Genomic DNA, 72,089 nt, shown 5'->3' on the forward strand with positions numbered 1-72,089 from the left:
ATTGAAGATTCTGGAAAAGAAGATTCAAGATGCAGCGTATGAATCAGAACAAACAATAGAATTGTGCCTCAGAAAAATCCACATGGCTTATATTGAACGATGTCGGAACACTATTGATCTCCTGATGGGGTGGGGTTGGGGGAAAAAAAAAGAAAAAAGAAACGATATCTGAACAAGGCCCGTCGTCAGCTTTATGACGAGTTGCAGCAGATAATAGAAGTAATGGATTCCATACAAGAAGAGGTGATGAAATTGAAGAATGACCAGGAGAACTTCCAGAAAGATATCAAAGACCAGCCAGAAATTATAACTTCTTCATTTCTGCGGTCATCTGGGCGTGTTGTAAACGAGGAAATTAATACTGATGTTGGGATAGAGGAGGACTTCAACCTCGTAAGAGATCAACTCTTACTCTAGCAAACACGCGAGCTGAATGTTGTCTCAATTTTAGGTATGGGCGGCATTGGTAAGTCAACTCTTGCTAGAAGAAATGATCCTTCAATATCATGTCGCTTTAATGTTACTTCATGGGTTACTGTCTCTCAAGAATATGATGCAAAGGAAATGCTTTTAGATGTTTTAAGCTGCTTCTTTTCTCCAAATGAAATGAAAACGTACCACAAAATGAGTGAAGATGAATTATTAGAGAAAGTGCATAGAATATTGAAATGCAAGCGGTGTTTGATAGCCTTGGATTATATATGGAGTATAGAAGCGTGGGACCAAGTAAAAAGATCATTTCCTGATGATGGAAATGGAAGTCGCGTCGTGATAACTACTAGGCTCTTAGAAGTAGCTGATTGTGCTGATAATATTGGTTGTCGTCCTCATCACACGTCTTTCCTTAACCTTGAAGATAGTTGGAAATTACTATCTTTAAAGGTATTTGGATATGAAGACTCCTGCCCTCCCCAACTGGAGCAAGTAGGTTGGCTCATAGCGCAACAATGTCAAGGATTACCTCTCTCCATTGTGGTAATTGCTGGGCTTCTTTCCAATATCAATAGGACATATGATGACTGGATAAAGATTTCTGATAATGTGAATTCCCATATAGGTTCAACCTTTAAACAATGTTTATCAATATTGGCTCTGAGTTACAACTACTTGCCGTGTAGTTTGAGAGCTTGTTTTCTATATATGGGAGTTTACCGAGAAGATGCAGAAATTGATGTGGATGGGTTGATTAGAGTTTGGGTTGAAGAGGTGGCTGAAGAGTGTTTAGAGGATCTAGTTAGCAGATGTTTGGTTATGGTTACCAGTCGAGCATGGGTAACCGGCAAAATTACAGGTCGCAAAATTCATGACCTTGTTCGACTATTATGGTTGAGAGAAGGAAAAGCGGAGAAGTTTTTTCATGTCATAAATAAATGTTACTCAGAAGAAGAAGGCGTGGCTATTGAACGTCGACTAATTTTGCACGAAGAGGTAGGATTAACTTAATGTACACAGGATCTTGAATACAATAATCTTACATGGAGATAATACGGAAAACATACATGATGCGGAAGACATTATCATGAAAGCGGAAGCGTTGTTTCTAGAAATTGGTTTCTACCTCCTTGACCTAGCCTTAAGTTACCACAACCGTCAATGATGGAATAATATATAGAAGAAGTGGTAACCCTAATGGGTGGAGGGAGGACCAATTTATAAGGGTTGGAACTTAATCCGGTACGTCCATTGATATTTGACACAAATATCATGTTTTGTGTCGTATTACAACTTCTTCTTATGAATGTTATCGCTTAATTCATGACGTAACCGTCGTATTTGAACTTATGTCGTTATATTTTATGTGTATAGGTACGATGACGACAAATGATGGGAAATGTGCTTGAAGTGATTGGAATTCGTAGCATATGTCGATTGGCTGAGGTGAAGAGTCGACGAACGAAAACGACGAACTGAAAAGGAGAGTTAATCGACTGCAGATCCTCGCTTTCCTTCCGCATCGCGGAAGGATCGCGAGAAGCTCCAGAAATTCAGGCCATCGACCCGCATCGCGTAAAGAAAGCGGAACAACCAAACTCAGTCATCAGGGTGCGCGATCGACCCGCATCGCGTGAAGAAGGCGAGAAGCTGCAGATCATTGCGCGATCCTTCCGCATGGACTCTGCGGATGTTTTCCCGATTAGACTAGGATTTGGATTCCTTATTTATTATTTTTACCCTAGCCTATATATACACGTTTTTATAGCTGAGAACGGTATTCTGGGATTATTCAAGGATTTGTAAGCCACCGTTCTCCTTTTTATCTCTCTAGGTTATTTTATTTTTCATCTTTTTTAACCCTAGTTTATTCATGACTTCTTTTGTCTATGATCGAATCATGAGTAGCTAAATCTCCTAGTTCTAGGGTTGTGGCGAAAGACTTGAAAGTTGATTTGACGACAATTATTATCTATTGATTTTCCATATTGTGGGTTGCTTATTTATTCTTGGTTTTAATTGTTTGATTATCTGGCCAATAGTTAGACACTATCTGTGGTGCGTGGGTTGAACTTGAGAAAGGGAATTCACGTACGTAATAAGAATAAATAGAGTTTGTTCGATTTAATCGTTTAGCTAATGAGGATAGAGATATACCCTTTAGCCCTACTTAGTTGAATACGGAGAAATAAACGCGTTCTTGTTACCTCTGATGACCATAGAGATATAGGCATTACAGTAACATCTACAAGCTTGTGAGTAGTTCGAGAGAATATCATAAAACATAATTAACCCGTTAACTAGTAACCCAGGAAATAAAATAGGTGGAATTGTCTGAAGATCAACTGGATTGTCGAAAGCCATAACCCTAGATCTTTCTCTCATCTGAAATTTCTTACAATCTTTGTCGACGTAGTCCCAGTCATAAAAACACCCATCACAAATTGTTTACTTTTCTGTTTTAGTTTAGTACCTCAAACAATCTTGATTTTCACTCTCTTGAATAGTTTCATTCGAATTTGAATTAGTTTAACAGTAGAATCTAAGTCTCTGTGGGATCGATATCTGGACTAAACGGTCTATATTACTTGTACGACCACGTATACTTGCGTGTGCGTTTGGGAGAAACATCCATCAAGTAACCGATCTAATGGACGAGATTTATTCTTCATTAAATATTAGTTATGGACTTTACATTAATTGGGCCACATATCAGAATTAATAAAATTCTAACATTCTCCCACTTGGCCCAATGACCACATAACACTAATACTAAATGACATAAAACATTAGTAGCGCATAAAATAAATCTCTTCTATAATGTCCATCATACATAACTTAATATGACAAACCACTAATGCGAGTTATGGCGGTTATACATAATTTTGTGCTACATACTCCCTTCCATATACTACAACATTAGCAACTTATCATACTAGGTTCATAAGTTATAAAACATTTAACATTATGGTTCACAATAATGTCTCATGGAGACTTATCCTGTAATATCTCAAAACAATAATGTGTACACCATTATGAGAAACAGGAAATTAATTAAAGTATATCAGAAACACATAATTGAGCTCAGAGTGTCAAACATCATAAAGAAAAACATTAATCATAATTACAACCAAGACCCATTCTATGTACACGTTCTTTAAATATCTTTAGTTGTAAACCTTTCGTTAACGGATCTGCAATCATGAGATCAGTTCTAATATGCTCAAGTGACACCTTTTGTTTCTAATCTTCATCCTTGACGGTAAAGTACTTTAATTCCATATGTTTGTCACCTTTGGAGTACTTATCGTTCTTGGAGAAGAATATTGCTGCAGTATTATCACAATAAATTTTCAGCGGCTTGGTAATGGTGTCGACAACCCTAAGTCCTGAAATAAAGTTCTGCAGCCATAATGCATGAATGTGGCTTCAAAACATGCCACAAATTCTGCTTCCATTGTGGATGTAGCAATGACGGATTGCTTAGCACTCTTCCGCGATTTTGCTCCTTCAGCTAATAGGAACAAGTAACCAAAAGTGGACTTTCGAGTGTCAACACATCCACCATGATCTGAATCCGAGTATCCAATAACTTCCGAACTGTTGGATCTCCTATACGTGAGCATGTAATCCTTCGTTCCTTTCAAGTACCTCAAAAATTTCTTTGCAGCTTTCCAGTGATCAATTCCCGGGTTACTCTGATAGCTTCCTAGCATTCCGACCGCAAAACTAATATCCGGTCTTGTGCAAGTTTGAGCATACATCAAACTTCCAACAATAGAAGAGTAAGGAATTGACTCAATTTCTTTTCGTTCTACATCATTCTTTGGACACTGTATGAGACTAAATTTGTCCCCCTTTTGAATTGGAACAACTCATGCTGAACAATTGTTCATGTTAAATCTCTCAAGAATTTTTCGATATAGCCTTTCTGAGACAGTCCCAATAGTCCTTGTGATCTATCACGGAATATTTCTATCCCTATCACATAGGATGCCTCACCCATATCTTTCATTTCAAAATTCTTAGAGAGAAAATCTTTCGTCTCACGTAATATGCCCAAATCATTAGCAGCAAGCAAAATATCGTCAACATATAGAACTAAGAATATGAACTTGCTCCCACTGATCTTTCGGTATATACACCGATCAACGGTGTTTTCCTTTAATCCAAAAGATGTTATGGTATCATTAAAATTTATATACCATTGTCGCGAGGCTTGTTTGAGTCCATATATTGACTTCTTTAATTTACACACCATTTGACCTTTTCCTTTAATTTCGAAACCCTCTGGTTGGTCCATATAAACTTCCTCCTCGAGGTCTCCATTAAGAAAGACAGTTTTCACATCCATTTGGTGTAACTCTAAATCATAAAGAGCCACCAAAGCCATAATAATTCTTAACGAGTCTTTGTTTGAGACCGGTGAAAAGGTCTCTTTATAATCAATGCCTCCTTTCTGAGTATAACCCTTGGCAACAAGTCTGGCTTTATATCGTTCAATATTTCCATTTGAATTGCGCTTGGTCTTGAAGACCCATCGACACCCGATTCTTTTAGAATTTTCTGGCAATTCAACGAGATCCCGGACTTTGTTGTATTCCATTGATTTTAACTCTTCTTTCATGGAATCAATCCATTTGTCAGAATCAGTACTTTCTATGGCTTGTGAAAATGAAACCGGATCTTTATTAAGTCCAATGTCAAAATCTGATTCTTGTAAATAAACCACATAATCGTCTGGAATAGTCGATTTTCTTTCTCTTTGAGATTTTCTCAACGGTACTGTTTATGGTTCATTTGCGTCAGATATTTGTGAGTTAGTTCTTTCCTGGAGTGTTTCATTCAAATGTTGTTCAGTATTCTCAAAGTGTTCTTCGACAACAGGAACAATATTTGATATTGGTGTGGAAGTAGGCACATTCATGGGAAATGGAACATTAACCCTTACCTCATTTATTTCCACATTTTGATGTTCGACACTTCCACTAACTTCACCATTTTCAATGAATCTTGCATTACCGGTTTCAACAATTCTTGAGCTATGGTTTGGACAGTAAAACCTATACCCCTTAGATTTCTCTAGGTAACCAATAAAGTAACCACTTACTCTTCGAGAATCTAATTTATTTTCATGTGGATTATAAATTCTAGCCTCCGTTGGGTAGCCCCAAACATGCAGGTGTCTTAAACTAGGTTTCCTTCCAGTCTACAGTTCAAAAGGAGTCTTTGAAACTGTCTTACTAGGAATCCCGTTTAATAAATACACAACGGTACTAAGAGCATACATCCATAAAGTTTTGGGTAATGAGGAATTACTTATCATACTCCTAACCATATCCATAAGTGTCCGATTACGCCTTTCTGCAACCCCATTTTGTTGAGGTGTTCCTGGCATAGTATACTGTGCACATATGCCATGTTCCTCGAGGAACTTTGCAAATGGACCTAGACATTGTCCCGATTCGCTGTATTTTCCATAAAATTCACCACCTCTATTTGACCTAATGATTTTCACTTTCCTATCTAATTGCCTTTCAACCTCATTGACGTACACTGTGAGGGCGTCCGTTTCTTGAGATTTTTCTTTCAGCAAGTAGATATATCCATAACGTGAAAAATCATCGATAAAAGTGATAAAATACTTTTCTTGAGCAAAAGATGGAACATCAAAGGGTCCGCAAATATCAGTGTGTATAATTTCAAGAAGCTGGGTGCTTCTTGTGGCACCTTTCTTACTATGCTTGGTTTGCTTTCCCTTAATGCAATCCAAACATATATCAAGATCAGTAAATCTAGATTCGGGAGAATCTCATTCTTTACTAATCTTTCTAACCTTTCTTTGGATATATGACCCAAACTCCTGTGCCACAAGTAAGCAGAACTTTCATTCAGTGAACTACGTTTAATTCCAACATTTTGATGTATAGCAAGAAGGGATTCAGAAAAAACATTATCGAGTTTAAATTTATATAAACCATCAATAAGAACACCAGAACCATAAAAAATAGCATTCTTATATAAATTGAAACATCTGTGTCCAAACTTAAAATCAAATCCAGAAACATCAAGTCTTGAAAGAGAAATCAAATTCCTAGAAACTGAAGGAACATAAAGAGTCTGTAATTGATCAAGGTGATGTCCAGTCTCCAAGATCAAACGATAAGTCCCTATGCCTTCAATTGGAGCTTTCATATGATTTCCCATGAACAAGAAATCCTTATTTAGATTTGTAGTTTGGATCGTAAGAAATCCTTGCAACATAGTGGAAACATGAGTAGTTGCACCAGAATCAAGCCATCAAGTATTATTAGGAACTTCTACTAAATTTGATTCAAAACATACAAAAGCACTAAAAGTGTTATACCCCGTGTTTTCAGAGCATGAGTATGACAATTACCTCACCGTAGTAATGGAGTGTCGGAGACGTCCCATGATGTTTTGAAAAGCACAAGCCATGGGGAGTACGTAAAAACGAAGAAAAAAGGGCGAATTACGATCTCGTAAGTCGTAATCGGGAAAAAGTATTTTGAAACACTAGAACATGACCATTATTAGTATAATAAGTGATAAATATCATGTATGGATAGTTTCGGAATATTTCGAGATCGAGCAAATTGAAGAAAATAAGTTCGACGAAAATTTGAGAAATGCTGGAAGGATTTTTAGTCTACTTTGGAGGCACATATCTACTAGTATATATGGAGTTTTAAGGTGTTTCAAAATCCTAAAATGAAGTTCGGAGAGTCTAGTTTCTAATGCAATAAACCTCTCGTCGATAGGACATCGGAGTAGAGAATTATAGACGTTACAAACTGATTTGTCGACGCAGAAACAACACTACTACAGTGCCGCTACAGTACTGTAGCTACAGTGACGCCGCCTCAGCTTTTATAAAAAGGGGAAAACCCCATTTTTTTCATCCAAAATGTTCCAAAAATTTCTAGAAAATTCATCCATAAAAAGGGCCTCTCATGCCACCAAAAATTGAGGATTTTGAATGAAATTTCAAGCTACGAAGTACCAATCGAAGTCCGGGCAATGCATAGTCACGAATATAATTTCGTTTGGAGTTACAGGAGCATGAGAACAAGAAAATGTTGAAGATTTTGCTAATTTCATAAAAACAAGGTATGAATCTTCAAATCTCTCTCTTTATCAAGTTTGATTAAGGAATATTTACAAAAAATAAAGTTATAATTGTTGTGTTGATGTTGTTGAGTTATGAAATGAGATTTGAAGGGGATTTTTGGATGAAAATATATGTATTTATCTTGTAGTATGTTGAAGATGTTGTTATCAATGTTGTTGGCATTAATTTGGGCTTCCTTACGAAAAATAAAGTTATTAAATGGTCGTATCATAAGTTGGTTGGTTGAGAAATTTGAAAAACAGTGTGTGGGCTGTTTTATGGCATAGGTTGATGTTGGAAATGATATTACTACTATTGGTATTGTTGTTGATGTTGTTGGTTATTGAATTGGAATTTCAGGCGAGGCATATAAACAGGGGAAATGCTGCCCGAATTTCGACAGAATCTAAAAGGGATTTTAATTAAAGTTTCGAGACGAGCGTACGACGATGATCCTAACAATAGTATGAATGGTTCTATATGTAGATTACGAGGCTAGCGATGATCTTAAGTGAATCGCAAGGCAGGAAGTAAGTTGGAAGTCAAGAAATTATCTTCCAGGTATGTTAAGGCTAGTCCCTTTCTTTCTAAAGGCATGATCCTTTCGTTATAAACCTTTGTGTCATACCCATAATATCATTGGTTTCACAAATGCTAGAAGTCCACGAATTTCGTGATCCTTATGATGTTATTGAGCTTCTAAAGGCATATAATTCTTTTCTTACCAAACTATGCATGAATTCCATGAAAATCTTCATTTCCAAGAATGTTAGAGATTCATGACTCTTAAAATTTTATGATGGCAAAGATGAATAATTTCTTTTATGATAACCATGATGATGATTATGAGGGATTTATTTATCCAAGCTCCAAGGCATACAAATTTCATGTTATTATGAGATAATTTGTATTCACAGAGATTTCCATGTACATGAGCTTTATATTATTATGATGACTATGATGAGAACGATTTTATGTTCAAAGGTTCCAAGTTTATGATTTCAATGAAGATATGAGAATATTGAGCTATCTTTTGACCTTTCTTAATTTTATTCATTGTTGTTGGTCTCACCTTATAATAATTGTTCCATCAAGGTGAGACAAAGCGACAATGATTATTCCATAATATAATCGGAGGTTACCGACCTTACGTCACTCCGATGTACTTATAGCTTTTACTTGGCTCTCATGCATGCTTTATATATATGTATGTATTTTCTCACACCGTGCCGCGCTATAGTCGGTCGGGCATGGCACGTAGATGTGCACACCACTGCAGTGGGCATGTTATGATATTGCCCCGGACGCGGGAGGCCTGGACGCAGGCTAATGATGATAACACCGAGCCTTAATGGCCGGGCATGATATTATATATATAAAACCGCGCCTTAATGGACGGGCATGGTATTATGTATATGTATTGAAATGTTTTTTTTCAAAAAGGCTAAGAATGCATGACATTCGCCCCACGAGGCATTCAGATGTACAGGTTATCTCTCTTACTCCATTGTTACTTTTCATATCTATATTATGTTGTTACTCATGCCTTACATAGTCAGTACATTATTCGTACTGACGCCCCTTCTTGTGGGAGCTGCGTTTCATGCCACGCAGGTGTATACAGATGAGTAGAGTATATTGCTAGAAGATGTTCCAGCTGGATTGGCGAGCTCCATTTCTTTCCGGAGTGTTGCCGAGTCAGAGTATCTATGTTACGGTATATTGATATATGTTAGAGACTTTGCAGACAGAGTCATGTATACAGTATGTCAGCCTTGTAAGCGGCTGTTCAAGTCGATGTGTCATTATGCATTACTTTACAGGTTCATATGATTACAGTTTTACTTGGTTTAAGAAAGACGAAAAGAATATTTTTTCTGAAAAGCTTCCATTATGCATTTCAATTCATGACCTGAAAGTCCAGTGAGATTATGAGTATAACGAGAACCAGTGGGTTCGCTCGACTCTAAGTAAGGGTCGGGTGCCCATCATGCCCTATCAGGATTGGGGTGTGACAAAAAGTACCTTTTTTTTTTCGAACCAAGCTTTACGTTTCGGGCAATCTTTCTGATAGTGTCCTTCCTTTCTACATAAACGACACACATGCCTTGAGTTCCTTATGAGTATCCTGTTGAACTTTAGCAGGTGCTTTCTTCTTCTTGAACTTATTGGCCTTCACTTTAAGTCCTTTACCACCTCTTTGACCCATGAGGTTAATAGAACCTCCTTGTTTCTTAAGTCTTGATTCCTCCTGAGTAAGCATACTGGACAATTCACTAACATCCCACTTATCCTTAATGGTGTTATAGTTAATTTGGAATGGTCCATACTCAGAAGGCAATGAGTTCAGAATAAACTGAATCAAGAAGGAGTCATCCACTTTGATCCCCAAGGTTCGGAGTCTTGCTGCAATGTTAGTCATCTCGATGATATGATTTTGCATACTACGCGACCCATAAAAATTTATGGTTGTGAGTTCAGCCATTAATGTACCAGCGAGAGACTTATCAGCAGAACGAAAACGTTCTTCCACAAACTTCAGGTATTCCCTGACACTTTCTGTCTGTGGAATAGTACTCTTAATGTTGTTGGCAATAGTCATTCGCATAAACATAAGGCTCAATCTGTTAGAGTGTTCGCATGCTTTATGGAAAGACTTCTCATCCTCACTGCTTGTATCAGTAATAGCAGTGGGTTTTTCTTTCAGCAGAGCCAAGTCAAGATCCATCACACCTAAGTGGAACTGGACTTGTTCATGCCGTTCAGAGAAGTTCAATCTGTTGAACACATTAATAGATGAAGCAAGTGAATGAAGGGGAATAGCTGCAAAATAGATATACATATGCTCAAAAATTAGAAAATAATGTGGATTCAGTAAAACAATAAAAGTATATCATAATTCTCCTTTGGGTGATACTACGACATACTATCATAATTTAAATGCCATTTTCAGCTTTAACAAGCAATTAAATATTTTCAATCAAACATATACGACATCTTTGGATATACGATATATATTTGATTAAATAATATTAATTGACCTCATTATGTTCACTACTCATAGAATAATTGATTCACCTTTGAGTAAATCCTTAAGTTCTAGCAATAGTGAAAATCCATTTATCCATTTATTTTCAGTAATTGGCATTTCGTTAGTTTAATGGATAAGTGATTTTTTTTATTTTTTATTTTTTTATGTATGCATATTTTTTTTAAACATACTAATTCGGCCACTTTGGTGACTAACAAACTATATTAACATAAATGCACACATAAAATAAATATCATAACTTTCTATGCATGTGAATATTTTCAACATTCTAGCTTGGTCACTTTGGTGACTAACAAACTATATGATCATTAGTACATGCATAATGTTAACATGAATATAATATATGTGTAAATATTAGACATTCTAGTTTGACCACTTTGTTGACTAACAAACTATATGCTTTAAACACATACATAAAATCTACATTAATAGCTTTATCAATAACTTAATGACCCAAATACTTTAAATAGCTCACAACAAAGTTACTTTATGGCCCAAGAAAATTAATTATTCATTCTGGAAGAACCTAAAGTCGGTCTTCACTACTAATTATGAACTGGAATTGATGAAGCTAAATTTAATGGTAAAAAATTTAGTGGGATTAAACCAACTTTCAATATGATGGCATCTTTAAACATTATTCTCTTTTGAAGACCAAAAATAGATACCGAGGTGGTGAACAGACCCAATGAATTTACATATATATGCCATAGTGAGAAAACGAAGCTAGTTTATTTCACATGAAACCAGAGAGGTATTGATCGCTTTTCCCAATAAAATTGCTATCCATTACTGATGCTTTGTTAATAAACAGAAGACTCCACACGCACCGATTAAGCTACGAAATTATGTGAAGTTCCGATTTTATAAGAAAACATCGTAACAGAAACAAAATTAAAATGTATGAAACTCTTTTGACGAAGATTATCGGTTCATTACTGCGGAAGTGTTGTTTTTAAAAATTGGTTTCTACCTCCTTGCCCTAGCCTTACGTTACTACAGTCATTAATGATGGAATAGTATATAGAAGAAGTGGTAATCCTAATGGGTGGAGGGAGGACCAATTTATAGGGGTTCAGACTTAATCCGGTATGTCCATCAAGTAACTGACCGAACGGACGAGATTTATTCTTCATTAAATATTAGTTATGGGCTTTACATTAATTGGGCCACATATTAGAATTAATAAAATTCTAACAGAAGATGCTGTGCGAAACCAAAATCTTGGCCTGGAGAAATGCAGTTTGGATTCAGTTCGTGCCATCTTGTTCCTTAATCGACCGGGTACTTTTTCACCCGACTCTGAATGCTACAGAATAGTGGATTCTCGTTTTCAATTGCTAAGGGTATTGGATTTAAAAGTGATTCAATTTCTACGTTTTCCCATTGAGATAACAGAATTAGTGCACTTAAGATATCTTTCTTTTTGCACGGGTAGTGACATTCCAGCGTCCATATCTAATCTTTGGAATCTACAGACGTTGATTTTTCACCCACTTAGCAAAACATCCTGGCCAGAGGAGATTTGGAAGATGTCAAGTTTGAGATATTTTTCTCCGGGGGGAATGCTTGCTCCTGTGCCCGCTCCCCAAAGGGACACTATATGTTGAGTCTAGAAAAGATCGAGTGGCTCACAATATGGAATTCCTACTGGAAAGAATTTTTTATGGCTGTCCCGAACGTAAAGGAATTGGATATTAATATCTATCTAGAAATGAATCCCCATGGATGGTCTAATCTTATGGATAGTCTAATCTACCTAGCTGATCTCCAGAAGCTATCAGTTTCTGTTACACATAGTTACGGTCTGGGATATCGCCAATGGCAGCCTGATCCACTGTGGGACGTGTTACCAACAAACCTCAAGAGTTTTGAAATATCACTGATGTGTTACCAACAAACCTCAAGAGTTTTGAAATATCACTGACACCTCTAGAATGGAAGGACGTAGCAATTTTTGGTAGCTTGCCCAACCTTGAGGAGCTCAATCTGAGTGGTTCGTCTGTTGTAGGAAGCAATTGGGATCTAGATGAAGGGGGTTTCAAGAAACTCAAGTTGCTAGATATTGACAATCGGGACTTGGCACATTGGCGCTCACCCAGTGATAGTCTTCCGAGCCTGGAGTATCTAGTTCTAAGGCGTAACATTAAGTTGAAGGAGATTCCTAGCGAGATTGGAGATATTCCCACTTTAAAGTTGATCTAATTGCATTCTTGTGATCAAGCTGTTGTCACTTTGGTTGAGGAAATTCTACATGGACAACGAAGCTTTGGAAATGAAGTTCTTTTAATTTGGTCCGTGCCTGTAAAACTTTTAAATTTACTGGAGGGTTTTAAAACTACTAAAGAGTAGAGGTACGCAAACGCGTCATTAGACACTTAAAATTTACTGTGTGCTAATTTCTTTTTGATTGTGATCTTTTGCAATCTATAGACTTTACTCCTAATTGAAGTACAATAATGTGTCAAAAATGGTGAAGAATTTGTTGTATTGCTTCCTCCTACGGCCCAGATCTTACTTAGGGTGTGGGAGTAGATATATTTTGTTAGCTCTAAATCTATCTTCATCTGATTTGTTTGATTTTCTTCTTTTCCTGGCACAGTAGATAATATTATGCTATATTATGTAAAGTGACATGCACTACCTGTTCGTTCTAAGTAAAAGAGCTTTGTATACAATTTTTGCCTTGGAATTTGGAAGAAGTATAGAATTCCATATCAAGTCTGTCTCATTTAGTCTTTGTACACCTCCCAACATTGTAATATAGCTACTAGATTCTGAGTATTTCCCACTAGCTATCAAATAGTATGGCTGCTTTGTGATACTAATCAACCATGCCTGCTTTGAGAGAGTTCAACTTCCTCCGGTACCAGCTATTGTCTTGCCTGCTGGTGGAGCATAAGTCCAAATAATATATATATTGTCACATGTAAATTAATTAAAACTCAAGGGCAGATCTATAAGATCGATTACGGTTTCAACTTTCACGTGAATTCAGTGCCAATACATACTTAGGCCTAAACTCAACTCTAAAAGCTAGCCATGAGATATGATCGCCCAAGTTCATATAAGCAAACCACCAGTCCATTCCCCAACTAATGTGGGACTCTAACCCACTCTTAAATGATGGACCTGACTCTGATACCATGTAAAGAAATAGATCTTGGATCTAACCTCAAGCCCATATTAAAGAGACCATGTAAAGATATGACACTGATACCAGGTAAAGATATAGCACCTCGGCCTAACTCAATACTAAAAGTTAGCTCATAAGGGGAGAATTGCCCAAGTTTATATAAGCAAATCACCAGTTCATTGCTCGACCAATGTGGACTCTAACCCACTCTATAGTAGGAATCCATAAATTTTGAAATCTGAATCTGCTTCAATTAAAACTGTATTTTGTATAGATAAAACCGTCTTCGCGCTTTTGAGTTCTGTCACATTTTTATCCTTTAGCTATTTGTGTCATTGTATTATTTGTGTACGTCCGTCCACTGTAAATTTCCGTGGTCCAATTATTAGTTACGTCTCTATAATTTGTCAACATTTTAGAAGGGAGATTTCAATATCTTATGACTTGAATGGATAGGCGGCAAAAGAAGTCGTGGGATGGGAATATTCTTTGGGCAATTTGCACGATTGCCCTTCGTCGGGGTGGTCTTTAATTTTTGCCCTTCGCCTAAAATATCTCGAGGTTCTGAGTTCGAAAAAAATAAAAATAAAATCGCAAGACAAGGCTTTGCAAAAAATTTTGCCTTATGCGACAGACTTTGCCTTAAGGCATAACTATAAGTTTGCCGGAGAGGGCATAACTTTGCCTTATAAGCAAACTTTTAGTTATGCCTTAAGGAAAAGTTCTGCCTTATGGGGCAGACTTTGCCTTAAGACATAACTAAAAGTCTACCCCAATAAGGCAGAACTTTTCCTTAAGGCATAACGAAAAGTTTGCTTATAAGGCAAAGTCTATGCCTTAAGGAAAATTCTGCCTTATGGGGCGGACTTTTCCTTAAGGTATAACTAAAAGTCTGCCCATAAGACAGAACTTTTCCTTAAAACATAACTAAAAGTTTGACTTATAAGGTAAACTCTATGCTTCAAGGAGAAGTTCTGCCTTATGAAACACACTTTTAGTTATGTTTTATGGCAAAGTCTGCTACATAAGACAACACTTTTTGCAAAGCCTTACCTTGCAATTTTGTTTTTTGAGCGGGGGTTCGAATCCAGAATCTCAGATATTTTCGGCCACTTTTACAAGCGAAGCACAAAACTTAAAGACCAGCATATTGAGGGGCAAAAATTAAAGACCACCCCAAAAGACGCAAAAAAAAAGAAAAAAAAAGGGGGCAATTGGCGCGAATGCCCTTCTTTTGGGCTGGTCTTTAGATTTTGCCCCTCAAAATGGTGGTCTTTAATTATTTCCCTTCCGAGCAAAACTAACATAGTAAAAAGACATTACTACCCCTAACCGTTACATATAAAACACAACAAAAATCGTTATTCTCAAATCCATCGTTAACCCAGCCCAACTTCTTTCCCAAGCCAGATTTCTCAATTATTCAAATCGTTGTTTCAAGCCAGATTTCTCCATTGATTTTGCTGCTACAACATCAGTAAAAGGTACAAATCTTAATTCAACTCAATTTAACGATTTTATTGAGTTTAGATTGTTAATATTTGAAAAAGATCATCTTCTACGACCTGATTATTAAGAAACAAATGACATACAGCTCAGATTGAACATTATGCATGATAAAATTAATCAGCAAAATAGAATCGATTGGATTTAATGCTTTGTTCTGATTTTAATTACTTTATACCTTAATTAAATTATTATACAATGCTTATTTACTTGAAATTGTAATTATAGTAAATTCAATTTAAATCAGGAAATGCTTATCGATTTAAACTTGAATTAAGGTAACCTGTGTGCAAATTTAGAACAAGTATGCCGGAGGAGGCAAAAGTTCAATGTACAAAAGAGTAGAGTATGCCGTTAACGGCAATGTTCTGAACCAATTTCATAACAAAGTATGCCGGAGAAGGCAAAAGTTCTGGTTTATATAGAAGTATAAATTAGTCCAGTTGCGTCAATCCTTTAATTGGAACAACTGTTGTAGGAATTTGATTTAAATTGGATGAAGGTAGAGGAGTTTTTCATTTTTTTTAACCAAAAACAGTTACTGCATTATCATTAGCAAAACAAAAAGTGATTATGCCGGAGGAGACAAAAGTTCAATTTACAAAAGAGTAGAGTATGCCGTTAACGGCAATGTTCTGAACCAATTTCATAACAAGTATGCCGGAGAAGGCAAAAGTTCTGGTTTATGTAGAAGTATAAATTAATGCAGTTGCGTCAATCCTCTAATTGGAATAATTGTTGCAGGCATTTGGTTTAAATTGGATGAAGGTAGAGGAGGTTTTCATTTTTTTTTAAAATTTTTTTTAACCAAAAACAGTTACTGCATTATCATCAGCAAAACAAAAAGTGCTTATGTCGGAGGAGGCAAAAGTTCAATTTACAAAAGAGTAGAGTATGCCGTTAACGGCAATGTTCTGAACCAATTTCATAAGAAGTATGCCGGAGAAGGCAAAAGTACAATTTACAAAGTAGTAGAGTATGCCGTTACTGGCAAAGTTCTGAACAAACTTCTGAACAAGTATGCCGTAGAAGGCAATACTTCTGTTTAGAAGCCATTAAAGTAAAATTCTACAAACCTAAAGAAACTTACACTTCATTAACATACATTTAAATATATATATATATATATATATATATATATATATATATATATATATATATATATATATCCACAAAACATAAAATCCTAACTTCATAAGTACCAAACTACCATCATTAGTTCTAATTTCACGTGTACCCATTCCAAATTGCCCCATCGTCAACTTGGCTAGTGCGCTGGAATAACCTCTGCCTTACAAATCGTAATTCTCTTCGCAGATCATCATTTTCTCTACTTAGAGCACCGTAAAGAGCCCTCAGAAAATCCATGTCTCTTTTGATATCAGCAATTTCATGAGTAATTTGCAAATTTGCAATATTAGGATGGATTTAGTTATGAGGATGGACATGTTCATGTGCTTGCCCGTGGCCACCATTAACATGTACAATATGTTGATTTTGGTTCATTTTGTATGTGATTATATTTGGTTTTCAGAAGTAAAGTGTTTTTTTTCCTTCTTCCAAAAGTTGTGTTGGTTTATATAGAAGTATAAATTAGTCCATTTTAAATTGGAATAACTGTTGCATGGATTTGATTTAAATTGGATAAAGACAGAGGAGGTTTTTCAGTTTCATGAAAATAACTGTTGCAATTTCATTGGAATAACTGTTGCAGAAACAGTTACTCCATTTTTGAAGAATGCTGGTAGCGGCAGAACTTCTGTTTACAAAATGGTAAAGTATGCCGTTTCAGGCATACTTCATGACTTTACATACAAAGCCTGCTGGGAAGGGCAGAACTTAAATTTTCAAAACTAACAACTTAAATACATTTCATTTTGGTTTTTTCTCAAGTGAATCTCTCTTTATGCAGGAAGTTTAACAAAAAAAATGACACCAAGATGCATCTACGTAGCCTTCAACGGCAAATGGGACGCCGCCTACAATTATGTTAATCATGAAACCAAGCTAATACTTGTCAATGATGGTGTAGATTTTCAACAATTCACTCAACAGATATTTGCGGGGCATACACAAGATACTCAGCAAAAAGAGGCCAACATATGGTTTGACACCAGTGAGAAAACATCCAAAGGGATGCGTGTAACAAACGACATTGATCTTCACACTTGCTTGTACCTGCTCAACAACAATGACAACTTCAGGAATTCCCGTTTCATATTAGAGTTCAATTCAGCTGATGCGGAGAACAACCCATTACAAGAACATCATAATGAATCTATCCTAATGACAGAAGGACAAACCATAGAGGAAATTGACAGACAACTCTGCATTGCTTATGAAGAAGACATGTCTGAAGTTGGATTGGATGACGAACAACACAGTCCTATTGAACATAACCTTGGGATTCCACTTGAGCAGAGCGAGATAGTAACTCCTAACCAGACACCTCAGCAGCTACAATGGCAACCGCCAAACATTGAGCAAGTTGTAAACAATGACCTTTCTCAGCATCCAACTTCAATGAATGTTGTATCGCTTACTCCGAGTATGACAGTTGAAGAGACACAAACACAGCCATGCAACAAAACAAAGACACTAAAAAGGAAGAGGATACAAAATGATACACAAATTTTTACACCTAGTGCATCGATTGATCAAATAGAAGTTGGCATTTTATTCAAAGACAAAGATACCGTGAAAAAGTGCATGAATAACATTGCAATTACTCGTCATCAACAGTACAAGGTAGAAAAGTCATGCACGCAACGGTATTACATCAGATGTGTTGATCCAACCTGTATTTGGTGTTTCCACAGTTCAAGGTTCAGAGGATCAGAGCTTTTCAAAGTAGTTAACTTTGAAAAGAGACATAGTTGTTCAATAAATTTCATCACCTCTGACATGAGGAATGCAACTTCAAAAGTCATAGCGGAATGCATTACAAACCTAGTACGCCATACACTACAAGAGATAACACCCAAATTTGTCATTGAAGAAATGAGAAGCAGATATGGCTTGCACATTGGTTACCATAAAGCATGGCGTTCCCTCCAACACGCTTATAATGTCATAAGAGGAAGCCTAGAAAATAACTACACACTTCTACTGCAATATCTTCACATGATGAAATTAAGAAATCCTGGAACAGTTGCTAACATCAAATGGACCGCTGACAATAAATTTAAATATGCTTTTTTCGCGTATGGAGCATCAATTGAGGGTTGGAAACACTGCAGACCAGTAATGATGGTGGATGCAACCTTCTTGAAATCAAAATACTGCGGTGTGCTCATGATAGCAGTAGCAAAAGATTGAAACAACAGCATATTTCCTCTCGCATTTGGTATTGCAGACTCTGAGAATAATGAATCCTACAGGTGGTTCTTCAGACACGTGAAAAAAATGTTTGGCACGCGCAAAGACCTATCAATTCTTTCCGATCGCCACTCGTCAATTGCAACTGCAATCAAAGAACTGTATCCAGATACCCAGCATGGAATATGCATCTACCACATGGAGAAGAACTTGCAGAAATATTTCTCATCCGAAGCGATCCTATCACTGTTCTACAATGCAGCAACTACTTACAAACAGGCAGAGTTTCGTACCTATATGTCACAGATACAACAAATCGACCCAAAACCTGCAGAATACATAGAAGAAGAACCACCGAAAAGATGGGCACGTTCATTCCACACCAACAGGCGTTACAACATGCTCACAACAAACAATGTCGAGACAATGAATTCTGTATTGAGGAAAGCAAGGGAGTTGCCAATAATGGCATGTATTGATTACATCCAGAACAAGCTGCAAAATGGGTTTTACCAGAGAAAATTGGACGTAACAGGACCATCCCATGACCTGACATGTTGGGCTGAAAGATTCTGCTTGAAAAGATAAGTAGAGGCTTCACAATGAAAGTAAGTACATTTTACCAACACACACTTCAATATTAGTTTGGTGAGCAATGCATAGTTTAATTTTAACCAAACACAAAAGTTATGCTGGATAAAGGAAAAACTATCACCCTATTTTTATACTTTGTTCTGCCGGAAGGGGCAGACTCTTATTTTAACTAGCATGGAATTATGCCGGTGAGGGCATAACTATGACACTGTTTTTATGCTCACAATGAAAGTAAGTAGATTTTACCAACACACACTTCAATCTCAGTTTTATGAGAAATGTATAGTTTAAAATTAACCAAACACAAAAGTTATGCTGGACAAAGGAACAACTATGACCCTATTTTCTGAAAATTGCCACAAAAATATCACTCATTTATATTGTCAATTTCCACAGGTAGAAAACATAACTCCCGTCAAATTTGTTGTGAAAGATGAAGGATATAAATACAATGTAGACCTGAAGAATATGACTTGTGAGTGCTTGGAGTTCCAAACTGACGAGTTACCATGCACACATGCCATGACAGTTATAGACAAAAGAAGTTTGCCAAAATCTACATACTGTGCGGACTGGTTCAAGAAACAAGCATGCCAAGAGACATACAAAGGTGAAATACTATCAGTTGGAAATCAAGACTCATGGATTATTCCACAAAACATTATGGATATTAAAATAGCGTCGCCTGATGTTAAAATAAGACCTGGAAGAAAACAAACAAAAAGATATCGCCCAAGAAGAGAATCAACAAAGTACACATACAGATGTGGTAGATGCAAGTTCTTTGGACACACTAGGGCAACCTGTAACCACAGTCCAGCTCTCAATCCATATTCAAGAAGATACAAGAAGAGGAAATTGTCATCCTAACATCACACTCTTATACATGGTTTATATGAATTTATCTTATGATTCTTGACGCATAATGCACACTCTGCCTGAAAGAAAATGGCAAAACTTTGGTATTACTAAGACTGAGACTTCAAGCATCTTATCACTCATTTATTCTTCTGTCCATTCTTTCTTTTATTATTTTCTTTTATTAAGTTGTTATCTTCTTGTTGCTGATAATAAAAGACTATCTAATAGCAACAGATAAATGTCCCTACATGAAATCTACAATTCTCTACCATAAAACATTGAGGAAAAAGAAAAAAAAATCATCAACTTTAATTATCCAGTTTTATAATTTATGCCTCCTCTGACAGGTATAACAGTTTTTGCCGGGGAAAATGACAAAACAAAATTGGTATCTCAAAGACTACATCCTGGTAAGTTTAATAAATGTATGCCTTGGGACATAACAATATTCCTTCTCTCTGTTGTTTTCAAGTTTTACATTTATGCCGGAACTGGCATGTCTTCCTCTTACAAAATAAATAAGTATGCTGGTAGGGGCATACTTATGTGCTTTGTTGTTTATAAAATATTTTAAAATGCTGAAAAATTGGAAAAAACATTCAGCACAACACAATTAACATTAAGTAAAATATTTCATTCATTCATAGTAAAATTTCATTCATACAAATTTTGGAGAGCAACAAAAAAAAAAAAAACAACAAACATAGACTAAAAATAAAAATTCATTCATACTAAAACAAAAATTATGAGCAGATCTAGTCTATAACTACAATCTCCTCCTTCTTCTTAACAATAATCCCTATGCCAACATTGCACTCAACAAGCCTAAAGCATAGAGTATCTCCTTCCTGCAGCCCATTGGAATCAACAAAGTCTTTCCACCCCTGGCAAAGGCGCTGATATGCACCAACTTTGTAAGTCATCTTGTAGTAATGCCGACCATAAAACACATAGGCTTCACATTCAGAGTTCGGAAGACTGTCTGAGATGTCATTTGGAAGGATCTGCAACGAAATAAACACACAAAATTATTACTAAAAATAAGGATGAATGGAATAAAAACCCAGATGAAAACAAAAAAGTTTCTTGATAACATTTACACATACAAAGTCATCGTTAAGGACATAGGACCTGCTTAACCTTTCTCAAAATTCACATCCATTGTTATGCGGCAAAAGTTGTATAAGAAAGAGATAAAATGTGAGTGAATGTAAAAATGATCTAATTTATAGTGTAAAATCATAAGTATAGTCAAAATACATTTAATTAAAGTTAATAAATGCGTTTGACTGCCCAAATAGTTGGCGTCTCAACTAATCCCAATAAAATGCATTCTGACTAGTCAAAAAAGTTAAAAGGTTTTGTCTTTGTTGCTGGTTGTGGCAAGTTCTCTGAACTTAATTTCTGCCGGAAAGGGCGGAACTTCTATTCATAAAATGACAAAGTATGCCGACCCCGACAAACTCCTATTTCATAACCACCATAAAGTTGTGATGCAAAGGGCATAACTTTGGTTTTCAACAAAATAACAGCATTACGTCACAAATAATCCCCAATAAATGCATTTTGGCTGGTCAATAACTTCAAAGGGTTTGTCTTTGTTGCTGGTTTTGACAACTTTTCTGAACTTAAATTATGCCGTAATGGGCAGAACTTCTATTTACAAAATGAGAAACTATGCCGACCCCGGCAAATTCTATTACACAACCACCATGAAGTTGTGATGGAAAGGGCATAACTTTGATTTTCAACAAAATAACAGCTTTTATGAACAGAGAAGTTGAGATTAAAAATGAACTCCATCAAATTACAAAGGGGCTTAAAGTTGAAATTTATAACACAAACAAACTATACAAACTTAATTTCTGCCGGAAAGGGCGGAACTTCTATTCATAAAATGACAAAGTATGCCGTCCCCGACAAACTCCTATTACATAACCACCATAAAGTTGTGATGCAAAGGGCATAACTTTGGTTTTCAACAAAATAACAGCATTACGTCACAAATAATCCCCAATAAATGCATTTTGGCTGGTCAATAACTTCAAAGGGTTTGTCTTTGTTGCTGGTTTTGACAACTTTTCTGAACTTAAATTATGCCGTAATGGGCAGAACTTCTATTTACAAAATGAGAAACTATGCCGACCCCGGCAAAATTCTATTACACAACCACCATGAAGTTGTGATGGAAAGGGCATAACTTGGATTTTCAACAAAATAACAGCTTTTATGAACAGAGAAGTTGAGATTAAAAATGAACTCCATCAAATTACAAAGGGGCTTAAAGTTGAAATTTATAACACAAACAAACTATACAAACTTAATTTCTGCCGGAAAGGGCGGAACTTCTATTCATAAAATGCCAAAGTATGTTGTCCCCGACAAACTCCTATTACATAACCACCATAAAGTTGTGATGCAAAGGGCATAACTTTGGTTTTCAACAAAATAACAGCATTACGTCACAAATAATCCCCAATAAATGCATTTTGGCTGGTCAATAACTTCAAAAGGTTTGTCTTTGTTGCTGGTTTTGGCAACTTTTCTGAACTTAAATTATGCCGTAATGGGCAGAACTTCTATTTACAAAATGAGAAACTATGCCGACCCCGGCAAAATTCTATTACACAACCACCATGAAGTTGTGATGGAAAGGGCATAACTTGGATTTTCAACAAAATAACAGCTTTTATGAACAGAGAAGTTGAGATTAAAAATGAACACTATCAAATTACAAAGGGGCTTAAAGTTGAAATTTATAACACAAACAAACTATACAATCTTATAACATTTACAAAAAACACAAAGGGCGCATGAAAAAAAATAATTACATGGTGCAAAAATAACTAAAACAAACTATTTTTTTGCTTTCTTCACAGATCTTGCTCTCTTTTTCATCTCATAATCACACTCCATATCGTTATGCTCATGATAATCACTTCCAGCTGTATCTGGTGGCGTGTCATAACCCTTTTTCAGCTTATCTTTCCCATGACAAACCAAATTGATTGACCACTCTTTCATGTAGTCCATCAAACCAGAACCATCCCAATCAGCAAGATTTTCACCACTAATCAGTATATCAGCAAACTTGATCAAAATACGACCACTATTATAATCTCTGAAAGTCATAAAAGAGAGATGTTTTAGAACAACAGAAAACCAAAAACAATAAACAAAAATAAAAATCAACAAAAAACAATGGAAAAAGCTAAAAAAGATAAGAATGAAACGTACGATCCTTGCTTTGGACAGGCAGCCCAGGTATATGTCAGATTACTGAAGTTATTGTATGATGGCCTGAATAATTGAAAATCATTGACCTCCAACAACTTAGGGATCATACCACAGTAGGCCTCGAGAATGCGAACCAAACGATCATCATTATGATTGAGTGAGTTATAAACTACCAATTTACGCTCATCAATCATGAAAACAACAAGTACATAGTGAGAAATTGCTTTAGGATCATCAGATCCTGGGCGAATAGGAATTAATACCCTATCGACATTCTCCCACGATATACTACATTTTTCTCTTTTCCCATACACAATATTACTCAGCAAAAATGCATCATCACTGCCGCCAACATACCAGTGGTAATTAACCGGGTCTTGGTAGTATCTATTGATGTCAAATTGCACAAGCTGATCAAACATCATATCTACGGTTGTGTACTTAACAGCATTGGCAGCTGGAGGATGATACATCATTTTCTTCCACAAATAATATAACATCACATCAATATGCTGTGTTAAGGAAAAAAAATAGCAATTCAGCAATAAAGAAAAAAAAAAAGCAAGAAGCAATAACTAATAGAAAAATAAGAAAAGAAAAAGTAAAAGACAATCACGAACCTCATCATTAAGCGCATAGACATCATGGTACAACTCCAAAAAAAACATCCTATATTTTGGCTCAACATCACCCAACTTATAAACTTCACTCAGTTGGTTCAACTTCCAGGATACATTACCTCATCTTCTTCCCTGATTAAAGAAAAGGGAACAAAAATTAGAAAAATACAAACAGAAGTTTGGTTCAAAGAAAGGAAATTTTATGAATAAGGTTTGCCGGAAGGGGAAAACCTTATGCTTGAAAAAGGAAAAAGTATGCCGGAAGGGGCAAGATTTAGGTTTCAAAAAGTAAAAGTATGCCGGAGTAGGCAGAAAATAATTTTTTAAGAAAGCACACAATAACTAAAAACTTATCCAGTAGGTCGAAATCTACTTGGTGGAAGATTTTGAGGATTGATAAATTTTTTCCAAAAGGTCACGGAAAGTTTGCTTTTGAAGTAATGGAATGGGCACATCCTTCTGTACTGTTCATCTCAGTCACTTTCGTCCTTCCGTGACCCAAAAGGAAGATCGTTTCGTCTAGAATATAGCATCCATCCGGGTGCCGGGGTATCACTCACTACTTTCCTTTGTCTCTGGCGCCTTGTCTTCAAGGAAGATAGCACTTCCGCCACTTCAACAACAGGTTCTTCTTCAGCAATAGGAGGGGTTTGACTAACAGTACTCTCTTTGACAGCAGAAGAAGCGACATTTACAATATCTTCAAAGGACACATATCGAAAATTGTCCTCCATTCCTTGAGAGTTCTCACCCTTTCCATCAACAACAGCGGACTCCCTTGGAGTACTGACTTGAACCGGGTCTGCACTGGCTGGTTCGCTCCTCAATGGCTCAACCGCATTAATAGGCTCGGGCAGGTCTGCATTGGCTGGTTCGCTCCTCAATGGCTCAACTGCATTAATAGGCTCGGGCATAACCCCAATATGAGGAACAACATCGTGTTCATCACCCTCGTTAGAAACTTGAGCTTCAGGTGTTTCACGTCTTATATGCTCAATATTTTCAAGTGTTGTTTGCTCATGATTTTGAGCCATATCTCCTTTTGGTGGAGATACAATGGATTCTTCGCAATTGGCGTCACCAAACTGTTCACCGCCCAATTGTTCCTCCTCAACAACCTACATAAAGTAACAAATTAAGAAACATATGCCGGAAGGGGCAAACCTTATGCTTGAAAAAGAAAAAAGTATGTCGGAAGGGGCAAGATTTAAGTTTCAAAAAGTAAAAGTATGCCGGAGTCGGCAGAAAATAACTTTCCAAAAGAGATGAGTATGTCGGAGAAGGCAGAACATGAGTTTGCATATAAAATGTGAAAGTATGTCGGAAGGGGCAAGAGCTAAGTTCAAAAACTAAAAGTATGCCAGTGTAGACAGAAATATAACTTTGCGAAAAAAGGTAGTATGACGGAGTAGACAGAAAATGAGTTTGCAATAAAAGGGTTGATTATGCCAGGAGGGGCAACACTATCATTTGCATAAGCAAAATAGAAGAGCAAACAAAGTGTTAAAAACAACAAAGTATAGAATGTAAATTTACCAAAGGCAATTCAGCCTCAACATTTCCAGTTGCATTTCCTTCAGCTTGAGACACAATGGATTCATCATGATGAGGCGACACCGACGTATCACCCTCTTCTATCCTATCATCTCTGGCAGGAGATAAATCTCGTTTGAGATGATCAGAAACCACCACATCTTCATCTTGAATTGGCTCAAGATTTTCAAGCATATGTTCTTTCGGTGTAGATACCTTGGATTCTTCACGATTGGCGTCACCAAAATGTTCACTGGCAAATTGTTCCTCCATAACAACCTACATAAAGTAACAAATTAAGAAACACAACATCCATCATCGAAACAAAAATATTAAAATAAAAAATTAACAAATTCTGAAAGTGGTAAAAGATTGAAAATTATGTTGAAACAAGTAGAAGTTAGGTCCACAAAAGGAAAATTTATGAACAAGTTTTGAAAAGATATGCCGGAAGGGGCAAACCTTATGCTTGAAAAAGGGAAAAGTATGCCGGAAGGGGCAAGATTTAAGTTTCAAAAAGTAAAAGTATGCCGGAGTGGGCAGAAAATAACTTTCCAAAAGAGATGAGTATGCCGGAGGAGGCAGAACATGAGTTTGCATATAAAATGTGAAAGTATGCCAGTGTAGGCAGAAATATAACTTTGTGAAAAAGGTAGTATGCCAGAGTAGGCAGAACATGAGTTGCAATAAAAAAGGGGATTACGTCAGGACGGGTAAAACTATCATTTGCATATGGGGAAACAAAAAGAGCACACAAAGTGTCAACTACCAGAAAAGTGTGCCAGGCAACTTAGATTTAGAAAACAACAAAGTATAAATGTAAAATTACCGAAGGCAATTCAGCCTCAACATTTTCAGTTGCATTTAGAGATTCAACTTGTTCAACATCTGTCTCCATGGGACATGTCACATTTGCTTGGCCTTCTCCAAAAACATCTTCAAATGCCACATTTAGAGAAGCATTTGCATCTTGTAATGTTTTGCGTAATTTTCTTCTCTTGTAAAACTGGATTTTGCCTCCCAACTCTGTCTCATCAACGGTTCTTTCACTAGAACCGGCTTGCACATCTTCCATCTGAATTTCTTGATTACTTTCAGCCTCAACATTAGACAAATCAACACCATTGCCCCCCTCGTCTCCGGTGGCAGTTTCAGATTCCCAAAATGCCTGTTCAAGATCAGCAACATCTTCCCCAACATCAGACTGCACCGATCTTCTTCGTTGCCCAACGGAAGATTGCTCAACATTTTTACGAGGCATGGCTTGTTTAGTTTTCCTTTTAGCAGCAGCACTTTTACGAACAGATCTTGTGCTCTTGCGCCTACCCTTTTCAACATGACGAGGAGAATCAACATGACGAGGAGAATCAACATGTCGACGAACATTTTCAGCATGAGAAGCAGTTTGGGATTCAAAATTTAACCCTGCTTTTTGCAAAGCAGAAATCAGCTGATCCATCCGGGCCTTCTCCTTCTGTTGATTATTCAAAATCCTATCCAATTTAACATCACAAACATTTTCCAGGAACTGTGAAAATAAACAAATACAACAAAGTGTTAAACTCAAGAGAAAAAAAAAGGAACAAAACTTTTACAGGAAAAATAGAGAGGACCCGTGAGAAATACCTCAATGCGACGCTCTAGAGAAGAGCTTTCACTGGATTTGCCAGCAATATTGGCATCTTCAGATTCACTTTCATCAGCACTTGAATTGTCCGGAGAATTATCAACCACCCCTTTACCTCGCTATTGAAATAAAATCCATACAACAATAATAATAAATAATGACATCGAAACAGAAAAAGAAAAACCACATTAAAAGTTAAACGAAAAGTAAAGGGCAATAAACACCATTACCTTTCCACTCGTGTACTCTTCGGATACAAGCAATTTCTTCACATCATTGAAATGTGGAGATTTCTTGCTGACATACGACAACATCAGAGGTTCACGACAATTGCCAATAATATCAACATATTGTTTGTGATAGTCATTGAACCTAGACCAAACCCAAACACTAAAGCCAAAAACAAAACCAACAACACCATAATCAATGGTATGTCTGTTTATCCCTTGCTTATATATTGATTTGAAACACATCAGGAGTTTGGCAAAATACAAAGACCCCCAATTAAACTGCTCAAACAATTCACTGTCCTCTATGTATACAATATGCTGCCACAACACCTTTTTATCAATTCTACCGTTACCTCTGCTAGCATCACCGCATCAAGGTCATCTTCAAAATCTACATTTTCAGCACTCATCACATTCTTCAAATACCTCATTTTCAAATTCCTTTTACCATCTTCAACACCAAAATATCTTCTCAAAAGACGACTGCCATTGGTTTTGTTATATTTAGCATAGAAAGATCTAGGAGGTTCAGTAATTGATAACCCAGTGACTCTCTTAAATGATTGCTCTGTAAATGTCACAAGTTTATCTTGTATATTAAAATGCATTTCATTGGTTTCAGAACACTGAACTTCCGACAACAACATAAAATTCACCAAGATACCCGGCATTTTTATATTATGTAATTCCATAAATTTCTCAAAGGGACGATTCTTCAAAATTACCAACTGTTCTTTTGTAAGAAATTTCTCAACAAATTTAACAAACTTTTCATCCCCTCGCCATATAGCACTGATGCGTGTGTCCGTTCACTCTTCCGGAGGAATATAATAGTCAGCAACTTGTCCAAATTGTCGTCTCATGATTTAGCACACTGACATGAGCAAAACATAAAATTCAATCAGGAAAAAAAAACACATAAAAACATTACCAACAAAAATACATTACCAAAATGCATTACCAAAAACATAAAAAGGAAAAAAAACAGAAAACCCTATTCAAATAAAATACAGACACAAACAATTGAAGGAAATAACTTATCAACAAGTAATAAAATAGTAACTAATAACTTACAGATGAAATTGAAACCCCACTAAGAGAAATCAATGACAAAGCAACTGCCTTCTTCAACTTTAAAGTGAACAAACGAAAATAAAAAGTAAATTACAGGAAGAGCGGGCAAATATATATTGAACAAAAAAAAACTTTTAAAACTGCACACGTGCTAACCACGTGACAAAACTTATGCCGAAAGCGGCATAATGTAAGTGTGTTAGGAATAAAAGTTTGTCGTTGTAGGCATAATTGTGTGACTATATATAGAAGTTCAAATTAGTGCATTTTAAATTGGAATAACTATTGAAACGATTGGATTTCAATTAAATGAGGATACAACGAGTTTTGCAGTTTTTTCAAAAAAAAAAAAAAAACCAAAACAGTTAGTGAAATTTGAATTGAGGTAACTGTTGCAATTATTCACAAAAATACAAAGAGTTTTTCAGTTTTTTTTTTTTTTTAAATAATTAATACATTTTCAATTGGAAGTAAATGTAGCAATACCTATTAGAGATATTGGGAATAAGAGTCACTTTTTCATTATCGTTTTTTTATTTCTAGCGAAAAAAAAACTGTTACTACGAATTTAGAAGTATGCCGGAAGGGGCATAATTTCTGTTCCCAAGAGGTAAACTTATGCCGAAGGCGGCAAGATTAAAATTATTGAATTTTTTTTAAAGCAAAAAAAGTTACTCAAATTTAAATTGGAGTAACTGTCGCAACTATTGACAAAAATACGAAGAATTTTTCAGTTTTTCTTTCCATTTTTTTTAAAACAAAATAATTAATACATTAATTGGAAGTAAATGTCGCACTTATTCGAGATGTTTTGGAACAAGAGTCACTTTTTAATTATCTTTTTTATTTTTAGGAAAAACAGTTACTTCCATCTTAGAAGTATGCCGGAAGGAGCAGAACATCTATTGAGATAATGGCAAAGTATGCCGGTTAAGGCAGACTACAGAACACAGTTTGAAAAAGTGAAACTTCATTACATGTACAGAAATGAAAGACCAATTTACATATACATCATTCGAAAAAGGGAGAAACACAATAACATAACACTTTCCGTAAATAACAAAAAAAAAATCAATTCACTTTCCTAACTCTTCTGCAGTACAGTATATATCTTCAGCAGCAGAACTCAACCGTTTCTCAACTGGAGTACTGCTTGGTGTAAGCAAATACCAATTAGGATAACCATCATCTTCTTTGTTTCCATCTTTACATCTCGGACGTTTTCTACTACCATCATCTTCTTTGTTTCCATCTTCGCATCTCGGACGTTTTCTACTATCTTCAACAGCAGCTGCTACTTCATTTACATTTTGTGATGCTTCATTAGAAGAAAACAAATAATCTCCGCGTTGAAAAGCATCATTAATTGCAGCAATTTCTTTAAGTGCTTTTTTTTTTTTGCGAGGTCTTCATTTTCTTTCACATATTCCTTTTCAAACTGAGAAAGAGTTTGAGTTTTGTCAGACAGTTGACTTGATGAAGAAACAACAGCATGACAGAGCATATCGAGCATGGGAGACGTCTCATTTTTTGTAGACCTTGCTTTACAAAGCATATTCTCCATACGTTCCTGCAAATCTTTTCCAAGATGTGCATCTAACTTCACCTCATCATTCACTGAATAACCCAAATCAGGTTGTCTTTTACCAGATGCACAAGCTTTACAAGGTTTGTTTTCGCTATGCAGTCGAACTAAACTTTCAACACAATGCATCACATAATCAAATTTAATTTCCAAACTGTCAAGTCTACTTTCTAAACAAGTTCTTTTAGCACTTTCAGAAGCTGCTACACCTGACTTTGTTTCATCATGTACACGAACTAAGCTATCCATAGCATTAATCGCGCCAACAAAATTTTTATCCAATTCTTCGAAACGGCTATCCAAAGACTACAAAAAAATGAAAAAAAAAAAATTTAAACAAAGAAGAAAAGAAAATGAGAATAAACAAAAACAAAGAATGCAGCATGCAAAGTATACATATCATATTAACAAACTCAAAAATAAAAAAATAAAAGGCCATACCTTTACTTGATTGACAATTGTAGATCGTTCATCATCAAGTTGCTTCTTCACACTAGATAAAACACCCTGTATAACAGATCAATAAAACAACACATTACTTTTGATGTCACTAAATTAATGTTGAACAAGTATGCCGGAACCGGCAGAACTGAAGTCTGAAAATGAAAACAGTTTGCCGGTAAGGGCAGAATTCAAATATGAAAGGAGAACTGTATGTCGGAAGGGGCAGATTTTAAGTTTGCAAAACCAAAAAAATATGTCTCAAGAGGCATAAACTTTCATTTCCAAAACCAAAACAGAGAAGATTGCAAAATGTGTTTCCTACTAACATTAGTCTCAAAATGAGAACAGTATGCCGGTAGGGGCAGAACTGAAAATATGAAAGGAGAAATGTATGCCGGAAGGGGTAGATTCTACGTTTGCAAAACCAAAAAGTATGCCTCAAGGGGCATAAACTTTAATTTCCATAACCAAAACAGAAAAGACTACAAAAATGTCTCCTACTAAAATACTATACCACAAGGCCTCTAACTCAGAATTCAGTTAAACAAGCAAAAACACAAAAAGCAAAGTACAACTTACATCAACTATCTGAGAAGTAACTTCAGATGGCAAAACCGCACGGGAAGAACAAGGGCCTGAATCATCAGGAAATTTAAGTGCAACTGAATAATCCAGCATCTCTTGTTCCGTACCAACAACAACAGCATGGACAATAAATTTCTTGAATCTCTATAACACAATATAAACACATCAATTTAGACAAAAACACAAAAAATAACAAGAGGGAAAAAGAACCAAGAAAAAGAAGCATCAACAAAAGGGGAACACATACTTTTTCAGCATGGAAGAAATTATCAGTAATAACTTTATAATCAACTTGCTTTGAAGGACCCCAAGATAACATACGAGGAGACTTCAGACCATGAAAACTTAAAAACCCTCGAAAGATAGGGAAAACCTCCAACAGCCACACATTTAAAGCGTAAGGGAAACCACTAATCATAAAACGTGTAGATGGCATGCTCTTGAAAGTCTTCACACAACCACGAATCGACCATACCAACCAATTAAAACTAAGAGAACCCCAAGGATAAGACACCCGAAGACTGTCATCATCAATTATCTTCATTAGATGACCTTTAACAACACATTTCTCGTTACAACCCAACAAAACCCTCTCCAATATATAGACCTCAGCAAGTCTAACAGGATCACTAGATCTTTCCCAAAAACCACCAGTACGATTACTTGACTTGATCTGTAAGAAACTCTTGAGATCACACAACCTTATTCTATCCTGATTTGGAAAATAAAGTCTCAACAATCTATTTGGTCTGCTAGACACAACACTAAAATCGCCAACACAAGAATCCCACCCAGTAATAAGACGGAAAGACTCGGAATCAAATACACACGCGCGATCAAAAATCTTAAACTTTAACGCACTATCATTACTAGATGCAAGTTGCGATAAGATCAAGCAATGGAAAATACTATCACTCAGGCGGACATCAACCAAATCCATAAACTGTCCAAACACACCCTTTTTCAACAACTCCAATTGAGAGACACTCAAAAAGGACAAAATCAAACTCCGAAAATGAAAATCACCACTCCACATGCCATCTCCTTCAACCCAGTGTTCAAACTTAACCAAGGGATGTTCCTCCTACAAAAGAAAAATTAATGTCAACAGAAACCAAGAGTAAATTTACATAAGAATAAACCAAAAATGAGAATGAAAATAATTAACATATACCATAATAAAAAATCATCCCCTAGACTGGTACACAAATACCTGCATAATAGAAGAAAGAACCAAAACACATAAGATTGCATAAAATGCCAACACTATTAACAAAACAACACCAAAACACATAAAGATTGCATAAAAACCAAAATTATTAACAAGACAACACCAAAAAACCAAGACACCCATAAATTAACTTAATTCATGAAGTTATGCCGGAACAGGCATAACTTTATGCCGGATTCCGCATAACTTCAGTTTCAAAAAGTAACAACTCTGCCGGACCCGGCATATGTTGCCTCAAACAAACACATTCTTCACAAAACCCAGATTATTAAACAAAAACAACAGCAACAACATAAAACAGCTGTTCACAGACAAAACTTCAAAGATTCAACAAAGAGAAAACCAAAACGCCTATCAAAATCAACTAAAACATATTACGACATTCATAATACGACATTCAAAAAATCAGAATATATACATGGGGAACGAAACTAAAGTTCAAAAAATCATACAGACACTGTAACAAAAACACTATAATTTTAAATAAAAAAGGATCAATTAAATATAAAAAACGACGAAGACAAAGATATCAATTCAACAAACAACAATTTAACATAAAAACAAATATTGAAACGAGCAAAATATCCAAATTCGTACCTAAATTTTAGAACAGATAAGACAGACACAAAACAGATGAGGAACGAAGAAGCAAAAAAAGAAAAGAAAAGGGCAAATGACGAAATAGAAAGGGTTTTAATAGGGTAAGGGTAATTTCGTCAAAAAACATTCATTAAACAAGCGGCAGGGGCAAAAATTAAAAAAGGCATAAATGAAGGGCAAAATATAAAGACCAGCCCAAAAGAAGGGCACTCCGCGCAAAAAAAAAAAAAAAATCATATTCTCTTTGCTCAAATAGTCACTTGACTATTGAAAACTTTGTCGTATGGCCTGGCCTGTAGAACGATTACTATCAATATGCTTCTTGAGCCTATAAACCTTGTGCAATCACACGGACTCAAATTTTAGATGGGCCATGACAAATTTCATCATTCATTTCCCTTACCCTATGGCCAATATATCATTTTCGCGGGTTGTTCTTCTTTTGGGGTGGACTTAAATTTTTGTCCCTCAAATTGGTGGTCTTTAATTTTTATCCTTCGCTTAAAAAGATGGTCAAAAATACCCCGAGGTTCTGGGTTCGAATCCTCACTCAGTCAAAAAATAAATAAATTTTGTAAAGCAAGGCTTTGCAAAAAGTCTACCTTATGTGGCAGACTTTGCCTCACGGCATAACTAAAAGTTTTCCTTATAAGGCAAAGTCTGCAGTCTCCGACAGACTTTTAGTTATGCCTTAAGGTAAAGTCTACCGCATAAGGTAGACTTTTTGCAAAGCCTTGTCTTGCGATTTTTTTTATTTTATTTGTATGACTAAGCCGGGATTCGAACCCAGAACATCGGGATATTTTAGGCGAAGGGTAAAAATTAAAGACCACCAATTTGAGGGGTAAAACTTAAAGACCACCCCAATGAAGGGCAATCGTGCAAATTTCCCCCAATATATCAACTATGCTAATTTGCTTGGGTGTTTGATTATGCTTCTTTTCTTCATCTTAATTATTACAATATATATCCTCGTTAATTGTTTTTTTTTTTGGGGGCCAACTCCAGGTACCAATAACCAATGGAACTCCTGAGGTTTTTCAGAGTCAATTTAACTCCATATATATCAACCAGAAAAAGAATAACATTGTACTTTTGATGCCCAAATTTCATAAATATTGAATTAGTACAATTCTGAGAGAGATAGAGAGTCAAATGAAAGACCTCTTATTAAAATTTGTTATGTGACAACATGCATGTCATCACGCCTGGGGACTGAAATAGGAGTCGATTAGAAAAAAAAGGCTTTATTATACATGATTCATTACCTCTTTTATTGAAAGATCACTGATACGATTTGTTATGAATGCATCAATCCCAAACTATGCATTGTGATTGAAATAGGAATTGGTTAGACCTAAAGCTTTTGAAACCGATAGTTTAATTAATACATATTCACTATTCATAAATGTCAGACTAAACAATATTAATGGAAATAAGGGAAACTTGAAAGAATCATGCTTTGGTTGATATTTACTTTGTCTAACTTTATTGTTGGGAAGATATTAAAATTGACTACAAGGATCATGTAAAATATGAATCAGCAAGTTTTAATAACTAACCAAAATAACAAGTATATTTGAATAGAGAACCACTATCCTCCTTTCTTGTTATGTTACGAAAACTTATGGGTGTTGTTATACCCTATTTTAACCTAAGTCAAAATAATTTATAACATTCCGGTAATTCCGGGGTTATTTAAAGTTAAGAGTCGTCACCTAATTATTTATGGTGAATTAGGGCACCTAAGGTTAATTAAAGTCATTTTCTAAAGTTAACCCCGTTTTAAATCTACGAAACCAAAATTCTAGGTAAGGGTTCAACTAACTTAAAGGAAGGGTATTAGACATCCTTTAAGATCCGTTAAAAGGTTAACCAATCGGACTCATATGAATTAATTAGGCTTGGGAAATCATTGAAAACCCTTGTATGCCAAAATGAAATCACGTTTTGAAAGAGTAAGTCAAACATCAGATAATATATGACTTTCAAAATAACTTGAAATAGTGAGTAAAAGTTTAAAGAAAACGTTCCTTTGCAGAAAACCAGACTTTGCACGACGTTCTAATCCAAAGAAAGATAAGAATTGTTTTAAAGTGACAAAGAAATGTGTTGACTCATGCCTGGGGAAAGAATCAACACATCTAAGAAAATAAGCTCGTATGATTTTTAAGAACCCAAAATTAATTAGGCTATGTGTTGGTGTAAGATGTAAAAATATAAGCATTTTTAAAAATCCAAGTACTAGGAGTAAAGTAGTTAACTGAAACTAAAATTAAGAGTTTTAAGTACTACATACATGGATGATAAAACACGCTAATCAAAAGTGCAATAGTTGCGGAAAAAATTAGATTTTAGGGAAAATATATATATTTCAGAAGGAAAAAGAAAGGGGAGAAGACCAGTTAGCTTATTTTGAAGATATAGAAAAAGTTAGTACCCTAGTACACTTCAACCCATGGAAAACAATCTTGGATAAGTAAATATTCCAAATGTAAAGCTCAACTGATTTTAAAACATGTTTTAACTCCTAAAACTTCTAGTTGGCTAATTAATTCTGAATGTCTGGGTTACTGCCGTTGATATATAGAAAAAACGAGACCTGCGTCTTGATTAAAAGGGGGGTCTAATTCCAATTATGCTTCTCTAAAGGACAAGACCAAATATCGATTAATTTGGGACACTTCAAACTCCAAACAAAGTCAACAAAAAACAAATATATATATTTCAGAAGGAAAAAGAAAGGGGAGAAGACCAGTTAGCTTATTTTGAAGATATAGAAAAAGTTAGTACCCTAGTACACTTCAACCCATGGAAAACAATCTTGGATAAGTAAAAATTCCAAATGTAAAGCTCAACTGATTTTAAAACATGTTTTAACTCCTAAAACTTCTAGTTGGCTAATTAATTCTGAATGTCTGGGTTACTGCCGTCGATATATAGAAAAAACGAGACCTGCGTCTTGATTAAAAGGGGGGTCTAATTCCAATTATGCTTCTCTAAAGGACAAGACCAAATATCGATTAATTTGGGACACTTCAAACTCCAAACAAAATCAACAAAAAACAAACACACAGCTATTTATGGCAAAGCACAAAAGAAAACTATCAGGGATGACATACGGAATGAGTAACTAAAGGAAGAGTATAATAAGATGCTTGTCATTTCGACTCGCTCCTTTTCGACTTTCGTTCAGAGGAGCTTTGAGGGAGTGAGAGATGCGAGTAGATGCACATTCGGGTCTTGCGATGGTGTCGAGTCCCAAGGGAACTCTTGGGCTCCAGTGTTCATGTAAACAAATAAAAGTAACGAAAAGTTAGGACAGTGATATGAATCTTTTTATAATACCAAAAAGCTAGTAAACAAAGCAAAGTAACATGATCATTCAATTCATAGCCACATGTAAACCCAAAGAAGACACTGTCCAGATATAGATGATTAGGACGAGCACAATCAGTTTGATTTTCCACCCAAACATGACAATGAATGGTCACATACTCCACGCCCTTTGGAAATTGCTTTTAATTTTTAATAAATGATGTCGTCTTTTATAACAGATTCCTAAGTACTCCAGGTAAGGAAAACGAATTAAGTATGATCCCTTAATGACTAACTATCGAATGAGACCCATGTCTTGGACCTGGCAGACCCAGCGATCAAAAAAGAAACAATTTGAGTATCAATTTCCTTGATTTCTAAACACGATCAGTGACTTATCTAATGAGCCAAGGACAACTGAAATGTTTTCACTTCGCCACACATCTTGAAATCATCACGAAAATGTCATAGTTATACTTGATGCATATTTATAGCTAACATCCCACGTAATATAGATTTAATTAGACATATTTTTTAACAGGGGAACAGATATCCATCATACTTTCTAGACACAAAGAAATCAAACCATAACTATAGGAACTCAACCCCAATTTAAACAGAATCTGCCAGGGACAGCAGAGTATGAGCAGCTATCAAATTAAAACCTCTCTTGGCACAGATGACTTCATAAAAACACACATAAGAGTTCAGCTAGCCTTTAGCATATTCAAGTATATCATTTATTTGCAGATTATTTAGGCAGAAAGCACACCACTAAATCTAACATGTTTCAAGTTTCAAATCATGACTAGATCCCTCAAAGTAGGCTGGATTTTAAACTTAAACAAAACTCATGACAAGATTACACTAACACGATGAAATCTGGGCAAGGCATGTAGATTTCTTAATCATATGTCTTCTAATACATTTACCCTAAACATAACGTGCTTGAATGCAGTACATTTAATGATTAATCGAACCATGGACATTAGAGGACAATGATAATCAAAGGCTTCAACAGGCCAACAGATAAGAAGGAAACATGTCATTTGAGCAGGTTTTGAAAGGAAGAGATTAATCAGTTCATAAGGCTATCTAACCATCTAAAATACATACACTTAAACCTGAAGCAGATAATCCGTGAATGACCTTTATTAATTAAAATCTAAAGGAACTATGCTAAATTGAATCAACACCTGTCCCGATCATTGCGCGAGACTTTTATTTAGCTGAAACAGGACCAACATTATATGATTGCAACTAACCTACGTCTACATTAGCCGAATAAGCCATAAACATATCAATCACTCATTAATCAACACTAATCAACCGCTAAGCACAATAATCACAGAATAGTTAAAGAATTGAAGACTGAAATTAGAAGGAAAGAGATTGGGTATTGCTGACCTGTTTTGGGTACAGTGAACTGAGGTCGTCGGGGTCTCGAATCTACTCCCCGTTATGAATCGATTCGAAACTCGACTCGAAAATTAAAATGTTTTGTCGTAGTTAAAGTTCTTTTGTCGAACAGCGACGAAAGTTAATCGAGTTGTGAAACCTTAACCTTTCGTCAAAATCTACGATTTCACAAAAATGTTTTCTGATTTAAAATGTTCAAGACCAGATTTTTTTAAAAAAAAAGAAAAGAAAAAAAAACTCTAGACTTTTGTGAGAGAAAATGCTCGTGTCTCACCAAAAATTCCTTTTTTTTTTTTGCTACGGACTTAGCGATGTATTTATAGGAGACCAAAGCTAGGGTTTGGTATTCAAATTTCAAAATCGAAAAATGTCAAAAGGGTGTCACGAGTTTGAAAATTTGGGCGGGGCTTTTCTGTTCAACGTTCGGATTTTTTGGTCTACATCTTAACTTATTCGATCAGAATCCAGAGAAATGGACAAAATCCATTTAAAACCCGTGAATGCTCAGATTTCTGAAAGTTTTCTTGGCTTCTTGTGCTATGCATTTGTTGACCGAATCTCATGACAAAGAGAAGAGGAGGGAAAAGGTGAAAAAGTGGGAAATTTACCCTGAATTGAAGGGGCAATCTTCTGTCCACGGTCGATGGAGCTTGTCATTTTCTCAATATGGAAGGGAGAGAGATGTAGGTATTGCACGAAATGGGGGTAACAAAATCTGTGAGGGTGAAAGGGAGTTTGATTTTCGCCGTAAATGGAGGAGAGAGGAAGAGGGTGTGCGGCTGGTTGAAGAGAGAGAGGAGAAAGAAGAGAAAGAGGGAGCGGCGTGAAGGGTTTTAGGATTTTTGTTTCAACTGATACAAAATGATTAGGCCGGTCGGGTAGTTTTAGGAGTGGGCTGGATCGGGTAAGTGGGATAATGGTGGGTATTGGGCTGGTCTGTTGGGTAGTGAAACGGTGATGGGCTGCTCCGAATTATTAAGAGATGTGGGCTGATCTATTAATTAAAGTGTGGGCTAATAATTTGGCTGAAAATTGTTGATCCTTCTTCCTTTATTTAATTATTCTTGGGCTTTTAACTTAATAACTAGTACAAATATATCATGTGAAGACAAATAGTAATTAGTGTGTATAAAGTAAAAATTAATTTAACGAGTACAAATCCTAAAATGAAACAATGACGAACCATTTAAAATTTGTGATAAAGTAATGAAAGTAACGATGTTAATAGTAATAAAAAATAGTAGTGAAAACAAAGTATTTAGCTCGTTAATAAATTTAAAAGCCCAAAGAAATAAATTGGGGCAAAATTGGGTGTCAACAGGTACATGTTACCCAAGTACTTCTAATTTATGTAATAGTTAGTAGTAGTAATATAATTATCTTTAGCACCCAAAATAGTTTCTTCTTTTTTGGTGCTGTAATAGGTAGTTATTAAAAACTGAAACAAAGAGAATAGACAATATTTGACCTCGAACTAGTTATGGTGTTAAGACGAACAATATTCTATTTCTATTGTACTATAGTGTACCTAGTTGCCTATATGTTTAACATAGAAAAAGAATAGGGCAAAATGACTAGTGCTAATGGAATCACCCATCTCCTTGACCATGAGGGTCAAAGCCACGTTTCATGTTGATGGTCCTTCATGTTCATGTTTGTATTGTTCTAATTTTATCGGAATCCTTATTCATATTCATATTCATATTTTTGGAATGAAAAATTTTCGTTGGCAACAATCACGGTAGGAATTGTGAAATTAGTGGACCGAATCAACAAGAATCTTTACCCATTTTGTCTGAAATAATTCATAGAGAAATGTCTCAACTGATTCATTCGTGCGAGATATCTTATGATGTCATGATGGTCTAGTAAGTGTATTTATTGGAACCCAGAATGGAACATTCAAAACATGGCTTGCCTACTTGGTTTATTTAAAGTCTCAAGGCACTCAATTTCCGTGACATGATTTAACTCTCTTGAACTTTCACTATCGATCCAGAACATGATGCTAACACTTCTAGTTTTTTATACTCAACTTCTCTCTCTCTCTCTCTCTCTCTAATAACTAATCCCTCTAATTCATTTTACTTGTCGTCCTCACTAAAAATAGTTTGTTATTTTAAAAAATCAGACATAATTAACTATTAGTTTCTACCTTTACCCTTACTCAATGGAGAGAGATTAATGCGGTGAAAAAGAGAGCATGAGATCAAAGAACAAATAAGGATAATTCAGTCAATTACCCTTTTAGATAGTATTTTCTTAAGGGGTATGTAAAAAAAAATTCAAATAAAAGTTAGATGAAAGAACAAAATAAGAATAATCTAGTCAAATTACCCTTTTAGATAATGTTTTCTTAAGAGACGTGCAAAAAAACACATGACAAGTAAAATGGAATAATGCAGGTAGTGCTATTTTTCCTTCTTATTTCCTTCAAATATATTTGTGCATTTTAATGATGTACTTCCGAGTTCCGAGTATATATCCTTAATAGTGATAGCTAATAATAGTTTAACGAGTTTAATTAGGCATCACAAGCGAGTTAATGATAGCTCGTTGGCTGCTTTGACCTTACAGATTTCACGAATTTGATTCTGGGCCTATGTCATATTGAGTTCAAAAGCGCATATATCATGCAAACCAATAACATGCACGTAATTTTGGGCAATCGAAATTAGTATTTAAGGAAGTAAATAAATGAACAAATCACTGCAACACATTGGGACATAGAGAGTAATAGAATGCACATGGCATTTACTCCTTCGAACTCAAACAAGTTTCCTCCTTTGCCAACATACCATGCTACTTTCATATCAATTGCCTCGACAGTTAACACAATCCAGAAAAAAGAACAAAATGAAGAAAAAAAAATCAATTCAATTTCGTTTTTTATATCTTTCAATAAATGGAAGAAATGTGTGTAAATATAGAAAGAGCTAGCTACAAATTGCTAGTTGAGCATAGTTCCAAATAGCCGCCAAGAGAGATGATGATGATAGTAAATTAAATACTTGTTAAGACTGACCATTCTGAACTTAAAGGGGTCATGTATTTTTATAGTTTCAAGAATATTGTCCTCTGCTTCATCTATTGCAAATTTAGGTAGCTTTAATATCAGTACTGGCCATACCTGTTCTCTGATTGCTACATTTTAATGTTATGAATGTTCAGGGTATACCAACTGAACTTCACCCAATAATTATAAATATTCTATTTTTTTTTTTGGTTATTTAAAGAAAATAATATCATTAAATATTGATAGTTGACACAGATTATTAGCCCCTGCAAAGTTCATATCCTGTGCAAATAACTTTAAAATAGGGCCTTTTCTTGTTGTTAGTGCATGAGAAATATTTATGAAAATGATTCCATATGCCAACATGGAATTAAAGTTGAGAATCTTTTACAATAACACCAAACAGTATTCTGAGAATCTAGCAGTATTTGCTACACTTTATACTATTATTTAGCCCATAAGTGCTCTTTCAAGTTAAACTAAGAAAGTAGGGTAAGCTGTTCAGTTAATATATTTCTCAAGAATTATTAAGCAAATATCATTTTAGATTAAATACCGGGTATCCAAAATGCATTGGTCTTGATGTCCGACTAATTTGGATATGCACAATAGGCTCACTAAGGAAGTAAAGCACTTTCAATTGAAAAATTATCTAATATGGAGTAGTTTTTTTCGCTCAAATCCGAAACCTGTAATTAGGGGAAGAATTTTTCCTAAGACTAGAAGTAACCCTCACCTTCACCAAGTTCTTTATTAGGCATATGAAAACTCTGAAGTCCAACCAGACAATCAGTCAAAACAAGAACTCATCAGTCATCACATGTCATTCAGAGAATGTACATGACAGGGGGGCTAGTTTAGTACTCTTCATTTAATACTTGAGAAATTAGACTAAACTGTTGAATTGAGGAGTTGTTCGACCATGAGAATTATTCAATTTTTTTCTTTTTCGGAATATTCCTTTACTTTATTTTAAAATTAATATTTGGTTATAAAATTTGTAAATTCAACTTGAAGTTGGATTTTAAATTTGGAAAAGTGCTCCAAACATGTTTTTCAACTCTATCTTTATAAAGTCAATAAAGTGCTCTCTTCTCTCTTTTGCAAAAAGTGTAACTAAACACAATTTCATTTTCAACTCCAACTTCATAAATTCCAAATAAATGGTGTGTTCGGTATGTTCCAATGTTTCCATGTTTGATTGATCAAAATATTTTCTCTAAGAAAACAAATTTCTTCAAAATGAGGAAAAATAACTCCATAAGTGTATCCCAAACTCATTGTCTCCTCACCTCCCAATGCCCCCAATGGCCCAACCCTCACCACATGATCATCCCGCCACCCCCGAACCCCACTTCACCATATCTCACACCTATAGTGTTTTGCTAAATTATATATAAATGCTTTTAATTAATAATTTTTTTGTTTACTTATCAAATACTAGAAAATAAGTAAGAAGGCACTTACTTTTCAAGAGAACATTTTGCTAGAAAAACATCATGAACAACATTTCCCTTCGTACCAAACACATCCAAAGTGAAAAATATAAAAAATCTATGACCAAATGCCTACTAAATATATCTGCATAAGCCAAAAAGTTATGTACACAAAGCAGTAAGTGATGATAATGAATCACACAACTCAAAGTTTTCCTTCCGATTTGACCGTCAATGTTTTATATAGCCTTAAGAACAAACTTTATCTTTTCTAAAACTTAAAAGCAAGATGAAATTTGAGTCCATTCTTTCAATTACATTTTTTCCTAAATCTGCCTATTGTTTTCTCTAGCTATGAAGAAGTCTAGTGTATAAACGCTCTGCATCCTTGCATGGAGTTCTTGACCTAAGGTGCACACAAGTTGTTCTGGACACCACCGCTATAAAATAAATTGGCACAAAAAGCGAACATCTTTCAACTTTTGCCCTTTCGAAGTTCTGTTTGGGATGGACTCTCATTCAAGAAAATCAAACTTGTCTGGATTTGAAAGGGATAAAAGGCTTTCACTCCTTAATCCATCTCTATGTGTCCACTCCATAGAGTCTCTATTCATCTTTCTCCTTTTAGAAACTTGGGTATCATGTGTGGAATTTGCACATGAACCAACTAATGAATCGTCACTTTTGTAACTTAAGCATGCAGCATCCAACACACCTATTGGACTTTTAGGAATCAAAGAAGTTGAGGCAACTGGTCCTTTAACAACATCACTTAGCAAAGCTGATTCTTGAATCAATTCAACACACTTCTTTACTCTATCCTGCAAAATAGTCACAAAGGATAAGGAAAAAACTTTACCGTCGTGATTAAATGTGAAGTTAATCAAGATAAAAGAGATCGGATTGAAAAGTAATAACGATGAAAAGTGCAATATTTTTTGTTTTGTTTTGAAGAATTAACATAAATATGCGCACACTCAATCACTTAAACTAAAAATAGCAAGCGGGATGTATAATTCATGTATAATGAGTATAACCCTGTACGATCTATGTATATCTGCTTGGAAAAGTAAACAGTGAATTTAGACAGCTATTTATGTTAAAATGCCTTCTTTTTTTTGCTATAGCTCTTTTGAGCCAACATATTTACCTCTTGCACTTGCTGAAGTAGAGCAAATATTGCTTTCTCATTGCCAACTGTCTCAGTTTTCACCACAACAGAGATTGCCACAGCTGCTGCAATCTCAGAAGGCTTGAATTCCAAGAAGTGAATTCCTGCATTCAATTTTCACCCACCTAAAGTTTAAGTACATCTTTTCATTTTCAATAGTCAAATTCTGCAAAATACAAGCATAGATAGAATAATCTCAAGTAAGATGAACCATTTACCCTTTAATGTTCTAAGTATGAGATTTACTGCTTTAGTGATTGAAGATGTTGAAGCAATTTGATCACCATTTATCTTCTTAAGGAAATAATCAATGAATGAGAATGGGGTAACTGCATGCATTCTCCATTTCAATGATCTCAATATAAGAAGCTCCATTCTGTGTATGGTTCTTGCTTCAAATAAAATTTTTGCTCCCTCTATCTGTCAATAATCACAACAAATTCACAACAATTATTAGGTGACTACCAGAAATAGTACTCCCTCTATTTCAATCTTTCTGTACTACTTTCCCGTTTAGTTTGTTTAAAAAAAGAAAAACGTTTAGTAACTCTTTAAATCCATCTCACATGACGTACTTAAGAGGCTGAATAAGACATCCTTTAACTTTGCTAGTAATTTTCATTTGAACACTTGGTCTATGAACGGTTCAAATTGAGCACCTGAATACATGATAAATTGTTCTTATTAAACAATTCCAACTCATATTTTGAAAAAGTTTTTGTGCATGTTCACAAGCATCCATTACATAATAAGTAGATCACATTAAATATGCCTCATATTTAATTATACACATCAACGTCAATTGGAACATGCATGAGGTTTTACGACTTATTGAGGATTTGAGGTTAATGCGTATAATTAAAGGAGATGACATATTTTAAATGGTTAACTTATCTATGTAATTGGTGTTTGAGAACACGCGCAAAACCCTTGTCAAAATTTTTACTCGAAATGGCTTTTCTCCATTATTTTCGAAATTGCTTCTTCACTATTGTATTTCCTTTTAAACCTGCTTTGATATGCTTTACTAGAGTCGATTGTCTATCGGAAACAATCTCTCTACCTTCTCAAGGTAGGGGTAAGGTCCGCGTCTAAGTTGCTCGGACTCTCCAAATATGCTGCTGCACCGTGTCGGATCCTCCAAACTTTTGTAGGTTCTGACATGCACCACTCGAAATTTCTGAAGAGTCCGAGTAACTTAGGTTTGCGTACACACCACCCTCCCCAGACCCCACTTGTGGGAGTACACTGGATATGTTGTTGTTACTCGAAAGTGTTTAATAGGAACACTTTATCATATGTTTAGGTGTTCAATCAGAACATGCCGTTGTAAGAGTGTATAAATTGAATTTACTAGCAAGTTTAAGTGGCTATCGATATATTCTGCCTATTTAAGATCATAAAATTTAAGGCCAATTTGATACATTACACACATCTTTAATTTAAGACTATAAGAATCAAATATCTTCCTTACATTTCTTAAACATCGTGCTCAGTCAAAGTAAGAAAATAAATTGAAACGGAGACGAGTAAGATATATGCATGCAAGGTATTCAAACTTTAATGTAAATGTTCACCTGTAAATCTAGAGATAGAGGAACTTCAGTCTCTTCCATTTTGGCTGCAAGAGACAAACAGGCTACAGCCAATAACACTATCATCCATACTTTTCTCTTCTGTAAAACAAGCAGATGCCATTAACAAGGTGATCAAATGAAACTAAGATGGTAAAATTTTAATGATATATAACTTACAGGTAACTCATAGGCAGAAAGAAACCTATCAAGGTAGTTCACAGACAGATATAAACACAGAGGCCCAAAATTGAAATGTGAATGAACCTGCATTACAATAATCAAGCCACCATTAACATTGATCAATACTTAATCAAACATTAATTACAAATTATAATTTCAAACTCTATGTTTTACCAGCCAAGCAGAACAAGACAAGAATAAATGTAAAACTCAGTCAAATGCAGCTAAGAATTGAAAGCAGGAAAAAACATGAAGTCATAGAAAAACACATTTAAGGTATCAAATTTATCTTGTAAAACAAAAACAAAAAGATCCTACCAAACACATGTCAGTTTCTTGTAAAATTATTGTGAAAGGATTTCCAGTATAAAGTAAAAGACAAGAATTATATCATCGCTAATCCTATTTAGGTTGGATTAGCGATAAATTATCAAAAAAATCTATTAGCTATATATGACTATTTAGTGAACTTTTTTTATCGTGAAAATTCTGGCTCCGCCCCTAACTATTCACAACTCACCTAAACTTGAAGATCTACTAAATTAAGTGATTAATAAGCACCAATCAAGAAAATTTCCATTAATCACTTCAAGGACCTAAACTATAACCAAAAACACCATAAAAAAAATTCTAACAAATCACTAACCAACCTTGCAAATCCAATCAAGAACCTCATTTCTTGCACCAAAATCCAAAATCCCATTTCTCAACTTTTCAAAATAATCACCACAAGGCATATGTTCACATTCTTTCGTAATCATCAAAGCAACACGCTCATCACTCTGTAATGGCAAAACAATAAAACTCTCTTCCCTATAAAACTTCTGTTTTTGTTGACAGTTTTGATGATTCCTAAGAAAACATTTGCCTACATCATTGTTCGCATTGTCAAAAATGCTATTGTTATCTTCTTCACAAAGAAGACTAGCAATTGAAAAATCCATATTTGGTGCCATTGAAATGCCTTAAAGATTGTATATTTATATACACAAATGCATTTAATGTATGTAAATCTTTAGTTTAAAAAAGACTTATGCAATAAAGAGAATGAATGTAATTTTTATGGGGTAAAGGAGATTCTTTGTAATTTATCAAAGGATGGATATTTATAGTAGATAAAATGGAAATAAGTGAGGAGAAAATGAAGCATAAGATATAGGAGTCTCTTTGGTGATAGGACTGTTAAGAGTTAGTTGAAGAAAGAGGTAACCTTTTATAAGGGATTTAGGGTAGAGAGGGGTGGGGTATTGATTTTAAGTTACTGTTTTTTAGGGGATTAGCAAAAAAGAAGAAAAAAATAAAAAATTTGGTAGTATAACTTAATTAAACATTAACTATCGAATTCTTTAAGTCAAATGAATTTAAATTTAAAGGCATCTCTTAAATAATCAACATATTAAGCTGGCCGGATCAAGAATTGGGTCCGGTTTAGGGTGGGTTGGATCCTAAATAAATTTAAATATTGATTTTAATTTTTTAATTATTTTTCTAAAAATTTACAGCTGTCACGTTATTAAATAGGTATGAAAATTGTATTTCCAACAAAAATGACCATTGAAGCTAACTAGGCAAAGTTGAGTGACTATAATGATAAATTATCATAAGTTGAGTGACCATCCAGGCCACTGACTTGAGAAAGAGAGGCTGGGATATTGAATTTAAGTTACTTTCTTTGTGGGATTTAGAAAAAAATATTCTAAAATTTAGTATAACTTAAATGACCTTCTATGTTCAATTAGTATAATTTAAACAAAGGAAATAATCTTACAAAATCTACGTGTATTTTATTTATCGATCTTCTTTATTATAATTTTGTTAATCCCGTATGAAAAGAATTTTATAATCAAAATCTCATGTGTTTTATTTACCGATCTTCAATTCTTGCAAAACTTTTTTAGTTTCTAATGTTTAGATGAATACGATGATGTTTTGCTTCAATTATCGACATACCATAAAACGGTTAATATGAGAAGATGGCATAATTTGAAAACCTCGTTTTGATGATTTTATAGAGCAGAACAAAAAGATTTGTGCGTGTTAAAATTGCTAATAAGATCTAACTCAGACGTTGGACTAAAATTACTAAACTGTTATGAGTTAAACTCTTCACTAACACTACATGGAATGTTCAATTCTTCTCATTATTCTAGAGTTGCGTTAATCATTATTATTTAAGCTTAGCCTTTTTTCAGTTTTCGAATGCTAAAACCAAAAATATGGAACCAGTTTCATTTAGTATCATTATATACAAACGTAGTGGCTGTATACGGTAAAAACCGGGTATATGCAAGACCGGTGAGACCGGGGCCCGAGAGTAGGACCAAATGAGCGCGAGTATGTTCGGTCTTTTCTTCAGACCGGGGGGATTGCACCGAAGGCGGCTGACCCGAGATGAGAGAAGTGTATCCGTTGATCTGTCATCACCGAACCAAACTCAACGTGGCTGTTAGTCTGATTTCTCCAAGTCAAGTTTACGTGGCCGTTAGTCCGGTTTCTCCATGACCGAACTTATCGTGGCCGTTGGTCCCGTTTACCAGTTGCGGTGCTGCCACGCGTCTAGACCGTTCTATCATTTTGTACTGACAACCGTACGGGTGTCAGACCGTACGGTACTACCTTATCCTTTTAGGGTTTCTTTATTTTAAAAGGCTTTGTATTGTATTCAAGGCCCATGAGGCAAACCTATAAATAGAAGACATTTCCCTACTTTTAAAGGTTGGCTTTTGAGATCTAGAACATTGTAACAGAAAAAATATATTGAAGCTCTCTCTCTATCTCTCTCTCTCATTTTAGTCCGGATTTGAAGTATCCTTTGGCTTGTTCATCCACTCAATACAATATATTGCCATATATATATATATATACTTAGCTCAATCACCAATATCAATATATTTACTCTAGAATGAAACTTACATATCTATATATATTATTACAAATAAGTCCATATCAGTTTCATATCAACCGAATAGTAGATTAAAATTCATCCACATATCCTATACCTTCACTTACAAATTCAATTGTTACCGAAATTCGAGGTAGACAGTTTAGCGCCCACCATGGGGCTAGGATAATAGAGGTTTTTTAATCTCTACTTCTACCTCCTTTTACCCGTTTGATTAAGGAATCGTCTGCTAATTTCTACCAAAAAACGGACAAATGGCAAGCAGCGGACAGTCTGGTCATGTTAACAACAACGAGATTGTGGCCGAAAACGAGAACAGTGGGTTACGAAACCCAGATCCAGTCGACCCAAACTCTATTGATTCGAGGGAAGGCCTCAACCGGCAGAACACTGTTGTCACGACCCGACGAGGGGCGATGATAGGTACCCGGAGCTAACTACCGAGCACCACTCATTTAATACTCATCAAACCTATCCTGCATACATTTATTGTCCTCACACATCTAATCATAAGGAAAACCATTTTTCAATTTCAAGCATATCTGCCTTTATATACATAAGCCCTTCGACTATCAAATAATATATATACAATGAGGGAAATCATGAGACCATATCACCCACACATACGTATCTACGAGCCTCTACTAGAGTACTAGACATAAGGACGGGACAGGACCCCGCCGTGCCCAAATATGTACACAAAATAATAAATCAAATAGCACCTCCGGAATAACGGAGTGCTCTCATAAATCCGCTGGTCAGCTCCTATGAATCTAGGTCGCCTCCCTATCTACCTGTGAGCATGAACACAGTGTCTAAAGAAAAGGACGTCAGTACGAACATTGTACTGAGTGTTGACACCTAATTTTGGCTCGACGTGCTTAAAATTAACGTTTTGGGGGGCCCTGATTCGTTAAAGAGCACGAAATACATTTTTACATATTTTTACATTTTTTGACAATTTATTGATGATTATCCTTATTTTAGGAAAATTTTCAATTTATTGTCATTTTACAAGAATCGTTATTTTGCACATGTACAACGTAATATGACCATTTTTTTTGTGCAATTAATTGTTTCTTAATTTTATAGCAATACATTTTTTTTATCCTATACATTACTATTTATATTTTATACTTACATTATTATTTATATATGTATTAATCAACTATATTTTAGTACAGCCCGACAGTATAAAAAAAATCGAAGTAATTAATTTTTAAACGCAGAGTAAAATTTGATAAAGTCAAGGTCTCATCATTTAAAAAAAAAAAAAAAGTTGATTGAGGTGATGGGTTGGGGACAAAGGGATATGGCTTCATCATTATTTTTTGGACAAAAAGGAGGGTTTGTTCACATTTTAAGGAAAAGTGGGGGTTGATTTAATCTTGGGATCCAACGCACACTTCCACACACCTACACTTCAAGACAAGGACATTTTCAGATTTTTTTCCCTCTCCCCTAAACCCTAAACATTTTTTTCTTTTTCCCCCTCATTTTTTCTCACCGCCGCCAGCCCTTCACGCCGGAGCTCGGAGCTCCGGCGAACACGAACCGCGAAATCACAACCAGCAACCGAAACCCCGTGCTTCTCCTTCGTCTTCATCACTGCTCCGGTGAGGAGCTTCTAGCTCCGATGAATTGGAGCAGTTAACAATGAGTGTCAAGCTCCCAGTCTGCTCCTTCCCTTCCTCCTCTGTACATCTCTCTTGTCTTCTTCTCCTTCACCGCAACCACGTCGTCGCGTCACCATCCACGCCGACGAGCTGGCCCATCCCCGGTGTACTTCGTTAGAGTTCCGACGAGCTCCAACTAAAAAAAAAAAACAAATTTCAGTTAGTGGTTGACTTGTGGATGAATTCGGAGTAAAGTGCCATAGTTATTTTAAACACTGTCTATAAGGATTGTTCTTCAGTCGTATTTGATGCATGGAATTCATCTTTTGGGAATATGCTTGCTATTTCTGTTGATGTTGCTCATAATGGCAATTTAGTAAATTATAAAATAACTTAGGGGTGAATTAGAGGAGAATGGTTCTATTTTTAATACTAGAAGTGATACTGAGGTGCTTTATGATGTCGATTGATCTGATAAATGGGATCTGATGATGATTTGCTTCTTTCTTGACTTATCTACTTTAATGCATTGAGGAAATCCGACCCATATCTTGACGGGGAGACCCGGTAGGCATCTGTTTGCAAACCGGTATCTTGCAGCCATGGCGTGTGTCGGTTTCTCTTTGCATGCTCATATACAGCTCAAAGTTGAGGTAATCGTGGAAAAAAAAAGAAGAGGATTTTTCAGGGTGGTTGACGATCTCCGGTATGCCCATGAATTCGTATTTGCTCTAATCAACAACCCTTTTTAGCTGAAAAATGAAGAAGGGACTATATAGACTCTTTAATTTATCTGCTTCTGCATACTACTAAATTTGATATTTGCAAATAGTACTTTCATGTCCCTTTATATTACAAGGTAGAAATGACACAATAAGATTGCTGCTTTTTAAGAGTTCTGAACCTTAGTGTTTTATTGATGTTGATTGATCTGAAAAATGGGTTGCGCTTGCTGTATATATATTTACTAATATGTCCTTGGTTGGCCATGACACTTGGGAATTGAGATTGTGTTTGCTGTATATACGTCTTTAGCAGAACCCCGAACAGGAAAGGAAGGGTGAATTGAAACCATGGATGCAGAGCAACTTTGATAGTATGCTGGCCGATGAAGAAATTTCCGTCGATTTCCAAGGCCTTCCATGTACAAAGACGAATTTTTATTTTAAGTTTATTCATTATTTTTTTTAATTCATCCGATAATTATTTATTCTCTTGCTAACATTTTTTATTAAGTCTCATGCAGGTATCTGAAGTTATTTTTTTGAAGATGACACTCAAAAGAAGTTCAAATAGCTTTTTAAATTCTTTGTTTATATTTTTTTTACATTCTTAAATTATGCAAGCATAAAATATAGTGAAATTTTACTTTTTAGGGTGTAGGTTAGTGGTATTTATTTATGATCTGCTTAGGTGATTTAAATTTTATGTGTTTTAGACATATTAATATTAGGCAGTTATTATTTTTGTATCTAATATTCTTATAGTTATCACGTTTTGCTAGAGTTTTAATTCAATAGCTTAGCGCACTTAAGTGAATAAATAGGGTGATTTGCCTCAATATTTAGGCTTCAGAATATACTCTCATAATTAATTGATTAGGCGTACATACTTAGCTAGTTAAATTAGTTAACTCACTTCGCGTGCAAAATAATTTCATGCCCATTTTTTATACCTTTGTCACATACCCAAGCTTCTAAGTTGCACCATAACTTTTTTTTTAATAATTATTATAACACATATGTATAAAATACGTATTGCATGATTAGTTATGTGAATATTCATATTATTCTTTAGTCTAAATTCTATTAATTTTTCGTAAATAATAAAGCCCTTTTACACATCCCTCGTATAGTTAAATTGGTCCAGCCGGGAACCACATTTGTGGATTCTGAAGGATGCCTAACACCTTCCCTTCGGAATAATTTGAACCCTTACCTAGAATCTCACTTATTTTCGTAGACCATGTTAAGCTGCATATATTAATAATTTATAGGTACCCTAGTATACCTTAAATGCTAGGTGGCGACTCTGTACATAATTAACTATTTCAGAGCTCCATAAGTTGTGCTTTGTTTAGCCTTGGTAAAAATGAGGTGTAACACTAAGTATGTAAGGCATAAGCAATAACGACATATCAATAAATAATGAGACATCAAATGGAGAACAACCTGTAACTGACTGTCACTTAAGAAGAAAATAATGCATGCTAACTTACTTCATAAACACCATCATGTCATGTATGCATATACATATATAAGCTGCCCGACCATATAGGTACGGTGTGATAATCATTAGCCCGCGTCCAGGCCTCTCGCGTCCGAGGTAACCATCTCATGCCGCCCACTAGTGGTGTATGCCCATGCCATCTAGACATGGTGTATACACTGCCTGCCTTAGCGGTGTCTGCCCGGCCATATAAGCACGAGGTAATATCATCATCATGTACTCATCATAATGCATGCATAGGAACTCAAAGATAACTATACTTTATCGGGGTGACATAAGGTCGTGAACCCCCGATTCCATTATGGAGTTTCATAAGCTTTCTGCTTCACCTTGAAGGAATTAGCATATAAGGTGAGTGTAGCACAAAGAACGACATCAATTAATCATAATAAGGATCATTATCTTTGTAGAAGCATCATATCATGAACTTTAGAATCTTTAGACTTAAGCTCATCATCATCATTATCATACCCATAACGTATCTCTTATCTTTATCTCATATGAGGCTCTTCATGAACATAGACTCATAATTTCCGGAATGTAAGAAGGTCATGGAGAATAAGGAAAAATCATGTCATAAGATTCATGCCTTAGAAAGGAAGGGACTAGCCTCACATACCTTTTCGTTTAGCTACTTTATCACTTGAACGTTCCTCTCCAATATTCACGTTTCTACCTAATGTGCCGCGGATTTGTGGCACATTCGACGCCTTTTTACTATGAATTTTGGTTGTTTTCAAGTAAGTCTGGTTCTCATTAATATGTTTTGCTGTGTTTTAGGAAAACAATGGCCCAAAAGCAAAAAGCAAAGAACAAAGGAAAAATTGGCCAGAAATGAAGAATTGACGTTCCGTCGATCAGCCGACGAACCGTCCTTTGAAGCGTCGATAAGCTCGATTTTCCAGTGATGACAAAGTTGAAGACGACAAAGGACGGAGGCATCGACGAAGCGTCGAACTGATCGACGCTTCGTCGTTTGTATCGTCAAGCAGGATCTCTCAACAAGAAGAGAGAAAGACGGAATACTCGACAGACCGTCGAATGGAACACATTGCTGAAGGTACAAAGGACGGAGAAATCGACAGAACGTCGAACGATCGACAATCCATTGATCTGGCTATCGGGGGCAATTTTGTCAGTAGCTGATGTGCGTTTTTTGGGGCCTATTTAAAGAACATTTTAGGTTATTTTTGGCAGTCAGATTTTATTGTAACCACATGAACAAAGTTCCATTGGTGGGTGAGCATTGAATACTCCCCTTTTGGAGCTTAGTGAAGACAACAAGATTCCATTATCCATCATCTTTATTACACTTTGTAAGCTTTATGTCTCATTTATTGCTTACTACTTTTGAGACCATAATGTGTGAGTAGTTTCTTTAATCAAAGATGTGGACCCAAAATGATGGGTGCTATGTAATGGGTGTCTAACATTGTATATATATATACAATGGGTTGTGATGTGTTTTATTATTTCTCGTATTCATTGTTCATTAGTGGTTGCAAACACTTGTTCATGCACAAACCCTAGTTTATTTGGAAAAATGAACTAGGGTGTGATTCGAAATAATATAATAAGGACTCGAGGCGCTAACCCTCGTTTAATGAACTCGCTTAGGGATAAGATGAGTTCTACTTGGCATATTTAATCAATTTTATTTACAACTTTTCTGCATTTGGGAAAATCAAGAAAAGAAATACTTTCTAACTATTGGAAAATATTAGAAAGTGCATTAGAGATTAAGTGCATACATAACTCCGACCCATTAGAAATATATCATATTGACACCCATAGCATAATATCTAATCATCGTGGGGACACAACTTTGGTTCTCCAAATCCAAACAAATTCCAAACACTTCAAAATAGCGAATACAAACCAAATCTCTTTTCAAAACATTCGGAATAGGATTAAAGCCTTTAAAGACTAGTATCGCATACAATTAGTACCCTTTTCTCTCCATATTCCCTGTGGGATTCGACCCCAATCTTGTTTGGGTTACTATATTTGACAACGTTCGTTTTACGCCATTAATAGGTGTAATTTGAGCGTATCAAATTTTGGCGCCGTTGCCGGGGAATAAGGTTTAGAAATTACTGATTGTTGTGTACTCTTCTTTAAAACTTTTTCTATTCCATCACACCTTGTTTGCTGTTGCGGTGAACCAGGTGAGCATAGAAGGAAGACAGAATCAGAATCAAGGAAACCAAGGTGGACTCTAAGTGAACCCACCTGCACCAGAAGAGGATGAAGACGAGAATATATTTGCTGAATTCATCAATGAAGCTGACTATGTTTCTGCTGTGATTCCTCCTAGAACTGGAAATGCTACTTTCAAAATTGATAGTTCTATCTATCAGCTGCTGAAACTTGAAGGTTATTTCCGAAATTCTTCGGAGGATTGTCCACTTCGACATTTAAAGAACTTCTTGCATGTGTGTGCTCAACAATCCCAAGGTGTTGTTTTTGCTGATGCACTTCGGTTACGGGTCTTTAAATATTCCTTGGCTGGCCAAGCAAGGGAATGGTATGAAAAGCTCCCCAGCAATTCTATTCATACCTTGAGCGAGTTAGCCAATACATTTTTGAATAAATGGTTCCCACCAAGCAAAAAGGCTGAGCTTCGGAATAAGATCTTTGAGTTCAAACAACTTCCGGGGGAACAATTATATTTAGCATGGGAGCGTTTCAAGTACTATCTAGCTCAATCTCCAACTCATGGGTTTCCGGATGCTATTCTCACCGAGAAGTTCTACAAGGGGTTAGATACAATGAATCAAATTGCTGTCAACACTGCAGCTGGGGGATGCTTCATGGAGAAATCATTTGTCAGCATCACCAGGTTGCTCGATAAGCTCACCACCCACAATCAAGCTTGGCACTCAAATGATAGTGAAATCCTGTCATATGGTAGTCCCTCTGCTGCCGCGGTGGCCAAAGAAAATCATGAGCGAGATCATGTTTTTGCTCAATTGCAAACCACCGTGGATTTGTTGTCAAAGAGACTTACGGAGAAAGAAGCTAAAAGTGTGAATGTTGTCGAAGAGATACCATCTCATGCTCCCGGGATGTACCAAGTCTCAGAAGAAGCTTATCTAGAGGGGCAGCCACAACGTGAGGATGCTAATTATATCGATCACCCTCAAGGGGGTTATCAAAAGCAATGGAGACCCCAACAACAAAGCAATCAATATGGCCGAAATGAATATGGTGGTTCGGACAGGAGGGATTACAACAACAACAATTATGGTAATCGGAATTCCAATGCCTATGTTCCACCAAAGGGCCGTACGTCTAACTCTTAAAATTGGCGAGAAGGTCCTTCCAATGATCAAGGGACTTCTTGAATGGAATCTATGTTTGAAAAGATATTTGGACAACCAGCATAAGAGTGACAAGAAGATGGAAAATTTGACCGAAGTGGTAGGCTCTCACACCGCTTCGATTCATAAACTTAAGTCACAAATGCGAGATCTTTCTCGTGAGCAACATCCACCACAAAGAGGGGGCATTCCTAGCGACACAATTCCTAACCCAAGGGGTAGTAGAGGCGATCACATTGCCTCATGCAAAGCTATTTCTACTAGAAGTGAAAAGATCCTTAATGCGGTAAATCAGAGAGTGGTTGAACCTATCATTGTCGAGCCGATTGTTGATGAGGTTATTGAAGAAGAGGTTGAAGAAGAAATAGAGGCACCAATTGAAGTGCCTATTATTGTTGAGAAAGATAAGGAAGTACACCCTAGTGTTCTAAAGGGTGACGAGGAGCCAAGTGTTGAAAAAGCTACCGGTGGTAGCTTTCAAAAGAGCAAGGTCACGGGGGCAGTTAAACCCTTGACTCAAACATATAAGTCTCCTCCCCCATTCCCACAAAGATTGATGAAAATAGCGGAGGATGCCAAGTGCCAACGCTTCTACGACCAATTGAAAGGGCTGTCAATGAATATCCCATTTCTTGATGCATTCCAAGAAATTCCTAGATTTGCTAAATACTTGAAAGATTTGTTGACGAAGAAAAGGCCAATCAAGCATGATACGGTGGGAGTCACTCACCGTGTGAGCGCTATTATTTCGTCATCAAAGGTTGAGAAGAAGGGAGATCCCGGGGCTTTCACTATCCCTTGCACCATCGGTCATCATGATTTTGCTTGTGCTTTATGTGACAATGGGGCAAGTATTAATTTGATGCTACTAGCCATATATAAGCAAGACGGTTTGGGAACACCTAGACCAACAAGCATGCGTCTCCAAATGGCCGATAAAACCATCAAAAGACCGGTAGGGTTGTTGATGACATCCTTATTAAAGTGGGGGAATTCTTATTACCGGCATATTTTGTCATCCTTGATTGTGCGGTTGACAAAGAAGTCCCAATTATCTTGGGAAGACCATTTCTCGCCACCGGGAGAGCCTTAATGGACTCAGAAAAGAATGAAATAAAATTTCGGGTCAATGATGAAGAGGTAACTTTCCAAGCTAGCAAGGGGTTAAAATTGCCTAGTGCTTATGAGAGCATTTCGGTCATTGATTCTTTCGATGTGATAGACGAAGCAGTGGATTATAAGTTAGAGGAGGAGAACTTTGATGAAACACTTTCGGCTATTTTGGTGAACTTCGAGGCGGATGACATGAAGGGGTATATTGAAATTCTCTCATTGGCCGGGGTTTGTACTCTTATGAGCCGAAGAAATTATCTCTTGATCTTGATAAAAGAACCACTCCTCCGACTAAGCCTTCGATTATTGAGCCTCCAAAACTTGAGCTCAAGCTACTTCCCTCTCATTTTAAGTATGCTTTTCTTGGCCCAGATAATACTTTACCGGTTATTCTCTCATCTTTGTTAAGTGAGGAACAAACTCAAAAGGTGCTTGAAGTGTTGCGGGCTTATCGAAGATCTATTGGGTGGACTATTGCGGATATTAGGGGAATTCCCTCCGGTATTTGTGAACATAGAATCGAACTTGAGGAGGATAGTTCATCAAGTGTAGAGCATCAAAGGAGGCTAAACCCTCCTATGCAAGAAGTGGTCAAGAAAGAGATAATCAAATGGTTGGATGCGGGTGTTGTATACCCAATTGCAAATAGTCCATGGGTTAGTCCGGTGCAATGTGTGCCAAAGAAGGGGGGCATCACTATTGTCCCTAACTCCAAGAATGAGTTGATTACTATAAGGACAGTCACCGGTTGGAGAGTGTGTATGGACTATCGCAACCGCGACTTGTAAAGACCACTTCCCTATGCCTTTTATTGATCAAATGCTTGATCGGCTAGCCGAAAGAGGTTATTATTGCTTTTTGGATGGGTACTCGGGGTATAACCAAATTAACATTGCATTAGAGGACCAGGAGAAAACCACTTTCACTTGTCCTTATGACACTTTTGCTTTCAGCCGCATGCCTTTTGGCCTGTGCAATGCCCCGACTACTTTCCAACGGTGTATGATGTCTATTTTCTCGGATATGGTGGAAGATTTGTTGGAAGTCTTCATGGATGATTTTTCTGTTGTTGGTGACTCTTTTGACGAATGTCTTTCCAAACTCGGTAAGGTATTGAAGTGGTGTGAAGAAACCAACCTTGTACTTAATTGGGAGAAATTTCATTTCATGGTGACAGAAGGGATTGTCCTTGGCCATAGGATTTCGGAGAAGGGTATCGAGGTAGACCGAGCAAAAGTTGATGTTATAGCCAAGCTCCCTCCACCAATCTCTGTCAAAGGGGCTCGTAGCTTCTTGGGACATGCCGGTTTCTATCGGCGGTTCATCAAAGATTTCTCCAAGATCGCCAACCCGATGTGTAAGCTTCTTGAAAAAGAAGCTAAGTTTGCATTTGATGAGAAGTGCCTTAAGGCATTTAATGAGCTGAAGGAAATGCCCACCTCTACTCTAATTATTGTATCTCCGGATTGGTCAATGCCATTTGAGATCATGTGTGATGCAAGCGGATTTGCTATTGGTGCGGTGCTTGGGCAAAGGCACAACAAAATCATGCACCCAATTTATTATGCTAGCAAGACCCTCAATGGAGCAAAAATGAATTATGCCATCACCTAGCAAGAGCTTCTAGCCATTGTCTACGCGTTTGAGAAGTTCCGGGCCTATCAACTTGGATCCAAAGTGGCTGTTCATACGGATCATGCGGCCTTGAGATATTTGATGACAAAGAAAGATGCAAAGCCACGGTTGATTCGTTGGGTATTGTTGTTGCAAGAGTTTGACTTTGAGGTTAAAGATCGAAAAGGTTGTGAAAACCAAGTTGCGGATCATCTATCTGGACTTGAGGAAGCTGGGAGACCGAATGGAAATCTTGACTTAAATGATGTTTTCCCCGATGAGAGGCTCTTGGCTGTATCTTGTGAGTTTGCCCCTTGGTATGCAGATATTTCCAACTTCTTGGTGACGGGTCTTATCCCCGACGATATCAAGGCTTATCAAAAGAAGAAATTCTTGAGAGATAGTCATCAATACTATTGGGATGAGCCCTATTTATTCCGCACCTGCGCCGACAACATCATTCGGCGATGTGTGGCCGAATCCGAAGCCATGGTAATCTTGAAAGCTTGCCACGACTCTCCTGTGGGGGGTCATTACAGTGGGAACCGCACAACAGCTAAAGTACTGGAATGTGGCAATTATTGGCCCACCCTTTATCATGATGCAAATTTGATGGTGAAATCTTGTGACCAATGTCAACGCCAAGGGTCAATTGGGAGGAAGCACGAAATGCCAATGAATTTTGTCATAGAGGTTGAGCTATTTGATGTGTGGGGCATCGACTTTATGGTCCCACTTGTGAGTTCTCGTGGTATGCGATATATCCTTGTTGCGGTTGACTATGTGTCCAAGTGGGTTGAAGCTGTCGCATTGCCTAACAATGATGGCAAGAGTGTCATCAAATTTCTCAAAGGAAACATATTCACAAGATTTGGCACTCCAAGGGCAATCATTAGTGATGGTGGCACTCACTTTTGTAATAAGCAATTCGCTAATCTCTTGGAGAAATATAGAGTGCAGCACAGGATTGCCACTCCCTACCACCCCCAAACTAGTGGGCAAGTCGAAGTCTCCAATCGGGAGATAAAGAGCATCTTAGCCAATACGGTTAATGCTAACAGAACTAATTGGTCATCTAAGCTTGATGATGCTCTTTGGGCTTATAGAACAGCATTCAAGACACCCATTGGCACTTCTCCTTATCGGTTGTTGTTCGGTAAAGCTTGTCATCTACCTGTTGAACTTGAACACAAAGCTTTGTGGGTATTAAAAAAATTGAACATGAATTAGGACGAAGCAACCAAGCTGAGGTTGTTTCAAATGAATGAAATGAATGAGTTTAGGTATCATGCCTATGAGAGTGCGAGTTTGTACAAAGAAAGGATGAAGCACTATCATGATGTCAAACTTCTAAAGCGAGATTTTCAACCGGGTGATTCGGTGTTGCTGTTCAATTCAAGGTTGAAGCTCTTTCCGGGCAAGTTGAAATCCAAGTGGTCCGGCCCTTTTAATTTGGTGAGTATGTCACCCAATGGGTCAATGGAGTTAAAGTCCGACGATGGGACGCATACTTTCAGGGTGAATGGCCATCGGGTAAAGCACTACCATTGGATGGTTGATGGAGATAAGATTGTTGATGCTCACCGGTTAAAACATGGCATCGGACCTTAGCATCAAAAGTGGTATTACGTCGTGCCGCGACGTTAAATTGTGCGCTTCTTGAGAGGCAACCCATGTGCATTTTCGAAATATATTTTTTTTCATTCTGTTGATTCTTGTTGTTGTGTTGTTTTAATGTCTGTTGATGTGTTGAGGAACCTAAGTGTTGAACCCAGAAATATCCAGGAAAGCAGTTACAAGACACATTCGACGGAACGTTGATCTGATCAACGAGATGTCGAATGCACCATCGAGTGGATCGCATGAAAGATTGGTCACTAGAAATAATGGCAAATCGACGATAGGTTTGACGCTCCGTCGAACTGATCGACGGTTAGGTCGTCGGGCGTTCTTATCTCTTTTTCATATATAAAAAAAAGGCCTGACACATTGGCTGATGATGATGATGATGAGGAGGATAATGAGGATGAAGACCCCGAGCTTCAGGAGGGTATTCGGTGGTCGCGCCTGGACATGAGGTTCACCGGCGCATCTTCCAACACTAGTCAGACCAATCACGATAGCTCCTCAGGACCTGCAGCCACAGAGCCAGTCAGGTCCACCGCTTCAGTCCACTGAGCCAGCAGTAGAGAGGGCCCCCATTCGCACTGCTGCGGAGGAGACACCTCAGCAGCAACAGCAGGATTAGAGTATTTCTGATCGGCCCCACCACTATAGGGTGATGGTATGATTTTTTGATGTATTGGGAACAATGCATCCTCTTTTTGCTGGGGGTGGGGTAACCTGATGTACTTTGTAGTATATATTTGTTAAATTTTATTTAAAGTAATTGTGACTTTCATGGTTGTTGCATTTTGAACTTTTGGCATGAATTTTGAATGAAAAAGGATATTTGTGAACTTGAAAATGGATTGATTTGAAATTGACACCTCCGAAAGTAAAATTGAGTATCTCAGGTTGTAATGAATTGAAATGTATGGTTCTTTTTGTGACATCATAGATATTAGAGTGTGTATGAATTGAGTGTTCAAGTCCCTATGCCATTGTAAGTGTGAGAACTTCTTGTGTTCATTGTTAGCATATGTGGATCCAGAACTTGTCTGGTAGGTCGTGCTATATCGCTTAGGATAGTTGGTTGTGAAGTGATCATAGGCTTTCCTTCTAAATAGTCACGTCAGCCTTAAAAAGCCCAAAACCTGTTCTATATGAATATCTCTAGTTCCCACGTTGAGCCTTTAACTTTTTCTCTTGATTAGCCTTAACAAACCTTGTCCCCATTTCATGAATTCATCCCATCGTCGCACTCGTTCCCTCCTTGACACTACTGGAGAAAAGAGGCAAATCGCCTAAAGCTAGGGGTGGTATAGGTGTAAAGTAAAGGCCATGAGCCTAAAGATGGGGTGCGTGAGTTGCATAGTCGAGAACTGGATGTGATAGCGGATTAAATTTGAGAAAAGTAAAAAAAATGTATATATATATATAGTTTTATAATAATAATAATATTGTCTCATAAAAAGATTGTAAATTCTAGTAAGAGTAATATCACATCTTAGTCATGAGTTGAAGAATGAATAAATTGGGCATGAGAAGAAAGGTCAAATTCTGTAGTGTCGAGGAGGATGAGTCACTAATTCCCAAATGAGTATCCTACCCGTCCCCGAGCCTACATTACAACCCAAGAACAAGTCCTATAGTGATCACAACTGAACCATCCGAAAGTGTTAGCCATTGAAATTAAAGGCAAGCATATGGTATCTGCACTTGTAAATCATGAACTTCTTTGTGAGCGCGAGTGCTTTCTATTCTCATCCATCCTTGTCCCGATTCTTATTGTAAAATTGTGTGTGGGACATTCTCTAATCTAAGTGAGGGCATAATGGTGAATACTCGCACACATAAATGCTTCTAATAATGTGATGTCATCAATTGAAACGTCATGGTCAATTCTAATAAGTTTTTTTTGAAAGAACCCTGTTTGGGAATGAGGAAAGATGGAATTTATTCGAAAAATGCACATGCCGGTAGCGATGAGCAAGCACCATTGTAGTCACTTTTACTTTATTTTTAGCATAGTTGTAATTTTATTTTGTGGTTTTTTTGTCTGACTTGCTTGAGGACAAGCAAAGATCCTAAGTTGGGGGTGTTGATGTGCCGCGGATTTGTGGCACATTCGACGCCTTTTTACTATGAATTTTAGTTGTTTTCAAGTAAGTCTGGTTCTCGTTAATATGTTTTGTTATGTTTTAGGAAAACAATGGCCCAAAAGCAAAAAGCAAAGAACAAAGGAAAAATTGGCCAGAAATGAAGAATCGACGTTCCGTCGATCAGCCAACGAACCGTCCTTTGAAGCGTCGATAAGCTCGATTTTCCAGTGATGACAAAGTTGAAGACGACAAAGGACGGAGGCATCGATGAAGCGTCGAACTGATCGACGCTTCGTCGTTTGTATCGTCAAGCAGGATCTCTCAACAAGAAGAGAGAAAGACGGAATACTCGACGGACCGTCGAACTGGTCGACGGCACCGTCGAATGGAACATATTGCTGAAGGTACAAAGAACGGAGAAATCGACGGAACGGAGAAATCGACGGAACGGAGAAATAGACGGAACGTCGAATGATCGTCGATCCGTCAATCTTGCTATCGGGGGCAATTTTTTCAGTAGCTGATGTGCGTTTTTTGGAGCCTATTTAAAGAACATTTTAGGTTATTTTTGGCAGTCAGATTTTATTGTAACCACGTGAACAAAGTTCCATTGGTGGGTGAGCATTGAATACTCCCCTTTTGGAGCTTAGTGAAGACAACAAGATTCCATTATCCATCATCTTTATTACACTTTGTAAGCTTTATGTCTCATTTATTGCTTATTACTTTTGAGACCATAATGTGTGAGTAGTTTCTTTAATCAAAGATGTGGACCCCAAATGATGGGTACTATGTAATGGGTGTCTAACATTGTGTATATATATATATAATGGGTTGTGATGTGTTTTATTATTTCTCGTATTCATTGTTCATTTGTGGTTGCAAACACTTGTTCATGCACAAACCCTAGTTTATTTGGAAAGATGAACTAGGGTGTGATTCGAAATAATATAACAAGGACTCGAGGCGCTAACCCTCGTTTAATGAACTCGCTTAGTGATAAAATGAGTTCTACTTGGCATATTTAATCAATCTTATTTACAATTTTTCTGCATTTGGGAAAATCATGAAAAGAAATACTTTCTAGCTATTGGAAAATATTAGAAAGTGCATTAGAGATTAAGTGCATACATAACTCCGACCCATTAGAAATATATCATATTGACACCCATAGCATAACATCTAATCATCGCGGGGACACAACTTTGGTTCTCCAAATCCAAAAAAATTCCAAACACTTCAAAATAGCGAATACAAACTAAATCTCTTTTCAAAACATTCGGAATAGGATTACAGCCTTTAAAGACTAGTATCGCATACAATTAGTACCCTTTTCTCTCCATATTCCCTGTGGGATTCGACCCCAACCTTGTTTGGGTTACTGTATTTGACAACGTCCGCTTTACGCCATTAATAGGTGTAATTTGAGCGTATCACTACCTTCAAGAGAGTTCATACTAATATTAGATAATCGATAACGTAAACACGCGTGAGCTAAAGCTAGAGAAAATTGAGCAGCATCTCCTTTGTTTATATAACTTTCTCCATATCATATATCAACTCTCAATCATTAATGATAACATTCATAATATCTTAATCAATAACTTTTGTCAAGTTCATCATTATCCAACTCCCACAACTCCCTCTCAAGGTCATCCATAATCATGATCATAATACAACATTAGATTCATCCTCATCTAATGTTTCTCCTATGTTCTCAACATCATTCATAACATAATTATAATCACAACTTATCAAGAATCATGATTCATATTAATCTACAACTCAACAATGTCACTTATGTTTGTAACTTATTTTCTACTTCCTTCCATAATCCAAGTCTTTCAACCTCTCAATACTTTAAACAACATAGAATGATCATAAAACGTACCTTTGATTGAGTAGGAATGAGTTTTGGATAGCAACACTCCACTTGAGGAAAACCCTAGTTCCACTTCCAAAGGGATTTTTTGCCTTGGATGAACCCTAGTGAGCTTCTTGCACTTGATTCACTTGAATTTATGATATGAACCTTTGATTTCCTTTGTATTCTTGAAGATGAAATGTGTATAACCCTCTAGAAGTCTTCAGAGATGGAGAAGTGGAAAGAATGAGAAAATAAGAGTGGGAACATGTATTTATACTTGCAACTTCTTCAGCCCGTCGGGTTTTATACGGACCACTTATACGGTCCGTATAAGTGTCCGTGGTTCACCATCAGGGAAAAAATCTTCCAGTTTGGTGTTATACGGACCCTTATACGGACCGGAGAAGCGGTCGTATAACCCCATTTCTCAGAAATAATTTTCGTCGTTCGTTTGATCTCCAATCCTTATGGAACCTTCTTAAAACTTGTTTAACACTTCATTACCAATCTAAGGAGCGTTATAACTCTTCTTTAAGACATTATCAAGTCTACATTAAATTGATACTTTACACATCCTTCTTCAAAATACAACTTGTGCTCAACATTTTTAACGAACTTTCTTCTCTTACTTCCAGCATCTTTGGAATCTTAATTAAAATCGTTAAATAACCTTTCTTCCTTAGAGAAACATCATATACTCCTTACCATGCGTTAGCCTATTCACTAGGCAACGAGATGAAATTTTTCGAGGTGTAACAACTGTGAACCAAGAGAATGGCACCTTACCGGCCACTGATCCCTTGACTACTCATAACTCAATTACTTTATCCCGGGCCCAAGGTCGGAAAGCACCGGATACTCCGGATGAGGTTAACTTACGTTTGATTTTTGAAATGTTGCAGGAACAGGGAACCGCCATAGCCGAACAGGGAGTTGCAATAGCCTAGCTGCAAAGCAAAAATGATAAGGCAGCCCCGGAAAGGTCAAAAGGCGCCACCGAACCAAAAAGAGATGAAACACGGGTAGTCGAGAGTAATGGATCAGGATCCGGTTCATCCACCGAAGTTCTGAAGATGCTCGAGACCTTGGCAAAGCAATTAGATTCAATAGAGAAGAGGGTGGAAACGTATAACTCTCCGGTGGATCAGATGACGGGGGCTCCGTCTATTCTAAAAGGGCCGGATTCAAAGAGGTACATTCAAAGACCTTTCCCTCTAAGTGCGGCTCCGAAGTTGATCCCGAAGAGGTTCAAAATGTCGGATACTTAGAATTATGATGGCACAACGGACCCACAGGAACACGGGACTTCGTACACCCGTGCCATAAAAGGCAATGACGTCGAAGAGGATGAAATTGAGTCCGTCTTGTTGAAAAAGTTTAGGGAAACCCTATCGAAAGGAGCATTGACCTGGTACGACCATCTGCCTGAGCATTCAATCACTTCTTTGGAAATGCTCGCGGATGCGTTCATAAAAGCCCATGCCGAAGCTAAAAAAAGGTGCAGGCCCGGAAGGCGAACATCTTCCGTATAGCCCAAAGGGATGATGAGTTGATACGAGAATTTGTGAACCGCTTCCAAAGAGAGGATGGAGCTCCCTCTGATTCCAGAAGAATGGGCTGTACAAGCTTTTACCAAAGGGCTTAATCCTCGGAGCTCGACGACCTTATTCAAACTGAAAGAAAATTTGTTAGAATATGAGACTGTAACCTGGGCAGATGTTCATAACAGGCACGAATCAATGATTCGGGTAGAGGATGACCAACTCGAGCTCTCCCCGGGACCCATAAATATGAGCAAAAGCTCTGAAAGGTCGAGAAAAGCTTACAAGCCTGAGATGCAATCATTAAGGGAAAGATACCGGCCATACTCTCATTCGAAAAAACTAGGCTTAAGGGCGGAGAAATTAAGGGTTAGCCCTAGTCACTTCTCTGGTCGTGGTGATAAACGAGCTGAGCGCCCGTCGAGCAGTTCAGGTCTATCATTTAGAAGCGATGCCGGGAGTTCGGCTAGCAACAAAGACTTACCAAGGATATCGGAGTACAACTTCAACATCAATACCTCGGATCGCGTCTCGGCTATTGGCCGTATCGCAGAAGCAAGATGGCTGAGACCATTGAGGTCAGACCAGGGTCAACTGGACCCGAGCGTGGAGTGTGAGTATCATGGAACCCATGGGCATAGAACTGAGGATTGTCGCCAACTAAGGGAGGAGGTGGCTCGCTTATTGAAGAATGGCCACCTTCGAGAATTCCTGAGTGAACGAGCTAAAAGCCACTACAAGGAAAGGGAATCTCACAAACGGTCTGAACCGGTGGAACCTCAGCATATAATCAATATGATAATGGGGGGAATAGATGCTCCTCGAAGACCGATGATAAAACGAACGAAGGTTTCCTTTATGCGGGACGCGCAACCGGAATTACGTACCCGAGGGTTCCATCTCCTTCAACAATGAGGATGCAAAAGGCATCACTCAACCGCACAATGATGCATTGGTAATTTCTATTCTTATTTTTAAATCACAAGTTAAATGTATTTTGATTGACCCAGGTAGCTCGGCTAACATCATCCGGTGGAGAGTGGTTGAACAACTAAGGTTACTCGACCAGATTGTGGAGGTAGCCCTAGTACTTAGTGGGTTTAATATGGCAAGTGAAACCACGATGGGGGAGATTTCTTTGCCTGTCAACATTGAAAGCACCATTCAACAGACGGTGTTCTATGTCATCGAAGGAGATATGAAGTATAATGCTTTGTTTGGTAGACCGTGGATTCATAGCATGAGAGCAGTGCTATTAACACTACATAAGTTGCTGAAGTTCCCGACCCCGAAGGGGGTAAAAACCATCCAAGGTGAACAACCCGCTGCAAGGGAGATGTTCGCGGTCGAGGAAGCACCGCTCTTTCCTAAAAAGCCGGATCTAAGAGATGATGAATCAGTTGAAGTCAAGGACACCAAATAGAAACTAAAGGGTCCAGGTTTGATGCCGGAGCAGAAAGGGTCAGACCCGGTGGATGAAGAGGATGATTTCAGCGTACCCAGATCATTTGTATTAACAGATGACTCGGATGCAACCAAATCTACCGTGGAGGAGTTGGAACAAGTCATCTTGTTCGAACATTCAAGCTCCGCTAATTAAATTTCTTTAAGCTAATGCCGATTGTTTTGCATGGTCCCATATAGACATGACATGTGTGCCACCGGGGGTGACGACTCATAAGCTCAGCCTCGATGGGAGATTCCCTCCGGTGAAACAGAAAAGGAGGCCCATGGCAGAGCCAAAGCACGCCTTCGTAAAAGATGAGGTAACAAAGCTTTTAAAAACAAGCTCTATCTAAGAGGTAAAATACCCGGACTGGCTAGCGAATGTTGTGGTTGTGCCGAAGAGAGGTAATAAATTTAGAATGTATGTTGATTATAAGGATTTGAACAAAGCATGCCCGAAGGATTCATTTCCGATGCCTCACATCGATCGAATGATCGATGCAACGGCCGGGCATGAGATGTTAAGTTTTCTCGATGCTTACTCTAGGTACAACCAAAACAGGATGCACCCGGAGGATCAAGAGAAAACATCCTTCATTACTCGATGCGGGACTTACTGTTACAATGCCATGCCCTTCGGATTAAAAAATATCGGTGCAATTTACCAACGGCTAGTTAATGGAATGTTCGAAGAACAAATAGGGAAAAAAATGGAAGTTTATATTGATGACACGGTGGTCAAGTCCCTGGAAATAGAGGACCATTTAAAACATTTGTAGGAAACCTTTGATGTACTCCGCAAACACAACATGAAGCTTAACTCGGAGAAATGTGCCTTCCGTGTCCGATCGGGCAAATTTTTGGGTTTCATGGTGTCGAACCGGGGGATTGAAATTAACCCGGACAAGATCAAAGCCATCGAGGATATTGAGGTGGTGAATAACGTCAAAGGAGTGCAGAGGCTCACCAGAAGGATAGCGGCACTGAGCCATTTCATTTCGAGATCTTCGGATAAAAGTCACCGTTTCTTCTCATTATTGAGGAAGAAGAATGACTTCGCCTAGACACCGGAATGCCAAAAAGCTTTGCAGGAGTTAAAAAGATACTTATCAAGTCCGCTTCTGCTGCACACACCGAAGGCAGATGAACAGTTGTTCCTATACCTTGCCGTATCCGAGGTAGCGATAAACGGTGTTTTGGTCCGTGAAGAAGCAGGTACGCAATTTCCAATATATTATGTGAGTAGAACTCTAGGGGATGCAGAGACTCGTTATCCCCACCTCGAAAAGTTGGTTTTGGCATTGGTAAGTGCTTCAAGAAAGCTGAAACCTTACTTTCAATGCCATCCGATATGCGTAGTAACTACTTACCCGCTAAAGAATGTCATGCATAAACCGGAATTATTGGGTAGAGTGACCAAATGGGCCATAGAGATTAGCGGATAAGACATCGAATATAAGCCTAGGACAGCCATTAAGTCTCAAATCTTGGCCAATTTTGTGGCAGATTTTACCCCGGTCACGATTCTCGAGGTCAAAAAAGAATTATTACTAACCTCGGGAAAGGCTTCGGGTATCTGGTCTCTACACATAGACGGGGCGTCGAACCTAAAGGGTTCCGGGCTGGGCATCGTCCTTAAAACACCCGTCGGGGATGCTATTAGGTAGTCGATTAGAACTATTAAATTGACTAATAATGAAGCCGAGTATGAGGCTATGATTGTAGGTTTGGAGTTAGCTCGGAGTCTGGAGGCCGAAATAATCGAAGCAAAATGCGACTCTTTCTTGGTCGTTAACTAAGTGAATGGCTTCTTCGAGGTTAAGGATGAATGAATGCAAAGATATTTGGAGAAAACTCAGGTGATACTACACTGGTTTAAAGAGTGGACTATGCAGCATGTACCCAAGGAGCAGAATAACGAAGCCGACGCACTGGCCAATTTGGGCTCTTCAGTCGAAGGGGAAGAAATCAACCCCGGTACCATAGTGCAGTTGATGAATTCGGCGGTTGAAAACGGGCATGCCGAGATGAACTCGATGGGTCTAACTTGGGATTGGCGCAAAAAATACATCGACTACTTGCAAGATTGAAAGCTCCCGAGTGACCCAAAAGAATCACGGTCACTGGGACCAAAGCAGCACGGTTCTGCTTAATAGACGTTCAATTATATCGACGATCTTTCTTCGGATCCCTGGCCAAGTGTCTAGGTCCCGGAGAAATTGATTATGTGATAAGAGAAGTCCACGAGGGTACCTGCGGTAATCACTCCGGTGCAGAAGCCTTGGTTCAAAAAATTGGAACCGGATGGAGGAGGACTCGAGGAATTTTGTCCGGAAATGCGATGGGTGTCAAAGGCATGCCCCGATAATCCATCAGCCCGGGGAGTTGCTACACCCGGTGATATCACCTTGACCTTTTATGAAGTGGGGAATGGACATTGTTGGTCCTCTGCCATGGGCACCAGGTAAGGCTCGTTTCATTTTGTTTATGACTGACTATTTCTCAAAATGGGTTGAAGCGCAGGCCTTTGAAAAGATCAAAGAAAATGAGGTTATTGACTTCATATGGGACCTTAATTATCTGTCGTTTCGGCATTCCGGCCGAAATAACTTATGATAACGGCCCTCAGTTCGTTGGCAGCAAGGTCAATAATTTCCTCGAAGGGCTAAAGATCAAGAAAATTGTATCAACTCCGTATCACCCGAGTCCAAACGGACAAGCAGAATCCACAAACAAAACAATAATTCAAAATCTAAAGAAAAGACTTGAAACAATAAAACATCAGTGGAGGGAAGTTCTACCGGAGGTATTACGGGCTTACAGAACTACATCAAAATCAAGCACGGGAGAAACTCCTTTAGCGTTGGTTTATGGGGCCGAAGCTCTCATCCCAGTAGAAGTTGGCGAACCGAGCCTCCGATTCAAATATGCCACCGGTGGATCAAACGAGGAGGCCATGACCATAAAACTCGACCTCACGGACGAACTACGTGAAAATGCGTTGGTCCGTATTGCAGCTCAGAAACAGAGAAAGAGAGGCACTACAACCGGAGGGCCAATTTTTGACATTTCCAAGTTGGGGACTTGGTCCTTCGGAAAGTTATTTTGAACACCAAGAATCCCAACGACGGGAAGTTGGGTCCGAACCGGGAAGGGCCGTACAAGATAACAGGAATAACGGGCAAAGGGTCAACCAGCTGGAATCCATGGACGGACAACGGTTGCGTAATAACTGGAATGTGGCTCATTTGAAAAGATACTACTGCTGAGGTATGGATGCCAACCCTTGTGTCATTTTTTGTTATTAACCTGTCTTCTTTTTGCAGAAAGTCGGGTATCGGACGAAGTTAGGTCAGAAAACACGTGTTGCTCTCTTTTCCTTAGTACGGCTTTATCTCAAAGTGGGTTTTCCGACAAGGTTTTTAATGAGGCAACAAGTACAACGTGTTACTTTATGAAAACGAGGCAAAGTATCCGGGAACTCGGGGTATACCCTTCGAGCGGGAACTTGATAGTGCTTACCCGATCATGCAACTCGGATAAGAACTAGGGGACAATCATACCCCGAAAAGTTAAAGTGAGTTCCAACTCAACAAAGCATAAGAAGGAACACTGTTAAATGCTACCCTGGAGAAGTCCTCGAAATTTTATATTTCCCATCTTTGTCTAATCCCGGACCTTCTGTGTTAGGTTTTGATGTAAATGTACATGCAAATACTTGCAATATAATGAAAATTATGAAAATTCCATTTCGGACGTGTCTTCTTATTAAAGACCCTATACTAGGGACTACCGTCGAAATTCGACAAAGGCAACAAGGTCGCGTTGAACCAAGCCAAAAAAATTTAACACCCTCGAATAGGGACTGCCGTATTAAAATTTGACAAGGCAGGGATTCAGGTGTCCGAACCTAATCTATGACAAGTAAGCGGTCGGAAAACCTCGGCCCTAAAATGCCTAACGTGATTCGGAGACGTCTGAATTCACAAAGCATAAATAAGTCCCGCGGGCAAATCACTCAATCAAATCCTCGGACCAAAATGTACCGAACGAAGAGAAAAGCCAACACTTAGGCGCAGTCCGAACATTTGACTATTCCTAAACGGGATAAGTGATTAAGGCAAATATCATAACAAGTATTCGGATAAAATAATGAAGAGACAATCAAGCTCGGCCTTAAGCACGTCATTGGCCTCGGCTGCCTCCTCGAATTTGCTCTTGAGCTCGTCACTAATCCGGGCTCGAGCCTCGGCCTTCTGCTCGACCACCTTCAACTTCTCTCTGTCTTTAGCATTTTTGGATTCAAGCAGCCGATGCCTCTCCGCCATCTTCACGGCATCAGCCTTGACCGAATCAAGTTCATTTCGAAGTTGGGAGATAGTGGCCTCGAGTTCCCCGAGCCTCGAAGAAAAACGGGCATTGTCCTGGCTAAGGCCGGCTTAATCAGCTTCCAAGAGCCGGTTCTTTTCAACCATTCCATCCAACTCGGCCTTCAAACGAAGGTTTTCGGCTTTCGCCGCTTCGAGCTTGGGTTGAAGGTTGGAAAGGGTAGCGGCCCAGCTCAATTGATCTTCTTTTTCTTGCAGAAGGTACTGGAACTTCTCCGTTTCACGACCCTGGGCATCCAGCTGGCCCTTTAAGTTGTAAACCTCGTGTTGTGCATGGATAAAGGCCTCATTGACGAGCACGACACTCTGCAGAAGAAACAAATAAAGTTAAACTTGATAGAGCTAGAGCTGAGGATCAAATTGAATTATGGAAAGATTGGATGATAAGCTTACCGGGTTGCCTGCGTGCATGCCCTCATTAATGAGGCACTGCCAGAGGACTCCGACCATCTTCTCTTAGCCGAGTTCAAAATGAGAGGCCTCAGATAGCTTGCTACTCTCACAGGACGGGATAAAAATCTGTAATCCTCTAGGACGGTGACCATGGCCGACCTTGTCCTTCTCGATTCCATGCCAGGGGCCGGAAAGATACCTACTAGGCTATCCCTTGCACCAGTTTTGGTGGCCCGGCTAGCTGCCCTCGTGGCCCGAGGGATCGGGAGATGTCCGAAACCGGCAGCTTCCCCGATTGCAGGTGGGGTATCTGAGAATATGTCATCAAGGTTATCAGGCCTCGGCACAGTAGGAGAAGTTAGAGTAGCCCCAGCGGTCTCGGTAGAAGCAGCTGCCTCGGATGTTGTAGTTGGGTCACCACCGGGCAGTGGGCTGGTATCCATTGGAGCCTCGATATCAGGGACCGACTCTGCTCTTTGTTCTGCTTCAATAGTCGAAGCTAGCTCGGATCTTCTAGGCCTTTGCAGGGGAGTCTCTTCAGATGAAGCGTCACCTGAAATGTCAACGAATTCAATTGACCTTTGAGGAGTTGGAAAAAGAACATCTTCCCCATCTGTGTGCAGATCCGGAGCGGAAGGTCCTTCCTCAACAGTAGGAAAGGGAGGAATGGTGGCTTCCTCCTCCGGAACAGAGGACACGGAGGGGGCCTCACCGACCCTTCGAATAAGAAAGTCGAGCTCTGATTCATCCATCAGAGTCCGAATAACTCTCCTTGCCCCTTTTCTTTGGTTTCTGCCCTTTGTCCGAGGACTTTCTCCGTCTCTTACCGGTAGCAACAATGAGCCGAGATGACCCTACTGTATCATATTCAGGAACCGGTGCAGCAGGACCGGCTGCTGGTTCCCGTCTAGGCTCTACCGAGCCCTTAGGTAAACCTGGATACCGAAGGGGTTATAAAAAGAAAAGGAAAATGAGAGGATTAAATATATACCAAATCAAGGAGAAGATTACCGTGATTTTGGGCAACCCATCGGCCACG

At 37.5% G+C, this 72,089-nt stretch overlaps 4 protein-coding genes and 1 non-coding gene across 5 annotated transcripts; 1 reads left to right on the forward strand and 4 right to left on the reverse strand.

Annotated features, from left to right (window-relative positions):
* The first annotated feature begins 453 nt into the window (after window positions 1-453).
* On the forward strand, window positions 454-1,443 carry LOC132601829 (putative late blight resistance protein homolog R1A-10). Its single transcript, XM_060314889.1, has one exon. The coding sequence runs from the start codon at window positions 454-456 to the stop codon at window positions 1,441-1,443; it is 990 nt and encodes a 329-aa protein (XP_060170872.1).
* Window positions 1,444-9,650: 8,207 nt separating this feature from the next.
* Window positions 9,651-10,712, reverse strand: LOC132601830 (uncharacterized). Its single transcript, XM_060314890.1, has 2 exons — window positions 10,643-10,712; window positions 9,651-10,387 (listed from the first exon to the last, which is right to left on the reverse strand). Exons 1-2 carry the CDS (start codon window positions 10,710-10,712, stop codon window positions 9,651-9,653), a joined length of 807 nt encoding a protein of 268 aa, XP_060170873.1.
* An 18,522-nt stretch (window positions 10,713-29,234) lies between these two features.
* On the reverse strand, window positions 29,235-33,465 carry LOC132602510 (uncharacterized). The gene is made up of 5 exons (XM_060315343.1): window positions 32,141-33,465; window positions 31,214-32,050; window positions 30,961-31,110; window positions 30,379-30,444; window positions 29,235-30,243 (listed from the first exon to the last, which is right to left on the reverse strand). The coding sequence occupies exons 1-5, from the start codon at window positions 32,141-32,143 to the stop codon at window positions 29,656-29,658; spliced, it is 1,644 nt and encodes a 547-aa protein (XP_060171326.1). The 5' UTR covers window positions 32,144-33,465; the 3' UTR covers window positions 29,235-29,655.
* An 8,670-nt stretch (window positions 33,466-42,135) lies between these two features.
* On the reverse strand, window positions 42,136-46,054 carry LOC132602511 (cyclin-D3-1-like). Its single transcript, XM_060315344.1, has 6 exons — window positions 45,565-46,054; window positions 44,912-44,998; window positions 44,735-44,833; window positions 43,376-43,577; window positions 43,137-43,261; window positions 42,136-42,807 (listed from the first exon to the last, which is right to left on the reverse strand). Exons 1-6 carry the CDS (start codon window positions 45,868-45,870, stop codon window positions 42,502-42,504), a joined length of 1,125 nt encoding a protein of 374 aa, XP_060171327.1. The 5' UTR covers window positions 45,871-46,054; the 3' UTR covers window positions 42,136-42,501.
* An 8,226-nt stretch (window positions 46,055-54,280) lies between these two features.
* LOC132604744 (small nucleolar RNA R71) lies at window positions 54,281-54,386 on the reverse strand. Its single transcript, XR_009568846.1, has one exon. It is a non-coding gene; the product is annotated as a small nucleolar RNA R71 (small nucleolar RNA).
* Window positions 54,387-72,089: the final 17,703 nt, after the last annotated feature.

The sequence above is a fragment of the Lycium barbarum genome, chromosome 7 (assembly GCF_019175385.1).
Source record: "Lycium barbarum isolate Lr01 chromosome 7, ASM1917538v2, whole genome shotgun sequence".
NCBI classification, from domain to species: Eukaryota; Viridiplantae; Streptophyta; class Magnoliopsida; order Solanales; family Solanaceae; genus Lycium; species Lycium barbarum.

Coding starts and splice junctions, on each gene's coding strand:
- LOC132602511 (XM_060315344.1), bottom strand. CDS start 45,870: ATGGCACCAAATATGGATTTTTCAATTGCTAGTCTTCTTTGTGAAGAA. Junction 44,834..44,911: donor TTTCTGCCTATGAGTTACCT/GTAAGTTATATA, acceptor CTTGTTTTACAG/AAGAGAAAAGTATGGATGAT. Junction 42,808..43,136: donor TACTTCAGCAAGTGCAAGAG/GTAAATATGTTG, acceptor ACTATTTTGCAG/GATAGAGTAAAGAAGTGTGT.
- LOC132601829 (XM_060314889.1), top strand. CDS start 454: ATGGGCGGCATTGGTAAGTCAACTCTTGCTAGAAGAAATGATCCTTCA.
- LOC132602510 (XM_060315343.1), bottom strand. Junction 31,111..31,213: donor ATTTCTTCCATGCTGAAAAA/GTATGTGTTCCC, acceptor ATTGTGTTATAG/AGATTCAAGAAATTTATTGT. Junction 30,445..30,960: donor TTACTTCTCAGATAGTTGAT/GTAAGTTGTACT, acceptor TCTGTTATACAG/GGTGTTTTATCTAGTGTGAA.
- LOC132601830 (XM_060314890.1), bottom strand. CDS start 10,712: ATGCCAATTACTGAAAATAAATGGATAAATGGATTTTCACTATTGCTA. Junction 10,388..10,642: donor ACTTAAGGATTTACTCAAAG/GTGAATCAATTA, acceptor TCTATTTTGCAG/CTATTCCCCTTCATTCACTT.